Source organism: Phytophthora cinnamomi, assembly GCF_018691715.1.
Source record: "Phytophthora cinnamomi strain GKB4 chromosome Unknown Contig108, whole genome shotgun sequence".
Taxonomy (NCBI): Eukaryota; Oomycota; class Peronosporomycetes; order Peronosporales; family Peronosporaceae; genus Phytophthora; species Phytophthora cinnamomi.
Genome location: NW_027151041.1, coordinates 529,679 through 585,836, shown reverse-complemented (window position 1 = coordinate 585,836; position 56,158 = coordinate 529,679). Strand labels below are relative to the sequence as shown.

Below are 56,158 nucleotides of genomic sequence, written 5' to 3'. Positions count from 1 at the left end.
TGCGGTAAGTTACGGGCTGCCAGGATGATCTCAAGCGAGCTCTTGCCAGCGACCTCTCGTCGATTCAACAATAATTAACGGTTCTGATGCTCGCCATGATCTCGAAGATTTCACAGCTTTCTGCCGTTGATGGAAGTGTAAAGTTGGTATTGCAGATTGGAAGAGAAATCAATAACGCAAAATTCGTATTAGCAATGCTAAAGATGGTTAAAGGTCTTGAAGAGGAGTTGGCGGTGGAGGTGCACCTTAAGCGCAAAAGTTTGTCCGAAGAGAAGTGCAGCTTCAGTTTCAACGCAACAAACGAAGCTCTGAAAAACGTGGGTTGGAACCGCGAGCCACGGAGTTACAACCTGCTTTTGCATCGGCTGGGTGAATGGCTTCCCGTTTGACTTCCTGTTCGGAGCCCGCTTCGGCGCAGGCAGGTGATCTCGAACAAAAAATCATCTTGGCGACCCCACTGGTCAACAAGCTCGGGCCATTGTGCGTGCATTATATTGGGCATCGCATTTTACACTGGATTCGTAGATGCTTCGTAAGTTTGGGACGAAGAACTAAGACGATCGGCGGGTTTTCTGCGTTCGCTAGCGCAGCGTATACTAACAGACGATGCTGCTGCCGTAAGCGTCGTAGCTGATACACAGTGGCTTCGTTTGTGGATGTTCTGACTGCGATGTATTCGTGTTCGACGTCGAAACATTGGCAACAATCGGCCATTATCTCAGCTCATGACCGTACCAGACAACTTTGTCCATCCAGAGGCCAATTCCGCTTTACAAACGGGAGCTGCTGACAACAAGATTAAGGTTTGGGGAGCTCGGAGAGGCGTCGCAATACACTACACGCAGGAAAGCGATTAGTCTGGTGTCTTCGAGGCAGAACGCCGGGCGACGAATACTTCAATGGCCATCTTGTTCTATCACATGTGTTAGGCGTGGCGAACGAGATTGTAAGTGGAGACAGCGCTGGTCGAATCGTGATTTGAACCTGGACGGTGACAACAAGTTACTCGAATTCATACGTACATCGAGATGCCAGCGACGTGCCTTCAGCTCTGATGCCACCGGAATTGTTAGTGGGTCGGGTAGTGGGCAAATTTGCGTGATTGACTTTGCCACCGGAAATCTAATCCAGACTTTGCACGTGACACCAAAGACAGTGTGCTAGATATTCAGTTTGATCGTACACGGCTAATGAGCATGTCAGCTGATGGTAAATTGTTCCCGTGGTACTGGCAAACTCGTGATGGCATCGGTGCCGACCGAAAGAAGTATCATATCCTGGGCGCGGGGCGAGACATTGCGCTCACTGTCCCTCATGTACCGCGCACCAGCATTCAAAAACTTCTCCAATGGAACTGATCCCCGTGATTCGACGAAGACTTATCTCGGTCAGAAGCTAGTAGTCGAAGTAGACGCCAAACGCCAGCGCCTCAGACGAGTTGAAGACGCTGACCTCCTGCGTTCGGTCTAATTGGCAAGCTGTCCTATGAACCTTTGACTTTGTCACCACAAACAAAATAAAGTAAAAGACGTTGAGTCGCAATGGCTGCCCAACGCCTTGCAATGCTCGCAAAGGAATACTTCCCAGCCTTTGGAGTGACGAAGATAAGACAGGGTGAAGTTGCTGTTCTCACGAAGAGGAAGATGCTTCTGATGCCGATGTGGCTATGGATTTCATTGCAGAAGAAGAGGTATGGCGACAACGAAAATGATGGAGAAGAAGATGAAGGATGAAAAGGAGAATGATCGACGCGAAGCAGGAACAACCGAGTGCATTTTCTCTGACAAACACAACAGTTATGCCGATCAAAAAATGCAGAGCTTGCGCACAGAATATGCCAAGAGAAGATAGTGTGCGTTCTTTTGGCTCACCTGCACCGCTTTTCGGCAGTGTTACCACCCATGCAGCCTTGTCCTCAAGGTACATTGCTGTAGCTTCAACGCAGCACGAGCGTTGTCACCCGCGAAGAACTCCAGGCGAGCAGAACCAAAAGGCAACACACTTCCGGTAGTCGTTCGGTTGGCTGGATTTCTTCATCTGAGAATAGTGCGCCACCTCCATCACGAAAGTCGACAGCTCCCTCGAAGTGCGAGATCGTAGAGGTGTTGCGCACAGTGTACAAGGTCGTCCAGTACTTGTTGTAGCCTCCAGCTTCAGGCCGTCCGCGAATTCGTGTTCCTGGAATTCTCAATAGTGTAGTCCAGCATAACGCAAACTTGTCACTGTACTTGGCCTCCTCCTCGCAAAACTTTTCCATCACCATGCACATTGATACACAAAGTCACCATCGCCAAGTAAAACTGCCTTGACACCAACGTACCACCGAGAAAAAACTGCAGCGCCTCGCTCGGGTCGTGCATCTTAGTGCGGTGCGTATGCTGTGCGCATGACGCAGCTTGATCGGTTTCTGCGTTCCCAGTGCCAATTCTCCACGGGCGGGAAGACCGACATGGGTACCATGACGACCTGTTGCCGCAGATGGCGACGTAGAACGAGATGAAGTTCTCCACACCCACAGCCTGTCCGCCTGCTTGTCTCCGTTTTTCCCAGTATTCTCCTCCTCATCCGCCGAGTCGTTCGTCCGGCTTGATCGAAGTCTAATCCTAGTGACGAAGTACAGGTAATTTCCTGTGGGGGAAGGGCTTGCCGAAGAACTCGCACAGCCGGTCGCGCAGCGTCGTCATGTCCTTCGAGTAGAGCGTCTTCACCTCCTCCGTCGTAGAACCCGCCTTGCCAAGCAACAGCACATCAGCACAGTCAGCACAAACAACTAGCACTTCGCCCCCCCAAATATTGTCCAACTGACTCCGACGTACCGTTCTCCGGAACTGGAGCGTGCGGCCCGGGTCTACCATCGCCGGGTAGTTGAACCCATCTGCTCACGGTCAATAGAACTACGTTAGCGTCACGTAGACAACCCACCGTATCACGCATCAACAGGCAGAGATGGACGTACTGATGTTCTCGCGCAGCACGTCCCCAGCGTGACGCGCAGCAGCGTTCTGATACGTTGTAGTTGGTGCGGTTGCTGCAGAACCTGCCGTACCCATCCAGTAATTGCGCGCATGTCCTGTTGAACACCAGGTGGTTGCGCTGGATGGTGCTGGCGCACACGGAGCCGCGACGGGTCTGGCGCAGGCGGTCGATGTTCTTCTTCCAGTCGCGGATCTGGCCCGTCTGGATGCCGTACTCTCTGCGCCGTGGCGGCGATGAGCCCCGTGCGGTCCGCCTCCGATGATTCCGCTTCGCCCACGGTCAGCGCCCGGTCCGTCTCTTGCCGCGCGCGCCATGCCGGACAGATCAGGTCGTAGGTCAGGTCGGGTTTGTCGCGCTGCGCCTCTTGCTGATCAAAAAAGGCGAGGAGAGTGAATTGCTCTTTACTGGCCTCCACGGTACTGCCCCTGCCGTCCATGTGGATGGACTGGGCGCCAAAACGATTTTCCACCCAATCACTGCGTTCATACACGGTTTCGCTAATCATCAAGACTTTCTACGTGGTGCACACGCATTTACTCGTACTTGGGGAGCATGCACGGTACGCCCGTCGTTCGTCCTGTTACACTATCGCCTGTATGCGCACCAGGCGACACCGTGACACCTTACCCGTTCGCCCGACCGCAGCGCCGCCCGCTTTCCTGCCCACGCATGAACTGACCGACTGCCGCCGCGGCGGGAACTGCACCGCTGCACGTGCCGTATTACAGCATCATCGAAAGCAGTTCCCAGCCACGAAGCAGGCCTGTAGCTCGGCTACGACGGACTTCCGTGACCAGCGGCAAGAACTCGCTCATCAAGGTCGTCCAGGAGCCTGAAGGTACGTGGCAGCGTCATTGCACTGTATTAAGCTTAATGCAACGCGGTTGAGCCGTTATATCTACATCCATTGCGCTGCGGAGTGATTTAACCGACAAAGTTGTGGCTGATGTGGACGGGTCTGCGGTGGGTCGTAATGGACGCAGCGAGGTCGTGCGCCAATGACAAGCAGTTACTCAGCTGGACAGCCAGCTGCTGGCCATCACGGACTACCTGACAGCAAGATCTCCCGCAACATGTTCCCGCCCCAATTTGATCACAGTCGCGATGACGCGCAGGGTGCAGCCCTAACGCAACCGGCCGTTTGTGGGGCCGACGGGCGGATATTGCGCAGCCGGAGCGTAAGCGCAGCCGCGGGCAAGTTTAATGGCATTGTCAAAAGTGAATCAGTACCACCAACCCCGGCGATGGTGGAGGACGCACTTTAATTCGCGCGTGTCTGAAATTGGGGCGCAAAGGTGTTTCTGGTGGTGAGGTTGACGATGGTTTGCGTTGATGCAGATACACACCGTGCACGTCGACGGGGCTGTGGAAATATTTGTAAGCGCGTACTCGTTCTTAAGACGATCACACCGGAAGATATGGAGCAGGCGTTGCTGCCAGAAGGTAAACCAGAATCATGAAAGCGCGCATCGCTCGATCGCGAACGCTTTTCTGGCCAGGTGCTGATCGACTCTGGGGAGTCTTTGCTGACGATTTTTTTGCTTGATACATGCGCATGCAGATCCAAATGCATATTCAGAAAGACTAGAACTGCTGAAGAAGGAACAGACAAGATGCTAGCGGGCCCAGACTTCGAACGACTCCAGGATAATTTCAGCCCGAGCGTCCGCCCCACAGGATCTGGACGACCTTTTCAAGGAGGTTAGCATATTTTAGCTTTGTGGTCTGGTCCTCCAACTAACGTGCTTGTCCATCACGCGTTGGTGACACAGAGGTCAGGAAGCCCGCTGTGCTCAGTAGATACCTTCTGTCATCGAAAGAGAACAAGTGGTTCTACGGTAGATGCTGCATTGCCGGACGATGAAGACAAGCATACGAGTGACTGTATTGCGATCATATGAAGTTACACTGCCGACTTCCTTTAATACACTCAGTCGATCTGGAGTCATGGAAGCCTAAAGGGGGCCTCACGCGCGTCCTTCGGTGATATCGGGTTGTTAGAAGGAAGCGAAAAGAAAACGGCTTAGAGCTTGGCGTGTCCAGTCCCAGGGATGATGAGGTTTCGCAGGAGATTCGTACACTGCAGCCTAACTCCGCACTTGTGTGGGGCAGACAAATGAAGCCAAAAAAGGAAGTTGCGCAAGATTATGGATGGGTATGGATTGCGGTGAGCCCAGGTAGCAATACTGATGCACTAACAATGTTTACTGTTGTGGTATGCTGCTACTAGAACGAGACCACGGCTTTCTCTCGCGAAGAAAGAGAACGACGATGCCACCATAAAGAAGCACTTCACGATGTGGCAAACGAAGAAGGTACGTTGATGAAGATACCCGCGAGACCGCAGCGAAACAGCAAACCACCAACACGTTGTGGTCATCTCTGTTGAATAGGAGCTTGCGAGAAAAAAAGAAACTTCGAGACAAAAAGCCCAGCGACGACAAGGTGCATATGATACCGCCATGCAGCAGCACGACGACATGAAAAAATCAACCCCGGTTTTGTGCTCGATCTGGTGTAGCTTACGCCCTCGGTGGCGGTGGCGGTAGCGGCAAAACCTCTTGCCGACGACGTCGACGTCAACGTCAAGCGTAATCGATAGACCTTCGGCGTGTGGTCCACTGACGTAACCAGCCCATAGACTACCGTCACCAGGACATTACGTAAAGTGGCGCCCACAATCTGCCATTTATTGGCACGCAATAACAGGCACGAACTCGATCGATGATAACGCTGAAAGTATATCACTGGTTCTTAATCTTTCATCGATAGTCTACGAGACTCTATTACAGTATAACCATGGAACGAAAGCGCGTTGGCTGATGGATGCAATTGTAAGCTCGTTTATTGTTGTTAGGCGTGTTACTTGGCTCGAGCGGTGGAAGTCGTCCTTCGATGAATCCACCGCTGCCACTGCCCACTGCCCGAGGTTATTTCGCTCTGGCGGCACCCAGTTCCTGCCGCGCCGACGGACGGTCTTGGGGTGAGGCAGTACCGCACCCACCACGTCCCATTATCATGGAGGGCGGCGGTTCAGCTGGTGTTGCTGGAATTGATGCCGCGTGGATGGTACTGCTGGTGCGGGACCCTGGTACGGGTTGGTGTCTACTCTATTGTTGAAATCGGGTCCGCCAACGTGATAGCGTGGGCACGTCCGGCCATGGGCACGGTGGCGGTGAGGAGGCGGCGCACCGCCACTTTGCTGGTGCTGGTAGCCGTAGTGACCGGTCATAAGATCGGTCGTACCGTTGGGATTGGTACTGCCAGGTCCAAATCGCCCACCCCACTCATAGCGGTTGCCGTGGTATGGAGATTTCTCCGCTTCCGTCACCATCAGATGTAACCGCCACTGGAGCGTGGGCGAAGGCGTCGTGGTTGCGCGTAAATCTGGTCATTCATTTCCTGTTCGCGGTTGCGTGCCACAACACCTTGCTTTTTCCAGTTCGCTGCGTTCGGGGCACTCGGTTGGGACGATCGCGAGCACCGTACCGTCAGCGCCATCATTACCTCCCGGTCTTTCCTTAGGCGAACGCGAGTCCTGGATTGAGTCACTGTTGCGGTTTCCACCGGCAGCGACAGCGCTCGACCTCGGTCGAAGCTCTGCTGCCATCGGGTCCAGCTGCTTGCCGACTTCCAAGTCTAGCATTGCCCGGTCCAGAACCGTGTCCATTCCTCGTCATGCAAACGGCGGAGATGGCGATGAGCCTGAATCAGCCGCCGAGTTATCGTTATCTTCTCCAAAAAATTCGTGTTCGTGCTCGGCGTACGCCCGCTCCCTGGTCCTCTGCAAGGTCGGCGTGGCTTTATCCGGCGCCGTTTCCATCGTCCACCATTGGCGCCAGGTCGTGGCGCACCGTGCTTCCGCATCATATCCTGGGGGCAGACGCCGGCGTGACTGGCGTTCCGTCTGTCCGCCGACAGAAGTCGATCAGCAGCACTGGGGCACCGCCGACTGCGGCGTCTTGAACAAAGTCACCACGCGCGCCGAGTTGTTCTCGTACGGATTGTAATCCTGCCGTCTGGTGCTCGAGTCCGCAGCGCTGAGCCAGGCGATGTAATGATCAGCCGGTGGGTACGAGGACAGCGGCGGAAGTTGAGGTGCGGCTCTCGCGGGTTCTTGAGGAAGCGCACGATCTGATCCTCGGGCAGGCAGCGTCATGCGCTCGCGCGCGTTCTCCAGTCCTGCGACCAGCACTGGGGTCCAACGGACCATGGGCGCTGGCCGTTGCAGTGCCAACGGGGCGCTGCCATTGAACTGCTGCTGCTGCGGGTAGTTCCCGCCGTCGTCGGTCGCTGCAGGCGGCTGCAGGATGCGCAGGCCCTGCATGGCACGCGTGGCGCCGTCCAAGTCTCCAGAGGATTGCGGTCGCGCTGCAATGGAGATGGAGCCGGGCGCGTTGCTGCTGCGAGCGGCGATGGACGCCGAGTCGGCCGCGTTCTCCCAGTCGTCGTGGTCGTCTCCGGGCGCGGGCGACGACGCCGGCGGCGCAGACGTGCGGATCATCAGCGTCAGCTCCGCACGGTCGCGAAGAGGCTCAGCTCAGCTCAATTCAGCTCCGGCGGTGGACGAGGGGAGAGGACGTGGCGTCAAGCAGGAGGCTTGGTCGGGTCCCAAGGGGAAATGAGCTCCTGGTTGGTGGCAGCACTCAAGCCCTACCGAATAGCTTGGCGTATGCGCTTGTGCAGGGCGACAGAACAGAAGGCCATGCTTGTCATGGTCGGTTCAACTTGAACGGCACGCGTGTTACTATCGGACAATGACTGCTGGCTGGCTGACTGGGAACGGCTCGAAAAGGGCGTGGCGCTTCCGCGTGGACACCTCGCGCCGGGCGAGAACGACTTAATAGACTAATATTACCTGTGTGCTGGGGACGAGATGGCCGGGCCTCTCGTCGAAGACTCTCCTTCGAACGGAGCTGGTTGATACAGGACAACACCTGCTGCCGACGCTCAGCAGCAATACTAGCAGTAGCGTCGTCCTCGCCGACATCATTCAGATGCGGTGGGTCGGTGCGCCACCACTCGACGACGACGACGAGTTCTTGGACCGGTGGCGGCTCTTCCTGTCCGAGTGCTTCATGGCCGAGTTCAGCGCGTTGAACGACTTCTTCGGCACTCGCCACCCGGATCCGTCCATGTACGTCGTGGTAGACGTCCGGGTCTCGGAGTCGAGGACGGTCAACCGACAAGGTCGGTTTCGCCGCAGCAACGGCTGCAGCTGCAACTGGAGCAACCGAGTGGGTCACCGGCACGCCAGTGCCGTGATGATGCACCGTATGCACCTCGACGGGCTCGTCCCGATCAAGCTCACGGTGGGCTTCCCGGTCATAGTACCGTTGCAGCGTCTGCCGGACCTCCTCGCGCTTGGGGTCCTCCTGCTGGACGACGCGGATGCGCTCCATGGAGGAGGCCTCCTGGCGCCGCATGCGGTCGTACTCCTCGGCCTCCTGTGCCTGCAGCTCCAGCGCAAAGGTGTAGTCCGGGTCGTCGTCGTCCTCGCGTGCGTCCTCCACCGTCACCTCCTGTTGGATGACGCTCATGACGCCGTGGCCCGAGCTAGAGCTCGGCACTTCCACGAAGCACCAGCCGGTCTGGCGGTCGTCGCCACCGAAGCGGCCCTCCATCTCGCGCTCCCACTGCTCCTGCTCCTCGCGCTGCAGCTTGGCCGCCAGCTCCTCGTCCATCACGTCGTGCAGCTTGACGGCCACGGGCGACGCGGCGGCCGCCACGGCGCCAGCGCCCCGACCCGGTCGCCCCCACGCGCGTCCTCCAGAGCTCATCGTTGGGCGAGCGTTATCAGAATAATAATATTGGGATTAAAGGAGGAGGAGCTTGGGCCAAAAGACCTCAGCGTAGTAGGATAAGCAGGCGGAAGGCTCGAGCCCTGGTGGTTGATGTGTGTGGGTGCGTTGCAGCGCGCAGATGCAGGCCTACCCCCCTTACTACAAGGGCCAATAGGCTCTTGTACAGAGGATTGCATGCATTCTGATCAGTGAGTGAAGGTGCAGAAATTGGAGCGCTGTGAGTGGCTGTTTTCATGAGATTGAACATGATGAATTCGGCAAAGTGCGACATCAGTAAGTACGTGCGAACCACTCGGTGCTCTTTCGCGTACCGCACGCCAGTCGCGTCGCTGACGCAGGCGACAACGAACATGGCTGCACCATCGGCAGCGGCTGGATTGTATGCAGTGGCGTGCCGCGAAGCAGCAACGGCGCTCGGCTGTGTAATGGCTCCGTGTTCTTGAGTCGTTCGCGTCGGGGCGTCGCGGAGCCGCTCGCCAGCAACTGTCGCCACCGCCAGCCGCACGCCATGCACGGCGAAGGTGCTCTCGTCTGCCGGGCGGCGGCAATCGAGGCTGCCTGGCTGAGGCCACACCGGAGCGTTCTTGCGCCGCTTGCGCACGAGGAGCAGACGTGCATACGCAGGCGCCTCTGGAGCAGGCGCGGCGTAACCAGAAGCAGCCGCCGGCGGCTGCCTGCCTAGCTGCGCAGGAAGAAACCGAAGTTTATGGCCGCCTGAAAATGCTGCTCGACGTCGAGCAATACATGTACAATTAATGCCCTTGGTCAGCTACAGGCTGCAGGCCGCAGCAAGGGGCAACAGCAATTGATGCGGAGGCAGTTGAGTGGATCTTTGCGTGGCTGGGGCTACGTCCAGATCAGTGTTTGACTGGGCCCCAGTATGCCGAGGGCCCAAGGGGCGCGGGCCAACGTGGCGGCCGTAACGGCCTTCCTCGCGAAAAATGCCAATGCGCTGGGACCAGCTCAGCTCCGCTTAGTCTCCGCTCGACGCGATGCGATCGTCCTGCGCTCCGAGTCGCGTGCCCTGGTCATCCGCAGGGCTAATAACGCTAATAACACCGTGTTGCTCCACTTGCCCGCCCGTCCGCGCGCGGCAGTAACGCTCGGTGCGCCTCCACTCCCCATCGCGGCGCGGCGCTGGTCGCGAGCTCCTTTTCTCTGCCTTTTGTTCCCACCTTCTCGCCGCAGAGCCGGGTCGCCGCTGCAGACGCGGCGGCGGCCAGTGGACTCGGGCGCATTCTCCATCTTCCTGCTGCATCCCCGGCCGCACTTCGGCATTGCGCGCGTCCAGCAGCAAGCAGAGCACAGTCAAAGTCGTCGACAGCCATGCTGGCGTCCCTGTCCGACATGCTGGCCTGGAAGCCCGCGGCCAAGCGGCCCAAGCCGCGCCGCGCGCCCACGGCCACGTCCGAGATGGACGACTCCAGCGACGACGTGTCCGAGACCGAGAGCGCCGAGTCCAGCCAGTGCGGCGCGCCCTTCCTGCGCCGCGAGCAGTCGTGCCCGCCTCGGTGCCGCGCAAGCCGCGCCTGGACACGCAGCCCGAGAGCGAGAGCGACGCCGAGCGGCCGCCCGGCGCTGCAGGCTGTCTACTCCATCGCGCGCGCGGGCTCACGACCTCCTCCAAGCTCTTCCTGGTCAAGCCGCGCCCCAAGACGCCCGGTGCTACGCCCAGGAAGCCGCACTCGCGCAGCGTGGACGCCGCCGCGGAGCCGCTACACCTGCACGTCCACAAGCGCGCTGGTGCGCGCGTGGCCACGCGCTTCGGCCTCGGCAAGATCATCGCGATCAGAGACGAGGACGGCGTCGCTGCGATCGAACTGCAGGCGTCCGGGCTGTTCTTCCTCCGAGCACAGGAACTCGAGAACGTGCAGGTGGTCCCCGCGCTCATCGGTGAGCGGGTCGACACGCCGTCGGGCTCCGGCCGCGTGTTGAAGTTCGACGTCCGTGAGCAGCTGTACACGCTGCGCCTTCGAGCAGGTGGCGGTCTCGGTGAATACGAACTGCAGCTTCGATCTTCAGATGTCCGTAGGGCAGACAATAGCTACAATGAGCGCGCGTCCGAGCCGCATCGTCCGCGCGGGTTGTCGGAAGGCAGCAGCGCCGACTGGGAGTCGAGACGCACGCGCTCCAGGCTGTCCAGCGCCAGCTCGACGACCGGTGTGGCGGGCTTGACGCTGCTCAAGAACATTGCGACCACGTCGTACACGTTCGTGGCGAGCAAATACCACCAGGGGCAGCCTGTGATCACCAAGTTCGGCGCCGGACACATCCTTTCTGTCGACCCGCAGCGTGCCACCGCGCAGGTGCAGCTGGTGTGGGGCGCCATTGCTTTCCTTAACGCTGACATGATTGATTTCTACCCCAAGGCGCTGGAGGGCACGGACGTGCAGACCAAGTTTGGCTCAGGTGTAGTTATCGGACTGCGACCGGCGGATGCGATCTACACGGTGCGCCTGCACGACCCGCAGCCCGCCGGCAAGTCTGACATTGTATTTGTGCACGAGTCGGACCTGCACCGGAGCCGGAGGATCGTGGTCACGGCTGCGAACGTCCGAGACAGGCTCAAAGCGATGGCACAGCGGCGTTTCGGTGAACGCATCGTGGTGGCGCACCAGCACCACGACGAGGAGCCTAATTCCGCAGGCATCTAGCCCTGATCAGCCGGTCCAAGCAGCGACTGCTGACGACGGCGCCTTGGAGTTCATTTTTGATGGTGAGCAACGGAGTGAGTGAGCGAGAGTGCGTTTCGAGGCCCTGTCCTTCCTCCTCCTCCCCTCCCCTTTGTTTGTTATTGTGAGTATCTTCACCAAGTAAGTCCCCGACACCACCACACATACGCAGCCGAGCTATGTAGCTGCTCTGATAGTCAGCTGAACTTCTATTGAGTGCAGCGCCAACCAGACCAAACGAATTCAACACAACCCCTAACTGACCCAGTCAACGAGGTACAGACAAATGGCGATGCCAATACATGCCGCTTTGTTCCAAGGGAGAGGAAGCAAAGGATAAAGACAGCGTTCTCTTCCATTTTGTGTAGCAACTCGATAGAAATCCTTAACTGCAGCCACCATTAGCGCTTAGACCGTGCTAGCTGTCCTATCAGGAAATCACGATTGCGTACTGCCTGTGCCCGATCGCGTTGCTGGAGTTTGCTGCCAGTCCGCGCCTAGGAATGTCGTGTACATGCAACTTTCGCTCTTCTTGACAACATTTCCGTCACGATACACGAGGTCAAAGCCCCCGACGTGCTCACGAACGACACCGTCAGGTTTTCTAGAGCAAAGCTGTCAAAACTCTGCAATTTTCTGCATGATCGAAGTACTCAATCACGTACTTATTCTCAAGATCGATGATGTCGAGCATATCATTCAGCATGCCACACTTTAATTGATAGTCTGATGACGTGTTGGCCGAAAGCTGCACGAACGAACCAAGCAGAAACTCTACATTTGTCAGTTAAACTGGTCAACAAATATAGGTAGTACATTGGTACTTACTGATGGCGAAGCGTTCACCTCCAGTAGCCACGGCTTGAGGTTTTCGTCGATCATGACGTCATACCCGTACAGCTCGAAGCAGTGCTTATCGTTCATGATGATTTTTTCAACGCTTCAAGATGCACGAGGTGGTTAGAGGCAGAAAAGGTCATATTTGATCACTAAACAATTACCTTAGCAGCGACTTAATGATCACGAGTTGAATTTCATAGAAGAGCTTGTTAATGCGCTCAGGGCCGTGCTTCGACATCATGTACAGCTTCAAGTTTCGCAGATCCCATTTTCCACCGTGCTACCGAATAAATACAGAGCGACCCAACGTAAAGCAAGTAAACCAATCTGTAGTTAACTATAAATCATCGTACCTTCTTGTTGTAATTCTCCGAGGTTTTCTGAACAGCAACGTTCGTGAGGTGGATGAAAGAGTTGGCAATGTCACTGTGATTGTTCGAGTAGCGCGAATTGGTGAAGCGCGCGAAGCCACCACGGAAGAGGTAAATCTCGAGCGGGTAGAAGGACGGCACAAGCGCGTAGAGACGCAAGTCAAACTTCTTGCCGCCTACCAGGTAAGGGTTGGATATGTAGCGTTGCACCACGTAGGTCTCAACCTGTTGGTTTTCAGGTCGCCAGCGGAAGTCTGTTCGCCAGTCGCTAATCTGGCTCAGCTTCGTAAACAGAAAGATACCTTTGCCCTGCGCTCTAGGTTACCACAAGCGAACAATGCAATCTCAGTTATGAACACCATAGTGACGTGAATCTATCTCCCGTGACGTTACGTACTTGCCAATGGGTTTCATAATCCAGACTCCCTGGTTGCGCTTGAACTCCTCCACAAAGATAGCGTACTCGCCCGGGAGAATGTACGTAACAGGAAAGAAGTCGTACGATCCTAGAACTGTGTCAAGTTCACTCAGCGCTGCATCTTCTGACCTAAGGTACGTATATCGTTCGTGTCAGGTTGTCACCAGTGTTTTTTTTTTTTGCCGAGATGAGAAACACCTATACCTCGCTTTCTTGTCCATTTGTCTCTTAGCACGCTTGAGGTTCTTGATGAGGAGGTCTTTACGGCATAACTGTAGACACACCACTCAAGTAAGCCTACCTGATCGCGAATAGCATCAGATTTGTTCCTGGGCATGATTACCTCTCGTCCGTTACGGTAGTGGTTCACTCGTTGCGTGTTTTCCAGGTGTACGGTGTCCAGTAAATCATAAATGTACTCGCGATCAGCCCAATAAAAATCCCAGTCGTTCTCAGTTGTCTCTTTCCATCCTCGACGCAGCAACGTGTCGTAGATGGTATTGCGAAACGTAGTCTTGAAGCGCATCACACTATTGCTGCTGCTCGTTGTGCCGCCACTACTGTTGGATGTACCACCTTTTCCCTTCGACCCACTGGCTGCGCTACCCGAAGCGGTACTCGATCCGAAAACCAAGCTAGAATTTTGGCGAGATTGGCTCGAGCTGCTGGGCTCGCTACCGCTGCGGATCGGTCGACCCACTCTCGAAGCACCACTGCCATTCCCGCCAGCACTGGACGGATTTCCATCAGCCTTCTTGTCGCCTACTGGCATCGCCACAGTCAATGACGGATTTTAGTTGTTCTCAAACCAAGCTTTATGATTCTGCAGGTCGAAGCGCCGCCCGAAGGCGGTTTCTACCTCGACTGTTGAAAAACTATGATAACTATTTGTTGAACGTCTCAATCGTGCATTGCCTTGCTCATGCAAAAGCACGAGTGGTTCTACTGTAGCGATGAAGTAAAACTCACGCATACTTCACGCCACCCATGAAAGTGCGCGGATCGGGTGCAGCGCCATTAAACTCGGCGTTGGAGAAGTCAAACCCAGGATTTTCCTCTTGGAACCGCTCCAGCATCATCTGCTGCTTGGTAGCTTCTTGCTGCATCGGATCCATCTGTAGCAGAGCACTGACTGCGTCAGCACAGCTCTAATAGCAACAAATCAAATGCAGACCAGTACGCCACGAACCTCTCCGTGACCGATGAAGACACTAGGCCAGATAAACCCCTTCTTCATTTTCTGCAAATTGATGTTCAGCTCTCCAGAGTCTGGATGCATGCATGAACCATATCAGCACAATAGCCAATATTTCCAATTCTCTCTCCCTAGTCAGCAGAAATGTAAAAGGTAAACTCACCGAGCATCCAGTAGCTCTCCGCGACCACGACGGGGCTAGCGAGGTTGTGCTGGGAAGCGTCACACAGCGTTGCAAGTCAGATTACGACAGTAGGGGAAATTAGCAGTATACAGTAAGGCAGCTGTACATTGAGGAACTTGTCCGTGACGCCACGCAACCCAAGCGTGACGTGGTTGATGGCGATGTCGCACTGAATTTGTTGCGCCGTGACGCCTGGAGGGGGCTTGATGAAGACGTTCACCTCCTCCATCGACTGCTCCCACTCATAGATGACGCGACCTGCACCGGAAAAATAGTGACATTGTGCGTGGATACTACAGCAAGGACAAGGCATCGCACCGTCGTGCTTGAATACGCGACGTTGGCCTGCGGTCGCCATGGTCTTCAATTGGGGATCTCGAAAATGAACGAATCGACATATGTACCTTGATTATGGTACATTAAAACTGTAAAGTTGAAACTCATTATTACAACTGGGGGCCGGTCCGGGACCGTCACCTACTGCCAGAGAGGTCGCACATAAACGGGTGTTATTAATCGGCTCGGTAGTTAGATAGAGACGATATTTGAATTCAGGGCTTTCGGTTAGCTATTGGTAGAATTCCAGCCAGAACTACCTGCCAGAGGGCCAAACAAGTCAGTCGGCGAACTTCCAGCAAGCACCAACCATGGCAGAGGCAATGTCGCAGGAAGAGTCCCGCATGAACGTTCGCCTCGACGAGTCTGTCCTCCAAACGTACCAGCAGGCGTCGGTGATTCGACCTACGAACATAGTAAGGGCTTACAAGAGCAAGCAGAACGAGTTCGTGAAGTGGTGCGACGATCAGGGGGCTGCTTTCAGCGATCTCACCCGATACACAGTTACAGGGCCGAAGCTGCATCTTTTTCTGAAAGAATGTGTAATTGGTAGACCAAAAAGACACAAATCGAACAGGCGGGGGCAACAGCAATCTAGCACAGAAGAAAATGGCACTACAAACGCAGTGGTCGGTAAGGCTACTGTCACAAGTTATGTTGCCGCGATGGTTGATTTATGGCGGCAACAAAACCTCGCTAAGGTCAACAGTCACCCTTCTCCACGCGACGATGCAGTGCGAGCTCTCCTAAAGATGGCGGAGTTTACTGAAGAAGACAGAAAGCGCAAAGCTTTTGCTGACCGGGGTTCCGATACGCTTTTGGATGCCTATACTACTAACGAACAGATTCAGTGTATCTCGACGTACTTTTGGACGATGCGACGAGATTATGGTACGAACTTAAGAAATCTGTTGACGTTTTTGCTTTCTCATTACGCACTCATGCGTGGAGAGTGCGCGAGGAAAATGGAGCTAGTTGACTTGCATTCGATTCGACTTGAAAATGAGGGGTATAGTCCATGTCGAGCGTTGGTTATGATTATGAAGCAGGGGAAGACAAACCAGGTTGGGCGGACTGAAGTCGGTGCGTGCATTCGAAATACGAATGTTCAAATTTGCCCCCACGGGCATCTTGGTTTTTATTTGTTTTTGCGATGGCATTGTGAACAGGATCCTTTTCCTAATTTTTCGGAGTCCAAGGAGTGGTTTCCTGTGAAGATGCTAAAAACAAAACAGAATCCATCTACTGAGATGTCTTACAAAGTTCATTTCGATGCTGTAGCTGTAGCTCTTTCGCATATTGGGCTAAGATGCCGTACGAAAACTCATGTTGGTAGAGGCTCTGGTTCCAGAATGGCAGATCTCGGTGGTGCTAGTGAAGCTCAGATCAGAAGGTTAGGCCGCTGGAACACTCAAGCTATGGAAAAGTGTTATTTGACATCGTTACCACGAGAAACAATGCGATCTTTGGCTGGCTTTGAGCCAGGGAGAGGTAGCTTTTTTATTGCTCGTGCATCGATGGAACCACCAGAGAATCTGGAGCGTCAAATATTCCCGCTTGTGGAGGAATGGAAAGAAAAGCTCGCCAATGGAACGTGTGAACAAACCCTTGCTGCTGGTGGATTCTTGGAACTGCTGGAATACTTGAGAACTGTGATTCTGCAAGATGCCGTATTGGTGATGAATGTGTTTCCTCGCCATCCCGTGTGGAATCACGCGATTTTCAAGTCTGCCGAATTTAAGGGTTTCCGATCAACAGCTATTTGGACTCTTCATCATATTGAGGACCCTAGCGAACAGCAACTAGAACGTGCAATGCCGCTTCTGAAAGCAAAACTAGATGGAGTGCACCAAGACGTGAAGCTTTCCCTAGAAAGTATTCGTCGTTCTGTGTTAGCAGTGGAGAGCAACATGTCTAGCTTATCGAAGGCCATATCACCGCTTACAGCTGGAACAGCTACAGTACAAACCAAGCTAGTCCAGCAGGATGTATCCCAACACGTTTCAACATATCCAATCTTAAGTAGTCTGGGTGTATCTGCTTCAGAAACACCGAATGTTGAACCGTCCATCAACGCTTCCACCGTTTATAAAATGAGCCGCGGGATTAACACTATCTCTGACGTGTGGAAAGAATGGGATCAAGGTCTCGGCGGTGGAGTATCCGTGAGATCCCTCGAGGATCAGTACGGGGCAAAATGGTGCAGTAGTGAAGAGCGACGTTTTTTTAATCGCCGGAGACGCATTATTAATCTTATTCAAGCTAAGGCAAGGAGTTTGCGTTCCGAACAGGAGGTATCACTAGAGGAAGCCGTGAGCTCAGCAATCTCCACTATTGAAGCTGTACGTGTACAACAGCGCAAATCTCTTAATTGGGTTTCTGTGCACGCGGAAGAGCTATCAGTAGAGCTCGGGACAACACTTTCACGACGACCGTAATGCCCAATATGTCGTACCCGGCATTGGGAAGACTTCTTTCACTCGAACAAATTCACCTTAACTCGATCGGATTCACCTTAACTCGAACGGATTCACCTTAACTCGAACGGATTCACCTTAACTCGAACGATGCAAAAACCTCAAACTCATCATACGTCAAATAGCCAGTTGATCTCCTCTCATCCATCACTTCGGATTCCCCCCTCCAGCCGACATATTCCTCCAAGGCCGACGATGGTGCGCTCCTGCAATAACCTCACGCTGGAGGAGAAGATAGCCAAGCTACAGCGGTGGAAACAACACCCTGAATGGAGTCTCAAAGTGGCGTCTGAGGAGTTGAATGTCCCCAAAGGATCACTGCACGGATGAAAAAAAAAGTTTTGGCATCTGCTGGACCAAGAAATTCCTGCTGACGTTGCTCAAAGAAAGCGCAAGAAGAGAGCGGGGCGTCCACACCGATTAGCCCCTTACGAACTACGCGTGCTGGAGTACTATGAGAACTGTATATATCATGACGAAAAGTGCAGCGACATCGACTTGCAGAAGTACTGCCGTGGAATTGAGGAGTTTGTGAGAGCCAAGTCTGACAGCGGCCAAAAGACATGGGTTCAACGATTTGTTGTGAGATACAAGGCTATTGTTGCAGCGCGGATCAAGGAAACAAAAGCAGCTGAAAAGGCTGCTGCAGACGCAACGGCTGCTGAGAATACAGAGGATGTGGAGGCTGCAGAGACCAGAACACGTACACTGACAGGCAGTAGTGACAGTGCTGAGGGTAGCAGTGACGCTGCTAAGGGTGGTGGTGACAGTGTTTGCAGTGGTGATAGTGGTGACAGTGACAGCAGTGGTGACAGTGATGACAGTGATAGCAGTTAATGTGAACCTGACGAAACTAGTGGTAGCAGGAAAATTGATCAAGCTGATGAGCCTGGAAGTCGGCCGCCAGCGGCCGACAGTGAGAGCAATGTGGAGATGCTGGACAGTGATGTGGGTATTCAAAAGAGTGGTATTGCGGCTGCTATCGCAAAACAAAATACGCAAAGTGCTACAATGCAACGTTTTTTTCGTACGCGTTATCCGAGCTACGCCCCACTTGTTGTGTGGACAGATCCACAGACAAAGCATACGCTACATGTATTCATGGACGACTCCGATAGTCTTCTGAATAGTACGTCGACTACTGGAAACGCAATTGACTATTTCATCTACAGGTATATGATGAATAAACCAGGCATTGTTTGCGCGCTTGGAACTGCTGTATTCGCTGAAATGGAACTGGCATTTACTTTTCGGGGACGCGGCAAAAAAAAGCAACTGTGCTCAAGTCGTTGATGGAGGGTTTTGATTGGTCTGCATATCGATATGTTCTCATCCCGCTTTCAGGCAGAAATCACTGGAGTTTTCTAATTGTTGAGAATGCAGCAGAAAATGGGCATTGTAAGTTGTATCATGTTGATTCTCTGAAAGGCAAACACAATTCTGATTACGTTTTTCAGGTATTCAAGTGGTTTCTCAGTCGCCGCTTGGCTTATAATACAAACCTCCCTGTTGCAGGATTTGAAGCTACAACCTACGCGTACAAGACAAAGTCGCAGCAAACTAATTCGCTTGATTGCGGTATCTTTCTCTTGCACTACATGGACACTATTGCAAGTTTGATTTCTGAGTTTGTGCCTGCATCCATTGTGGATGACATCACGTCCTGGACAACCCGCGGTAGGTTTAATGCGACGAAGGCCGAGCAGTATCGCGCTCTTCTCCACCAGCGACTTCACGAGGACATGAAACCACGGTAGTTTGCTTTCTTTTTCGTCTGTTCGAGTTAATATGAATCTGTTCGAGTTACGGTGAATCTGTTTGAGTTAAGGAGAATCTGTTCGGCTTACTATGAATCTCCCCTCGATTGGATAAAATTTCTGAAAAAAGATATTTGCCCCGCGTCTTTTCCGCCTTACAAATCATCTTAGGTCCGGGACCGAGCCCACACTAAGCCAGGGTAGATAACCCCTAATTATCGGAAGTGAAAGAGCGCGCCGTCCCCCTCCTCGTCCCCGTCCCGTCGCCGTGCCGTCTCTCTGATAACTCAGTTATCAGAAGTGTCACCCTCTGAATAACAGCTGCTATCTTAAAATTTAGCACCTTTTTAACCCCAATATTGTCATTCGCGAAAACGACGGGAGGCGACGAAGAGCCCCGCGCGCGGCGGTGCAGGCCGGCACCAGCGGGCCAGGAGGAGAGGCTGCGGCGACGAGGAGGTGATGGCCTCGCGCGCGGCGGTGCAGACCGGCACCAGCGGGCCAGGAGGAGAGGCTGCGGCGACGAGGAGATGATGGCCTCGCGCGCGGCGGTGCAGATGAGCATGTAAGTCTCCATTGAGCGTGAATATAGTTCGGCGACAAGTGTACTAACGCTACAGTGTATGTGTGGCCTAGGTCTCTCTACCTTTTAGACTCTCGCTCAATGCGTTCAACGTTAAGTGCGATTGTGTTCTGTGATTCTCCAGCATGCATACTGCTTGCTCATAAGTGACGTGTTGCTGTTGTGCCATCAGGATAACTCGGTCAATTATACGTTTTCTGCGGAAAAAGAATCGCTTTTCGGCTGCGTTGCTGCGCCAGCTCGATCCAAGTTGCTCTTCAAGTTTACGCACGGCAGGGCCCCCATTTATTCCGACCTCCCATTCCTGCCACACTTGGTGCACAGTCTTGATGGATCTGAGGAGCTTGTACGAAGCTGGAAGTGGTGTGCGACGCGGATGCGTTTCTGTCGAATCCGCTGTACAGCCAGAACGATCTTGTGCACTGCTAGAAGCTCCCCAGTCGACGCTCAGACGGACAGACGCAGAGCCGGAGGTAATTTGTGTGAACATTTCTTTAACATGCACCACTGACGTTTGAAGTTCACTGACCTTGTTATCGATGTGTGATATCACTTGCTGCTGCTGTTGTTTCAGATGATCCATCAAGTCCGGTAACACTTCGTGTAATTGCTTCACTTGCGGCGACTGATCGTCTAGCATTTTGGTTTTCAATTCCTCGGCGAATTCTTTAAAGCCGCTGGAGCTGAACAGAGAGTGCGACCAGACTTTGTGAGCGGGATGAAGCTCGCGCAGTAGCACAGAGTCTTGCAAGAGGACAACCCGAAGGTACAGTAACAAGTTAAGAACCCCCCCTGTGGCAACGTGCGGTGCTGATTGTTGGTTGTAGGCTGTTATGTAATATTCCACAAAAGGAAATACTTCGCGCTGAAGGCTATCGGGCGAAGTGAGTGCTGCCCGCTCCAAGAAAAATGCGCGGCGATCAGGCGAAAACCAGCCAACGAACGCATTGCTTCTCGAGGCAGTGCAGTCAGGTAACATCCCTCCATCGCTGTTGCATTCCATCTGCCTAAACGTCTAATTTGAGATTCTGTCGCCCCTGCCAGCTCAGCCATTCTGGACCCAGACCCTCGCGCCGCATGGGTCTTTGCTTTAGAGTGCAAGCCCAGAGCGGTGAAAGCCTTCACGGTTGCGTCGTAATGAGCCCGGTAAGACAGCGCTTTGTTTGTTTCTTTTCCTGACTTGAGCACCTTAATATCATACCAATTTTGTAGGATCAGAACGTCTGGTATCGCTTCCATTTACACACACCATTGATAGAAAAAATACAAAGCGAGAGCTCCGATAGGACAAACCTCGACATTGTTGTGTCGAATGCAAGAGCCAAACTCGCGGTGGCCAAATTGATTCGTTTTACCTTGTTCCATAATCATCACGTGCGCTCTGCATTCTGTGAAGCTCTCGTGCTCCAACTCCACACTGAAAAGATCAGGTAATTCCATGTTACGCGCAGACTCGCCTCGCAGAAGGCAGGCATGACACAAGAAAGGGCTGAGGCGATTTCGTAAGTCTCTACCAGTATTCAAGTTCATGTGATAGCGAGAGATTGCCACGAGATCGTTAGTCGTGCAGTAACCATCTAATAGAGACCCAATACCGCGATCAACGTACTCACGCTTGTTCTTTTCGTGTTTCTCGCGCTTCAACGAAGTCAGGAGAGCCTTAGTGAGGCTGTTGCGGGTGTGCGGGTGTGCGTTTGCTCCCCTGCTGTGCTGGTTGTTGTACAAATCCGACAGAGCGTTACATACATTTCAACTGTAGCTACGCTGACTCTGCGAGTAGACTTTTTGACACGAACTTGGCGATCTACAACTTCCTCTTGAAGAAAAAGATGCATCTTGGATGCTGTGACCTGGTAACGTGTAGTTTCGTGGAAGACTTTGCGATCGCACCAAGCCTTGAACTCCTTTTGTTTCGGCGCGTACGCGCGAGTAGTATTTGTCGGACGGGCAGCTCGACAGCTATCTAGAGTTGTGTTTGCGCTTTCCTCCCGCTCCACTAGTAGATATGGTGACTCCATGGCTGCTGCACAATGTTGACTGACTTTTGACAAATGCTATCTACGATCCACTCCAACCACGGAGGGACGCCGTCCTCCATACTATATAGCGCTCGAATGTAGTCACACCTACCCCTAAGGAGATAGCCACTCATTATCTTTTAGTTTATTTTTATTTTTATTTGTCAAAAGCTCTTTATTTTTTAGTTTTTTATTTTTACCTGTCAAAGCCGGTTGCACTTGGGGGGAGCACTGCATCCGCCCAAGAACCTGACATCGATCATCTGCATGGTCGATGGTCGGTGGCTATTGCCGCCAAAGATCTTAGGGGCTGGTTGCGTCTTTGGTGTCTCGTGTCAGTGTATGGTAGGCGTGATTTCCCTAAATCCAACCTGTTGATCAACTCAATCGTGTCCGTGTTTTAGAACACCATAGCAGAGCGTGCGTCTGCCATTCTCGAAATCGCCTCCCTTCGAACGTATCGGTGGCGCAGAAAACCTCTCGCAAATAAAACCTGTACCAGTTATATATTCCACCACGACCACACAGCCGAACACTCCGGGGGACGGCACGATAACAGCGTACCGGAGTACGCACCAGACATCGTCTGTAGTCGAAGGCATGACGCCCGCAGCTCCGACACGTTCAGCCTCGAAATCTCCATGCCAGGTCTATCACATTTGTATTTTCTTTGTGAGATAGCCCCCCCCCCCTTCAGCGGTGTTGGCCTCGACATGAATCCCAAGGGAGCGGAGCAATTTGGCACCGCTAGTCCCCCAACGCCCACACGTTGTACATACACCAAGAAACGTGTTGTACGTACAACAGGTTAAATTATGGGCGGATTAGATGGGTAACCCAGGCCCTCCTGAAAATGCACAGGACTTGGGTTCACCGGACCAGTACATCCAACATAAACTGTATAGGTACGGTTAAAGTAGAGCAGTACACTACTATAGCTACATCGATTCGTGTAAGAGTAAGAACAAACGGTAGTTTCCTACTCGTATTTGCAGCCTTTATATGTTTAAGCTGAGTGGCGATATGTGTTCCTTGGAAATAACCATGTATGCTACCAGATATGGCACCATACTGTCAAATCACGTCGCCTATGCGACGTCTGGAATCGAAAAGTAGGGGCAAGTGGAGCGCTTATAAACCCCAACGAGACGGTGTAGATAATGACGAGAAAATGTTGTGCATAATTGAGAATGAGACTTGATCTGCCTTGATACTGCCGACCACTGAATACGCGATGGGGAACAAATGGTGTTTTGAGAGGGAATTATAAATTGGCTAGAGAACTTATTTACATTTTGCAAGTCAAGAAAACCGATTTTTTGGGGGGGGGGGGTACACGATCAGGGCAGTGTATAATGTACGTCTGTATGAAAGCAATGCGCAAAATCGTATTGTGGTGACAGCTCCAGGCTACCATGAGTGCAGTTTATGATTGTATCCATTTGATGCGTTGTCGCATTTGTGCTAGGTGCCGTGCAAATTGCCTGCTTTACACTCTATTAGCTGTCCTTGTCCAGTCTCTTGATAAAAACATATGACCTTTAATCCAAAACTCGCTATCACGGTGTATCTACATCGTTGTGATGCTGTAGATATGCCTTGTACATGCTGGCTGTAAAATAAGATAAACGATTAGGCGAAATGGTTATGTCATTGTTGTACACAGCCGGTTGTTGAACTTATGCGAGACTATAGTAAAAAAAATGGTGTTGCGCGACTTTAAAATGCTGCACGAGTAACATCTTGGGTGAATACAAAACAGGTAAAAAAACAGCTTGGGCTAGAAGGTGCTTGAACACCCAAAAAAGATGTTGCATCACGTATTTATGTGTAAGCCTGTCCACTGCATAAGTAGGAAGTTGAACGGAAGCGGACCATCCACACAAAAGCGTAACCATCACTGAAATATATGAACAACTATCAGGTAAACTACATCTCCGCTAAACTTGTAAGTAGCGTTAGGGATTCGTGGGTTACTAGAGAGAGAGAGAGAGAGAGAGAGAAGAGCGATGGACCATTTGTTAGCCGGAGACTATTCCATTGTAGCATCTGTATACAATATGAGCGTCCACCTAGCTACATGACGGATACGATGTCCATTGATGACGAAAAATCCGAGTCTGAAGAGGTTTCATATCCCACCTGTCCATGCAGCCACAAGTTCAAGATGTGCCTTTCGTCTGGGGCTTGCGAAATTTCGGAGCAGCACACCCATGCTGGAGACAACGACGCGTCTGCTAGCCCACCGCCGAAGAACGTGATAACTGTAATGAAGAATTATATAGTGCAACAACTTAGTTCAGGCATTAAATCAACCGCTGCCCAGCTTTTCGATGTCATACATACCATGGTTTTTGCGGGAATATAGTGCGACCTTCACAAAAGGACCAACAAGTGATTGATTTCGTGAAAAATTGGAGACAAAATTTTCCCAAGAAGTTGACAGATCCAGTGAGAAAGATTTGAAACGGTTAAAATGAACAGAATACTGTAGGTAACTCTCAACAATATATTACTCTTAACCTCATATTCCTATGCCTACTACTCTAGGTCCGTACCCGGTACCTGGAGGCAAAAGAGGAAGTGAGCTCGTCTTCGGACTGCGTCCTCGACAGCTCACTCCTCGGCCTCTTGTCGTCATCGCACTATGGATAGCAGGCAGCTCTCTGCCTGTACTATCCAGATCGCAGCTGGCGATCTGAACATTATCCTCTCGTACTTGCTAATATAAACATTAACAACTTAACGATGTGTTTCTTTCATTATTCAATCACTCGACATTCTACGAGCGGGGTGCGCGCTGTGCGCCTCCTCATTCAACAGAAATGCTAACCTATACGACACTCTGGATCTAACATCGATGCAAGATCTCGACGTGATTATTTGATGTGACTCCCAACCGGATGGATGTCCAGGGAGCACTGGTGCGATCTCACTTCTTGATGATAGTTCCGATAGTTCCGAGGCCTTTTCATTTCACGTCTTGTCTCCGGAAAATCCGTAATACCTGGTGTGCAAAGCCGAAGCACCTGCACGACCATGCTGCACGTAGATAGTACTCATCGTATGATACTTCACGGCTACTCTCCGTGTTTGCATTCAGATATTCGGACCATAGATGCCTCTCTGTGCCACTCGCGTACTTCTGTACGTCACAGAAGTGCACTTTTGATATTGACTGGTGAAGTAGGCGCAGGGCGCCCTACTGGTAATGCAGTCGCGCAATGTCGGCACGTGACACTGAGGACTGCAGCCCCCAGTGAGACCAGATCTCGCTGCAAGAAACAAGATGACAGGCCGAACCTGGTAATCTCGAAGGTAACGTCGAAGAGAGCGAGCGACTCTCTTCGCGCTTTGGTAGATTCGGGCACGTCGAACAACTTTGTTCGACTGCGGAGTTTACCGAGTCTTGACTTCGAGGAGGTAAATGTACCTCGAAGTCTTCTGGAGGTACGACTGGCAACAGGTGTCATCGTGAAGACCGAGAAGCGCGTCGTGAACGTGCGCTTCTCGTACAAACAACGGGTGTTTGTCGAACACTTATTATCGTCCTGGACCTGGACGATAAGTTCGACGTGGTAATGGGCATGCCGTGGCTTGCACGGCATGACCCGGTGATAGACTGGAAGAAGCGCACGCTCGTGCGCTTCGACCGCGACAGCGGAACATAGAGCGATGGCCCCGTTACCGCAGCGCACGCACCAGCAGGTGCGCGCGGCTCACCAGTCGAGACAGCGCTTAATGCTGCTGTCCCGGAGTGCCCAAGAAGTGCGCGCACAAGTGAGACCCACGTCGGCAATGCTGCCGACGTCGGAAGATGAGGATGTGTCGGTTCCGGGAACCAACACTCGCGTTCAAGTGTGTAAGGAACAGTCCCTGACCCGAAGAGGTCAGGTCGACAACGACGCGTCGGCTCCGGGAGCCGACGCACCCTCGGTCATGAGGGGCTCCGCCAGTGAATAGCGTCGAGGTGGCGATGGCGTGTTGACTCCGGGAGTTGACGCTGCAAACAGTGCGGACGATTGCAAACGTACCGCACTGGCGCAATTTGTATGCTGTCGTGCAGCCGGGCTGCACGACGAAGCGGCATGCGATCAAGCCGGGCTTGATACCGCGCGCCCGCGGACAGGGTCCGCCGGCGAACAACCGTCCATGGTCGGGCCTGGACCAGAAGAACCACCGTGTGGAGCCGGGCTCCGCACAACAAGAAGACGGCGCATGCGGAGAACGCTGCGCAAGTCTCGGTCCGGGACCCAGACGCTACAAGAACTGTCTGCCGGGTAGACAGAGGCGGTGACGCCGGGCGTCGAGACGCTGAACGTCTTGACGCGCACCGATACTGAATTCCAGTATCGTGAAATGGAACTCGCTAATCCTCCGACGATGGCGTCGGAGTTGACTTCGCTTCCAGCCATGAGCTGGAAGCGCTTCACGCGCGACTTGCACGATGGACGCATCGAGTAGGTCTGCGTTCTTTCGAACAGCGAAAGAACTGAGAGCGAGAGCGAAGAGCTGAGACAGCTCTTCATGGGAAGTACCACTGAGAGTGAAGACACTCTCAGTGCGAAGACGAAGCGAGAGCGCTTCGAGGAACAAGGTTGGGACTCGTTAAAGTCGAGTCCCTATTACGAACTGTTGAGGGAGTACAAAGACGTACTCCCGGAAGAGATTCCTGCGGAGCTTCCGCAGGATAAGGGCATTCAGCAGGATAAGGGCATTCAGCAGGAGATTGATCTCGTGCCGGGCACGAAGTACTGTGTCACGCGGCAGTGGCCACTGCCGCGAGAACAAGTAAAAGCGATCGACGACTTCTTTGAAAGTCGTGGCAAAGCAGGACAAGTGCGGGAATCGAAGTCCCCGCACAGTGCTCCGACGTTCTGTGTCAAAAAGCCACAGGGTGGATGGCGCATCGTTCATGCGTATAACAAGCTGAACGATGCGACGGTACCGGCGCAGACGCCGATACCACGAAAAGATGTCATCATCTATTCGATGGCCGGGAGCACCGTTTACAGTGCTCTCGACTTACGAGATGGATTCTATCATATCCGAATGCGTGAGAGCGACATCCCTCTCACGGCAGTTAGCACACCAAGCGGCATGCTCTGGAGTGGCTAGTGATACCACAGGGGCTCAAGAACGCCCCTGCGACCTTCAACAGGTGCGTGACGCATTTGTTGCGCTCGGTGCGCGACTTCGCACCGAGCTACTTCGATGATGTGTTCGTCCACAGCCGGGCTGTGGACGGGAAGACCGACGTAGAGATGCGCAGGGTGCATCTCCGGAAGCTACTTGAGCTTATGCGAAAGCATAACCTCTACGCGAACCTGAAGAAGCGCATCTTCGGGACAAGCGAGATACCCGTCCTCAGATGTCTCGTAGGGAAAAATGGCATTCGCCCTGGCCCGGAAAAGGTCAGAGTGATAAATGAATGGCCAACGCCTTCAAGTGTCAAGGAACTGAGGCAGTTCCTTGGCTTGGCCACGTACTTGTGCAAGTACGTGGAGGATTACGCGGGCAAGATCCGCCCGCTGTCACAGCTTCTTAAGAAGGAAGCTGTGTGGAACTGGACAACCGATTGCCAAAAGGCATTCGATGCGGTCAAGCGGGGCTTGACTGAGGCACCGATCTTGGCAGTAGCTGACCAAGATCGTCCATTTCACGTCGTATGTGACGCGTTCGACTTCGCGATCGGATGCGCGTTGATGCAGCATGATCACGAGGACCGTGATCGTGTCGTCTACTACCAATCGCGTCAGCTGAAGCCAGCTGAACGCAACTATCCGGTGCATGACAAGGAACTCCTTGCCATGAAGTACGCACTCGCAAAGTTCCGAGTGTATTTGCTTGGAAGTAGACCGTTTGTGGTCTGCACCGACCATGCATCACTGCGCATTGCTGTGAAGTCACCACACATATCACAAAGAATGGCGAGATGGCTCTCATTCTTTGCGGAGTATAACTTCCGGGTCGAATACAAACCCGGACGATTGAATGTGGTGGCCGACGCGTTATCACGTCGGCTGGATTATGCAGAAGCTGCTGACGTCAATGCCATTGACGCCATGCGAACGAGCACACCCACATCGTCTCTGCTGGACGATGTGAAGGCCACGTACGCGCACGACGCGGACGCGAAACTCTTGCTGGCCTACGGCACAGCACCTTCTGACAAGGCTCGTCAGAAGTAGCACCTTCGTGCGTGTGCGCACCGATATCGGATGCACGACGGACTGCTTCATTATAATGCAGTCGACGACAACGCGGTCCGCGTTGTCGTGCCGAATGACCATGACCTGCGCCTCAGGATCATGTATTAATATCACGATGCCCCGTCTGCGGGACATCTCGGACGTGAGAAGACATACGTCCTTCTCACGCGCGACTTCTACTGGCACCACCAGCATAAGTGGGTGCGCAAGTACGTCCGTGCTTGCGAGGTGTGCCAACGCGTAAAGCCTGCGCCATTCGCGCAGGCTCCGTTACAATCACTACCGACTCCGTCGGAGTGTTGGAAGTCCATGTCTTTGGACTTCATCTTTGGTCTTCCCCCGGACAGCGGAGGGAACACCGGTGTTGTGGTCTTCGTCGTCCGCTTCAGCACGATGGTTCTTCTTGCTGCGGTGCCGGCAGAAGTGACCGCGAAACAGACGGCCCGTCTGTTCGTCGACATGGTGTTCAAACACCATGGCATGCCGACCGACATCGTGTCGGACAGAGACCAGCGCTTCTCAGCGCACCTGTGGCAAGAAGTGTTTACACTTCTTGGGAGCCAACTTTCAATGTCGACTGCGGACCATCCGCAGACGGACGGCCAAACCGAGCGCGTGAATCGCGTGCTCGACGATATTCTGAAGAGCTACGCTCACTCGTTCCAATACTGGAGCGAGTGTTTGTCGATGGCGGAGTTCGCCATCAACAACTCGGTGCATGCCTCGACCGGGCATACACCGTTTTATGTGAATGCCATGCGGCATCCACGTTTACCGAGTTTACTCGGAGTGTTGGCTCCCACTTCAAGAGGGGGAGGACCTACGACTGCAACACAGCAGTCGCAAAAAGGCGCTGACACCTGCACAGTGTCAGCTGCGACAACAAGCAACAAGTCAACCAGGTCTGCGCGGGGCACAGACCTTGGCAGGAAGAACCAAGGGTCAACGCAGGGCGCTGACCCCCAGAACAAGGAAAACGAGTCTGTGCAGAGCACAGACTCCACAAGGAACAACAACCACGGGTCTGCGCAGGGTGCAGACACCGCGAAGAACCACGCAGAGGCCGGGCCTCGAGAGCGAGCTGAACGAGTTCTGCTCGGATGCGATTGACTTCATCAATAAAAGACAAGCCGTAATTCGGTTTGTCCAGGACACGATTCTGCTTCTGTGGATAAACAGAAGCTGAATGTCGATAATATTGGCAGGGGCAACACAAATGAATTCAACGTGGATGCATTGGTTTTGTTATCTACTCAAAACCTGCCTAAACATGCAGTTTCCGATTCGGAGCAAGTAAGCTTGCTCCGCGCTTCATCGGGCCATTCACGGTGTTGGCACGCCACGGCAACGCATACACGCTAGACATACCGTCTAGCATGCGGCTCCACCCGACATTTTATGTCGGGCGGTTAAAGCCATACCTCCAGCACGAGCCAAGTGGCTCGTCTGACCCGAAGAGACAGACTCGGCAGGGGGAAACCCTCCTCTCCAGCGCGACTACGCGCTGGAGCAGTTAATACAGTCGGGCCTACAGCCCGACCGGCACGTTCAAGGCGGTCTGGGAGACCGCCACAGCCGGGACACGATGGTACAGAGCGGCAACCTCCGCGCTCTGAAGGTACTCCACGACCGTCACCTGGACGTGGAGCGACACGAGATGAAGGTCAACACGGCCTTCTCCATCGGGGCGTGTTTCCACCACCTCCACCACCGCTGCGAGACGCACGTGGAGAAATTCGCTGGATCGTCCAGCGAATTGTTGATCATAGGAAAGCAATCCGAGGTCCGGATTGTTTTCGCATTCGCTGGAGAGGTTTCCCTCCCCAACACGACACGTGGGAACCACGGAACGTCCTGATGGAAGACGTTCCGGACATGGTGAAGGAATACGAAACCCAACACGCACTACCAGCAAGAAGGTAGTGCAGAGCTGTAGTAAGCTATAACGCCTGACGCAGATAATTAGCACGGAGACCATTGAAGCTTTCAGGTATACATATAGTATACCTGTTGTGGTCGCGGTTGCTAATTCGCACCGCCACCTGGACGGACAGTGCGCACGGCGCACGGACACCAGCCTCCACCGCAACAGCGTGGAGGTGCTAATACTTTCCTCGCTTCAAGAAGCACTCGAAGTGCTTTGGCGCTTGCTTACCCGATCACGGTAAGCAACAGAAATTCGCTTAGAAATATCGACGCACAGACGCGGTCGAAATCGAAGAATCGTGCACAGACACTTCGTTGTCTGTTCCCGGGGTAGCGGCGCACCTCGCCCTGTCGCGCATGGTACTCAGCAACAGAGAGTTTACCCTCTTTTGCAATGGCAGTCTTCAGCTTGGTCGTGATCATTGCGGATGAGCACGGAAACCCCCAACCCAAACAATTGACAAGCAGTCAATATTAATTGATGTGTCGAGACCGACACGTCTAAGCTTAACGGGGGAATGGTGTAACGGGGTTACACAAACAAGTGACAATAGTCACTTGTGCATGACAACGGTCACAATCACTAGTGGTTCTAACAGACATATATCTGTTAGAAGATAGATACTTCCTCACATTGGTGTAAGTTACACCAATGGCTACACTTTCGGCCACCAGAATGGGTGGCCTGCATATAACCAATAATCCTATTGGTAGAAAGCAGCATCTTTCTATCAATTAGAGACGTGCATATTGACGGGGCTCTGACAGCCAGCCGCTGTCAACCCCTTTCATAGATGATAAACAGTTTTAGCATATTTAGGAGGAAGATCAATTTACAAACAATACAGTTCTCATTTTACCTTAACTTAGCTATTTGGTGTTTTATTTGAATTATAATATACTTGTGGACTCAAGTATAATTAATTCAAATTATTAATAAACTCCTACGCTTCCTCATACACGTGGCGCACGTGTAAGCTAAAGTAGCGAGCCAAAGTAGACCCACTACATGACATATCATGCGATAAGAATGGATTAAGAAACGTAGATTTACAAAGTGACAGGCGTTTCGTATGCCGAGGGAATAACCCGCACGAACAGTACCACCGCAGGCTGAAATTAGAGTGCCCTAATGGACCTCAAGCCCCGGACGAACTGATGAAAATTGGTAGGTAATTAGTCCAAAGATCCCTAATGAGGCGTTTTAACTGGATAATTATTTGACAGCAAAGTCCACAGTAACTGTAAGATCCTACTCCGATCACCGGATTTATGTGTTGCCGGAATTTTTCGTCGTTGCATGTGCATGTTCCGTACCTTTACATCTTCTGTACCTGTACATATAGCGTGTTCCGCGCTAAATCCTCCGAACGCGAGTTCGAGTTAAGGAAAGCCTTTTGTGTGATACCCCAGATGATTAGACATGGTGATTATACAGCAACAATATCCTGTAGTTGTTGTGGGTCTAACTTGACTCACTACTTTAGCTTACACGTCGCGCTACGTGTATGAGGAAGCGTAAGTACTTAGTAAAACATGAGTTAATTATACTTGAGTACACAATTATAATATAAATCAAATAAAGACTCCAAGTGACTTAGATGAGGTAAAATGAGAACTGTATTGTTTGTAAATTGATCTTCCTCCTAAATCTGCTAAAACTGTTTATCATCTATGAAAGGGGTTGACAGCGGCTGACTAGCAGAGCCCCGCTAATATGCACGTCTCTAATTGGTAGAAAGATGCTGCTTTCTACCAATAGGATCTTTGGGTATGTGTGGACCACTCACTGTGGTGGTCCACTTCAATGTATCCATCGGTGTGTCTTACACCAATGTGAGGAAGTATCCAAAACGTTTAACAGATAACCTATCTGTTAAATTCACAAGTGGCTTGCAGCCACTTGTACGTGTAACCCCGGTACACCATCCCCCCCTTAAGGTTAGACGTGCGGGGTCCCCGCACGTCAATCTTTGGAATTGACCATTCGTCAATTCTCCGCGTTTGGAGAAGAAATCCGCGCTCATTCAACGATGAGCGCGCCTCAGAAGAAGTCCGCAAAGTCGATGGGGAGTCATCTCTCCATCGACGACTACTTCGAACGCCAGAAGGCGAAGTATGGTGACGTCGTCGACTTCGACGACGACGATGAAGACATGGAGGGCGAGGAGGACTCGCCCTCAAAGCGTAAAGACTCAGTGTCGAGCGAATCGCTCGACCCTCACGCCAAGAACGTTCGCCCGCGTGAAGGGGACGAATCGGACGCTTCGAGCTCGAAGCGTTCGCGAACTGAGAGCGATACCCCACTCGCTTCCGCTGCGGCTCTCAATACTCCGCGCGCTGCAGCTGCAGCGCGTGATTCCAAAGCTCAAGGCTCTTCGCGCGTTGCAGGCGCAGCGCGCGATCCGTGGATGCCGTCCGCGTCCGAGATCACGGACCGGTATGGGAACTCGGTACCTCCGAATGAGGTGCCGATGTACGTATGCAGCGCCGTCAAAGATGACGCCGTGGCTGCCGAGCCTTTGATGCGTTTCCGCATCGAAGGCGCGATTACTACATCGGACTCTTCCATGAGCTCCGATGGTTTCAAAGCAAGAAGATATCTTCTCGCAGGAAAGTGCCCGAGTGGCAGGCACTTTGTCAAAGTTGGAATGCTTTTGTTGAGAACTTCAACAAGAAGCCGAGTGCTTACCGTGATCGGATTAAGCAAGCGCGTGATCGCTTCGAGACGTACTCGAAGCGTGGAAAGTTGGAGCAACTTCACGTTGCTGCGGAGGAGGCAAATGTGCCGTGCGCTGTGCCCGAGGGCTTTCAGTGCGCGAAGTGCTTCCCAGGCGCGGTCCGCTTGAGCGACCGCGACCTCGACGGTACACGTCGTTCCGTGTGCCCGAGAGTCTCAAAGAGCTCCGTGCTAAGTTCTTAGCACGTGAGGGTTCGGGGGCTAGCGATGATCGCAGCGCTCGCACTACTTCCGCTGCGCCAGCGCGTACTGCTCCTCGTACGCCGTCACCATTTCCGGAACGTCTTGCTGGAGAGGAAATCCTCTCCAACGGATACGAAAACGATCCCCTTGAGGGTTCGTTTTCGGGATACTATGGTCAACAATCCGCTCAATAATCCAGCGGGTTGAACCGCGGGCGTCACGGATCAGCGGTGGCGGGGGTATGATCAGCCCCGGGCTGATCTGTATGCGCCTCTCCACGACCGGGTGACCGCCGTGGAGCGTCTGCAGGGCGCTGAGTTCGCCGCCCTGAAACAGGAGCTGGCGAACCAGAAGGCCCAAGTCGCGGTGGTCTCGCAGACCGCCTCGAATATCCAGGTCGAGCTGGGGACCCAGATGAAGGGGTTGCTCGTTGCCGAGGCCAAGGCCTCCGCTTCTGCCTCGGCTCCTGCCGAGGCTTTGGGTCAGCCGAGCTAGATGGCTCGTGCTGCAGGTATGGCTTCAGCCGTCCGACGTAAAAAGTCGGATGGAGGCGCATGCTAGACGGTATGTCTAGTATGTATGCGTTGCCGTGGCGTGCCAACACCGTGAATGGCCCGATGAAGCGCGGAGCAAGCTTACTTGCTCCGAATCGGAAACTGCATGTTTAGGCAGGTTTTGAGTAGATAACAAAACCAATGCATCCACGTTGAATTCATTTGTGTTGCCTCTGCCCACATTGTCGGCGTTCAGCTTCTGTTGACCAACAGAAGCTGCTATTGCGTCTTGGACAAACCGAATTACGGCTTGTCTTTTGGTGATGAAGCTGGTTGCATCCGAGCTGAAGTCATTCAGCTCGCTCTCCGCTAGAGGCCCGACCTCTGCGTGGTTCTTCGCGGTATCTGCGCCCTGCGCAGACTCCTGTGGTTTGTCCATTGTTGCAGCTGACACTGTGCAAGTGTCAGCGGTTTTCTGCGGCTGCTGTATTGCAGTCGTAGATCCTCCCCCACTGAAACTGGGAGCCATCACTCCGAGTAAACTCGGTAGACGTGGATGCCGCATGGCATTCACGTAAAACGGTGTATGCCCGGTCGAGGCATGCACCGAGTTGTTGATGGCGAACTCCGCCATCGACAAACACTCGCTCCAGTATTGGAACGAGTGAGCGTAGCTCTTCAGAATATCGTCGAGCACGCGGTTCACGCGCTCGGTTTGACCGTCCGTCTGAGATGGTCCGCAGTCGACATCGAAAGTTGGCTTCCAAGAAGTGTAAACACTTCTTGCCACAGGTGCGCTGAGAAGCGCTGGTCTCTGTCCGACACGATGTCGGTCGGCATGCCATGGTGTTTGAACACCATATCGACGAACAGACGGGCCGTCTGCTTCGCGGTCACCTCTGCCAGCACCGCAACAAGATGTACAATCTTGCTGGAGCGGACGACGAAGACCACAACACCGGTGTTCCCTCCGCTGTCCGGGGGAAGACCAAAGATGAAGTCCAAAGACATGGACTTCCAACACTCCGACGGAGTCGGTAGTGATTGTAACGGAGCCTGCGCGAATGGCGCAGGCTTTACGCGTTGGCACACCTCGCAAGCACGGACGTACTTGCGCACCCACTTATGCTGGTGGTGCCAGTAGAAGTCGCGCGTGAGAAGGACGTATGTCTTCTCACGTCCGAGATGTCCCGCAGACGGGGCATCGTGATATTAATACATGATCCTGAGGCGCAGGTCATGGTCATTCGGCACGACAACGCGGACCGCGTTGTCGTCGACTGCATTATAATGAAGCAGTCCGTCGTGCATCCGATATCGGTGCGCACACGCACGAAGGTGCTACTTCTGACGAGCCTTGTCAGAAGGTGCTGTGCCATAGGCCAGCAAGAGTTTCGCGTCCGCGTCGTGCGCGTACGCGGCCTTCACATCGTCCAGCAGAGACGATGTGGGTGTGCTCGTTCGCGTGGCGTCAACGGCATTGACGTCAGCAGCTTCTGCGTAGTCCGGCCGACGTGATAACGCGTCGGCCACTACATTCAATCTTCCGGGTTTGTATTCGACCCGGAAGTTATACTCCGCAAAGAATGAGAGCCATCTCGCCATTCTTTGTGATATGTGTGGTGACTTCACTGCAGTGCGCAGTGATGCATGGTCGGTGTAGACCACAAACAGTCTACTTCCAAGCAAATACACTCGGAACTTTGCGACTGCGTACTTCATGGCAAGGAGTTCCTTGTCATGCACCGGATAGTTGCGCTCAGCTGGCTTCAGCTGACGCGATTGGTAGTAGACGACACGATCACGGCCCTCGTGATCGTGCTGCATCAACGCGCATCCGATCGCGAAGTCGGACGCGTCACATACGACGTGAAATGGGCGATCTTGGTTAGCCACTGCCAAGATCGGCGCCTCAGTCAAGCCCCGCTTGACTGCATCGAATGCCTTTTGGCAATCGGTTGTCCAAATCCACACAGCTTCCTTCTTAAGAAGCTGTGACAGCGGGCGGATCTTGCCCGCGTAATCCTCCACGTACTTGCACAAGTACGTGGCCAAGCCAAGGAACTGCCTCAGTTCCTTGACACTTGAAGGCGTTGGCCATTCATTTATCACTCTGACCTTTTCCGGGCCAGGGCGAATGCCATTTTTCCCTACGAGACATCTGAGGACGGGTATCTCGCTTGTCCCGAAGATGCGCTTCTTCAGGTTCGCGTAGAGGTTATGCTTTCGCATAAGCTCAAGTAGCTTCCGGAGATGCACCCTGCGCATCTCTACGTCGGTCTTCCCGTCCACAGCCCGGCTGTGGACGAACACATCATCGAAGTAGCTCGGTGCGAAGTCGCGCACCGAGCGCAACAAATGCGTCACGCACCTGTTGAAGGTCGCAGGGGCGTTCTTGAGCCCCTGTGGTATCACTAGCCACTCCAGAGCATGCCGCTTGGTGTGCTAACTGCCGTGAGAGGGATGTCGCTCTCACGCATTCGGATATGATAGAATCCATCTCGTAAGTCGAGAGCACTGTAAACGGTGCTCCCGGCCATCGAATAGATGATGACATCTTTTCGTGGTATCGGCGTCTGCGCCGGTACCGTCGCATCGTTCAGCTTGTTATACGCATGAACGATGCGCCATCCACCCTGTGGCTTTTGACACAGAACGTCGGAGCACTGTGCGGGGACTTCGATTCCCGCACTTGTCCTGCTTTGCCACGACTTTCAAAGAAGTCGTCGATCGCTTTACTTGTTCTCGCGGCAGTGGCCACTGCCGCGTGACACAGTACTTCGTGCCCGGCACGAGATCAATCTCCTGCTGAATGCCCTTATCCTGCTGAATGCCCTTATCCTGCGGAAGCTCCGCAGGAATCTCTTCCGGGAGTACGTCTTTGTACTCCCTCAACAGTTCGTAATAGGGACTCGACTTTAACGAGTCCCAACCTTGTTCCTCGAAGCGCTCTCGCTTCGTCTTCGCACTGAGAGTGTCTTCACTCTCAGTGGTACTTCCCATGAAGAGCTGTCTCAGCTCTTCGCTCTCGCTCTCAGTTCTTTCGCTGTTCGAAAGAACGCAGACCTACTCGATGCGTCCATCGTGCAAGTCGCGCGTGAAGCGCTTCCAGCTCATGGCTGGAAGCGAAGTCAACTCCGACGCCATCGTCGGAGGATTAGCGAGTTCCATTTCACGATACTGGAATTCAGTATCGGTGCGCGTCAAGACGTTCAGCGTCTCGACGCCCGGCGTCACCGCCTCTGTCTACCCGGCAGACAGTTCTTGTAGCGTCTGGGTCCCGGACCGAGACTTGCGCAGCGTTCTCCGCATGCGCCGTCTTCTTGTTGTGCGGAGCCCGGCTCCACACGGTGGTTCTTCTGGTCCAGGCCCGACCATGGACGGTTGTTCGCCGGCGGACCCTGTCCGCGGGCGCGCGGTATCAAGCCCGGCTTGATCGCATGCCGCTTCGTCGTGCAGCCCGGCTGCACGACAGCATACAAATTGCGCCAGTGCGGTACGTTTGCAATCGTCCGTACAGTTTGCAGCGTCAACTCCCGGAGTCAACACGCCATCGTCACCTCGACGCTATTCATTGGCGGAGCCCCTCATGACCGAGGGTGCGTCGGCTCCCGGAGCCGACGCGTCGTTGTCGACCTGACCTCTTCGGGTCAGGGACTGTCCCTTGTGTACTTGAAAGCGAGTGTTGGTTCCCGGAACCGACACATCCTCATCTTCCGACGTCGGCAGCATTGCCGACGTGGGTCTCATTTGTGCGCGCCCTCGCGCACTTCTTGGGCACTCCGGGACAGCAGCATTAAGCGCTGTCTCGACTGGTGAGCCGCGCGCACCTGCTGGTGCGTGCGCTGTGGTAACGGGGCCATCGCTCTATGTTCCGCTGTCGCGGTCGAAGCGCACGAGCGTGCGCTTCTTCCAGTATATCACCGGATCATGCCGTGCAAGCCACGGCATGCCCATTACCACGTCGAACTTATCGTCCAGGTCCAGGACGATAATAAGTGTTCGACAAACACCCGTTGTTTGTACGAGAAGCGCACGTTCACGACGCGCTTCTCGGTCTTCACGATGACACCTGTTGCCAGTCGTACCTCCAGAAGACTTCGAGGTACATTTACCTCCTCGAAGTCAAGACTAGGCAGGCTCCGCAGTCGAACAAAGTTGTTCGACGTGCCCGAATCTACCAAAGCGCGAAGAGAGTCGCTCGCTCTCTTCGACGTTACCTTCAAGATTACCAGGTTCGGCCTGTCATCTTGTTTCTTGCAGCGAGATCTGGTCTCACTGGGGGCTGCGGTCCTCAGTGTCACGTGCCCGATATCGGCACGCGCGACTGCATTACCAGTAGGGCGCCCCGCGCCTACTGGATGTTCGCGTTTTTTGTTGGTCCGCGGCGATGCCTAGCATCGCCACGACGGCCACCTCCAGGGGGCATGGGAGCTGTGCACTCCCGTGCAAAGTGGCTGATCCTACCGCAACGGAAGCATCGCACGTTACTTCCCTGCTGCTGGCAGCCAGCAGTTGTTGCGTTCGAGAGGTCCATTGGTTCTGGACCTCCCGTCCTCGCTACCGGGCGCGATTGCGACCTCGGCACATTTACATGGTGTTTAGCCTGTCGCAGGCTAAACTCTTCTTGCATTGCAAGGGTGATTGCAGCTTCGAGAGTACTCGGGTACTCTCAGAAGAGATAGGTCTTCACAGGCCCATCTCTAAGTCCCTTCATGAACGTGCCGACTTTAGCCGCCTCGTCAATCGGGTTAGTTACGATATTTGATACCAAGTATCGTGCGCACTGCGCGTAAGCATGGACGTCATGCTTACCCTGCTGAAGGTCGAGGAACTCCTCCCTCGACCGGAACTCGTTTTGCGGGGGCTCAAACGCTTGTTTGAGCTCCTCTTTGAACACTTCGCACGTGCTGAAGCACGTAGGATCGGAGAGTCGGCGTCCATACGCCCAACTCCTTGCGCGTCCGCCAAGGCAGGACATGGCGAACGCGACCTTCGACAGCGGGTCGACGATGCGTCGAGCCGCTATGGCTGTGTCGAGCTCGACAAGCCATCGGAGGAGAGGCTCGCCCTCTCTTCCCACGTAATTGCTCACGTTCAATTTTCACGCGGTGTCGTCCCTGACGACGCCGTCACTGAGGAAGCAGCATCACGCTGCTCCTTCATGATGAATCCCAGAGCAACATCATGTTGCTCCGTTGGCGATAGCGTACGCAGCATCGTAGCTATCACCGCTTCTCCAATGACTGTTGACAGTCGTTGGAGGGCTTCCCACTCTAGGTCAGACAAGTGGGGGCAGTCAGCGCGTGCAACATGCGTTGCAGGCGAGTTGGAGCTCTCCATAGCACCTCCGTGCTCATGTGGTTCTCGGCTCCGCGTTCGTACACCTCGTACGAACGTCAAGCAGTCGGTCGTTGGACGGACTACAAAGTGCTACCAGGTGTAGTGGGTCTAACTTGACTCACTACTTTAGCTTACACGTCACGCTACGTGTATGAGGAAGCGTAAGTACTTAGTAAAACATGAGTTAATTATACTTGAGTACACAATTATAATATAAATCAAATAAAGACTCCAAGTGACTTAGATGAGGTAAAATGAGAACTGTATTGCTTGTAAATTGATCTTCCTCCTAAATCTGCTAAAAACTGTTTATCATCTATGAAAGGGATTGACAGCGGCTGGCTGTCAGAGCCCCGCTAATATGCACGTCTCTAATTGGTAGAAATATGCTGCTTTCTACCAATAGGATCTTTGGGTAGGTGTGGACCACTCATTGTGGTGGCCCACTTCAATGTATCCATTGGTGTGACTTACACCAAGGTGAGGAAGTATCTAAAACTTTTAACAGATATTCTATCTGTTAAATTCACAAGTGGCTTGCAGCCACTTGTACGTGTAACCCCGTTACAGTAGTCAGACATAGTTATTATATTGCACAATGCAGTCTGCACTTGCAAGGCGATTGCAGGTGTGTGTAGAGCGAATTTGCGCTGCTAAGTTTCTACTGTAAGGGTTTCAGTGCACGCACTCCGTTTTGAGATGTCTCCGCCTGGAGTAGCGGTATCATTATGTTTATTCATGCATGAATGGTCCATTTTCACTTTTGCCGTGTCGACTCTTGTGACACTGGTAGTGTTCCCACAAAATCGAGTAGTGTGACTCGAAATAAATCAAATAATTCGGATTGGTTGGCTGTTTATTGCCCGACAAGTGATTAATTCCCTCCTCCAAGGGAGTGGGGATTGTTTGAGTTTTTATTTCGAGATAAATATCTGTTCAGAGAGGCCGACAATCGTGTGGTTGCAATGGCAGACAAAGGCGACGACACTGTGGCGGTCGCGTTTTTGGTGGTCACTTGCGCGGCGGCTATTGCAGCCAGCGCCCCACGTTTACGAGCTGATAATGAAAACAAAGTGGCTTTTGCCAACTAGGCCTTCCATCTTCTACTCGCTGTGGCGGATGGTTTCGTTCAAAGTTGCGCTGCTCGCAGAAGCATTTCGTGCACTTGAGCGAGATATTTTACCTCTTGTGCATCATTTAGCCTGCTTCACAGACGTGAACACTCATGTGAGAAGAAGGCGGATTTGTTGTTGCTGTACTGGAATCTTCTGGAAGCATGAACAATGCCGGACTTGCGCTAGGCATCTCTAAGCCCTATGCAATTGGCACAATCAATGTGTTGCTGAACATTGTTTGCCGGAAAGCAGGAGAATTCATTAGGATGTCGTTGAGTGACGCTGAATGGAGGGCAGTTCGTGTATTTCCGTACATTTGCGGAGCCGTTGATGACTCTCTCTCACTTCGAGATAGGCCAGCCTGCTGAGATAGATATGCAAGCTATTTGTGATGCTCGTCGTCGCTTTATGGACTACGATATGAGCCTAAGGCTTATAGCGACAATACACGGATGTCATTAAAGAACGGACACTCTGTGCAAAACGTTCTTGTGGCGATGCGGGCTCCAAAATCAGGGAATAGCCTCGCGGCTAGACCTTGATCTCAGACCACTCAACTCAAAATCTGAGATCAGATCTCAGATTACAAACTGGGTGAGGCGTGTGTTCCTCACTCTTGCAATCCCTTGACTTGCTTCTTCCGAAGGGCGGGTCCGGGGTCGCTGCATGTTGACGTCCACAGAGTCCAGTTTCCAGATCGAGCCAGTCCAACTTGAAGTCTGTACAAAGACCAGACTTGGTCAACAAACATCCAGGATCCGAGTGACATGTGGACGGTACGTGATAGGATTTGGGCTTCTGACTGATGGGTCCCGGCCTAGAATTGGCTGGGACCTCGTCACATTTCCCTCCGGGGTGCCATTTATTAGTGATGCTGGATATGCCCTAAGGTGCAAGCTTCTTGCGCCGTACGTACGCATTTGAGATGTCGAAACAACGGTTCCGGCTGATAAGACGGCAGCTCGATCAAAAGGCAAGCACTGCACGAGGCACCTCTTAGTTGGAATGGGCTTGCACATTATTCTGATTGACTTTGATGACGACACCTTAAGCCGCAACGAACTCTATGATCCTAGGGTTATTGTGTTGGAATTTGAGACAACTACCGACAGACGTGATATTCGAAGGGCAAAACGTGATTATATCGCTAGCTATTCCACGCTCGGTCAAATTGACGTTAGTTTCTATCCCGTAGCGTGTCGGTGCTCCAGGATCACTGAGGCTTTCTGCTGCAAGCCGCTTTCGTGGCCGGTCAACGATGCAAGAACATCACGAGAGTTAGAAACCTCAGTTGATGTTGAAACCTTTCCTACATGGCCTCGCCGGCCAGTTTCACTCCTTCGGCGAGAGCGAGCAGCTCTAACATAATCACATATTGCACTTTTGTTAGCCTTTTTTTAATCACAATTCAGGCGACACCATATCCGTTTGTTTCTTGCACATGTTGCATGTTTTCCAAGTCGATTCATCCCCGTCTGACGTGGCGCAGCCCGTGTCAGCGTCGGTTTCATGAACAGTCGACTTATCAGAGAGAGATATGCTTTGCATATCTGGGTTTGGAGCGCAATGTTCAAACATGAGTTCCATGCTCGCGGTGCCTTATGGACTATTGTTGTCTAGAGCTGTGGGGCCATAGTTGTAGTTGTAGTTGACCGTCAAAAGGAGGGCCAATTTGAAAGAGAGGTCGACTCCAGTTTTTCACCCGGTTGGGTAATCTATTCCAACAACACTAGTTGACACTGGAGCTAGGCAAGCTCTTATTATCATAATATATTAAATTATCAAGTTCCTGTACTTCATGCATCTGTTTCTAACTGGGTTAGAAACTCCGATCTGAACGTCGAACTCGAACTAGTGCTATGTAAATCTTTTTACTAGGCGTCATAGGAGGATGTATCTTAAATTATAGCACCTTATCTCGTATACCCACGTTGGGGTACCTCGGAGAAAATTATCCTTTTTACCCTTCTTACCCATTAACGTTCGAAAATTTACCAAAGACAAACACAAAACCACAAACGTCCACTGACACTTGTATTTGTCTGAATCCAATATTTTGCCTCGTAAAACTTAAAACTCTGAACAGGGTACCATTTCTTAATTCCAACCTAACGGTTCACTTGTCTTGGTTATCTTGTGATCGATAACTTAATGCAAATCAAACTTGATTATTAACTCTAATAACTTGTAGTACCACGTTATCATTACTGCGTACGCACATGTAGATTATTAGTATACTGAGCACTCTCACTACTTCTTTTAACTACTAAGTTTTTTACACCCATAAGATCACATAACTTGCAAAATTGTTCTTGTGGTTGAGCTTTTGTAAGGGCGTCCGCCATCACATCCTTTGTGTTGCAATACTTCTCTGTCCAGCGAATGTATGACAAGATTATTGTGTACGACTCATTGAATATCATGGGTCAACTGACAATGATTTGGGCAAAATTTGGATTTTGCCCAGTCGTATGGTAATGAAAAAACATCATGAAGTTTGAGGCGTGATATTTCGCCTACCAGTACCTTTTACGAGTTGTAATTGACTAAGCAGATTGATACTTGTAACAACGTGTTGCCTTGAAATTCTGGTGAATTATCGTTAAGTTACGCCTAAAAAAAAGAAAAAAACTACACTGGGCAGCATATCATGAAGAATAAGTGGTGCACCCGATTCAGCTCTAGCAAGATGCAAACAAGAAAATTCTGAAGTGAACGCCTGTCGATAAGCTTTACAACAAGGCCTCACTCACTCTAGAATTTTAGGAAGAAACCCACATTTTGCATAAGTTATGGACTACCCATACTTTCGTGGGACAGAGTAGTACGTGCTATCGATTCGGTTTTTTTCATAGCGCACAATTACCGAGTCTCTATGTGTTTGATCGAGGAATGATGTCCAGGATTCTCAACAATACTTGTAGTTTCTGGGTTACCGCGTCAACGACACCTAGGCTACTTCTGCTGCCATCCTAACTGTTCAAGCAATAACAAGAGCCATTCACTTTTCTTGACACCCTCACTTACGGTGACTAATTCAGCTTGTGTTGTGTGCAGCCTGACCATCACTTGTCTACAACTCTTCCAGGAAACCCATACATCTGAGAGTATTGACACGTAGCCTGTAACTGATTTACAGTCCTCATTAGCATTTGCGAAGCTCGCATCTGTGTATATCTCCTATGTTACCTCTTCGTTAGTACTAACCCATACATTTTAGATACTTTAGTACTCGTTGGCAATGTGACTTATAATAAAAACAGAGACATTTGCTTAATTCCCTTAGAGTGTTGGTAAAATCTGGCCTAGTCCCTCTTAGCGGATACATAACTGACCCTACCAGTCCACGGTAGTTAATTGACGGTGTTGCAGTGGCTTCAGCACTAAACTTCGTTTCTTTTTCTAATACTCCGGAGTACGATGGTTGGTGCTTGTGGAGTAGCTACTATTGGGTGATCCATTATGTGATACTTTCCTAATAAATTCATGGTATATATTGTGTTGTGATATGCTAAGTTGCCTTCGTGTCCTATCTATTCTTATCTCCAATTTTAACCCTTTCACAACGAGAGAGCGCATTTTTCGCCCTTTTTACCAATCTTCAACTACAAATCCAACGTATTTTATGACAAATCAGGATATAATCTTGGCGTAATCGTCATGGAGTCATGGTCAATACAAATGTCAAGAGGTAAAATCCTACACTATGTAACGGATAAATCACAGTAGATGACATGTCCCATGATAATGCGAACGCAGTGCCGTGATTTCATTAACCCTTCTAAGCTAGTGATAATACCAGTTTTCCCGTTATCCTTAATATCTGAATTAATGTATGCCGGAAAATCTGTACAATATACCCTGTTTCAAACCCTTTGCGTAAGATGTGGTCAAATCAAGTCCGCTGATTGATTACTAAGGGGTGATGGGTAGTACAAGATCAATGCAAAAACTGGGAATTTCGATCTCCCTGAAATACCGTTGCTCCCAACAGCCACGACCAGACAACCGAGGCACGCCAAATCGACCATCATTCGACAAGTGTTCTCTTCTTCATCCTCCCTACTCCCCATCAACCATCCTACTCCTCGTCGGTCTCCCTAACTACACCGAGTCGGCGCTTGCCGACAAACCTGATGTTGTCTTGCAGTGCAATAAGGATGGCCGTACCGTTCTTCCTACTCTGGTGCCACACCTCGTTGCATGTGAACGCACTGCCGTGCTGAAACCACCTCCCCTTGTTGCACAAATTCGCACTCCCCTTCTTGGCCTGCGAGCATGTTGCGCAGAGGTGGCTCGTCTCAAAACGCCTGAAGCCCGCTCCAGCTTAGACCGACCACACCTTGCAGAGCCACTGCCGCCGTTTTGATCCGTTCATCTCCTTCGTCTTTTCAAGCGTGTGCTCTTGCTGCGGCAGCAGTTCCGTCACCAGGTCTGCCAGACGTCGCCTGTTGAAGTCTTACCCGTTTGGTTGGGCAAGACGCCTGAAGAAACTGCTACACACATGGGAACAGCCTGATTCTTCGTTTTCATGGCTATCTTTTGCACAATGAATGCGTTGACCAGGGCAAGGTCCGCCAGCTCCTATAGTACTTGCGCATCCGGATAGAGCATTAAATTGAATAGCGTTGGAGCCTCACTTGATCGTACTCGTCGACTCCCCCATGGCCTCGTGGAAGATGTTCACAACACGGGGAAACGGTAAACGCGAAACGGAGCTGTCACGTTAACGGCGTGAAACCTGAGTGACCTGCGTCGAATCCCTGTGACCAGGAAGGGCACAGGTAGGTCATCCATCCACCGCAGGACCACAAACTCCAGGTGATTTCTCCAGACAACGACTCGATAGGTCCCACAGGGTATCCTCCGCGGGCGGTTATTCTGCGAGAGCTCAATCGCTAGGCACTAGCGTTTCCGGTTCTTCCTCGTGGTGCCGACATAATAATGACTATGCACAGTAGTTTGTGCCAGACCGGCACTGAAGTGTAGAACTTGTCGTACAAATCTGTCGATACGCTGGCTGCGTATGCCAACGCATCTCGTGTTGGACCGGAAGACCCTATGCACAACGGGCAGGAATCCAACAGCACCTGATTCGAGTCGCGCTCCATGAAGATGTCCCATTCTTAAGCTTGCAGTTGGCCAAGGTTTTCTTTCGTCAGGCCTAAGGCCACCAGAACTTCATCTCCCTCTTGGTCATCATCTGCCTCGACGTTAGATCAGAGCATGTCGCATCGTCTTCCACGTCGGCATCTCTCGTGCCCTCATCATCGACAGTCTCATTGAGTAATATCATGTCTTCATCTTCTTCGAAATGTTAATCTAGCATGAGAAGTCAATCATCAACTCTAGCATCGGGTTCGTCATGCTCGGTTGCCTCGAAAAGGTGGTCGGGCCTCAGCGCGTCAAGGAATGTTTCCGAGTCGAACTCATCCAGTACAACGCGACCCAGGATATCAGCAACATGTCCGGCCAGTACATCAGCCACGGTTGTCTGCTCGGCTCTCTCCGTATCACCGACTTCCGTAAACGCCGCCACTGCAGCAGGATGAACCGGTACTGTTTCGCCAGTGTCAACCAAACCACTGGCGAGAATATTCGAAGTTGCCGATACGGTGAAATACATAACAAGCGAAGACGTTACACTCGAGTAAGTAGCAACATCGCGATGAAGTTTTGAATGCCACTTCACCACCACGTAGTCGTAGAACTTGATGCATCTGCTTTCCATTTCCCGTTCGCCCTGGCAGACCGGTCCGTTTTGAACAACCCGCGAGTTGCCTTGCTGGCCACGCGTGGGGAGCTTGGTGTATCAGATTTTGCAAGCAATCTTGAGAACGGTGGAGGCCGCTCCGGAGGTATCACCTCCGCGGCAACCCTCGCTATAATAGACTACTTGGGATCGGCTGCGCTGCCACAGTCGGGCTTACACGTCTGTCGATCGCGTCGGCAGGAATCGGTGCTTCGTCAGCGGGTGCCGGCTTAACATCAGATAAACGCTTGGCTTGGTTAGTCTCAGAACAAGTCTCGTTGACGCACCATGGACTGGTGCTGTCGTGGCTGCTGATAGGGTGGCAACATTCGGGATCGGATCGAACCTTAGCTGTTACCGGCGTTAGCGGTATCGCAGTACGCTCTTCTCACCTAACCAACAAGCCTAGATTAGTCCTGCACATCGCATCACAAAGATGTCATCCTTGCTGACGAAGCCGTCCATCCCTTCCGTCCTCTTGACATTCCCTCCGGGCAGCACATACCGCTGATCATTATCGAGCCCCTTAGACGTTTTGAAGGTCCAGCCCTCCTTCTTCAGGCGCGCCAGATCTGCTGAAAAGACTTCTCATAAGCGGCCATACCAGGAGTGACGGTCTCTTCTCGGCGCGCATCTGGAATGAAAGGCTGCTGGAGGTCCCCGGATTCTTATATCTGTTACCCTATCCGCTCCCCGGAAATATCCTGTCAAATCCACCAGAGCCATAACAGTGGACTTGGATCGTGCTAGATTCGTTGCGGAGATTATGGAACATTTTTACCTTTTTTAAATTGGATTATGGAGTATCCGTACTGCCGTCTTAGAAGGGCTAAAGGGAGAATTTTGCGACCTTTTGCAATTGAATGTCTTAGATTTGGATAGCGCAGTTAATATTGGTGGCTCGCAAAAAGGTTAATAAATAGTGCGTTTCACCGAGATCATGCATTTAAAGCGTACTGCTATTTTTGCTTTAACTTCACACACTGCGGATAATCTAGATCCAGCAATGGTGATGTCATCAACACAGACATATATTAAGACGACTTCCATTACTTCATCTCCCCCCCATGTTTTCTGGTACAAACAGTATTCCTTTTTGCAACGATAAAACGCTAATGACTCTAAAAACGTATGTAGAACCCCATACCATATTCGTGGTGCTTGTTTAAGTCCATAAAGGCGTTTCTGTAGCTTACAAATTTTACAATTATGCATGTTCCTAAATCCTTGTGGTGGAATGCTATATATATTATCTGATAATTCACGATTAAGGAAGACAGTGGATGCATCCGTTTAGTGAATATGGAATTTCCACGCTGTGATGACTCATAGCGAGCAACCAGTGAGAGGATACGCCGTATTATATCCCATACATATGATGGTTCCCTCTTACAATTATTCGGGCTTGAAATCTTTCAACTGTTCCATTTGCATTATATTTTACATCCAGTACCCAATGGTAGCGTAAGGCATTTCGTCCTTTCGGTAGCCCAACCGTTTTCCAGATATAATTTGCAATGACAGCGTTATGCTCCACTTCTAATGACCGGATCCACTGCTCTCTATATGGTCCTGATATAGCCGCTTTTAGTTACTTCGGAATAGGAATACAAGTCCTACTAATTTTACGCCTAATATCAGGCTGGTAGTAACCTCAAATCCACTGAGTCTAGGGCCGCGTCTTCTTTTATGCACTGTGCGGGGCAACATATGTGGTTTGAGATCTTCTGTCAACTTATAGATCATTAAAACATTGTTAGCGAAACACAATCTCTACAATGTTTTGTCATTCCGAGAAATTTACAGTATAACCCTCGCGATCTGAGTTTCTTTTCCTTCTTTATTCATATTCGGAATATGACCATAGCAGACACTACCTCAAATATGAAATATATTGCCATCGTTTTTTTCTTATTATTTAATGCTGCATATGATGATGCTTTATTGTCTTGTCCTTTCACACTCGCCTATAAAAGCAAAGATACACTCTGGTACGATTGCAGGCTCGGCTACCTGTGGTAGCCGATTGGGTCCCCTCGGTTACCGCAGGTCTCCAAAGATCGCTTGACGCGGTCGCGTGCCTCGCGGCTGCCGGTCTCGAACTGGATGCTGGTATTCCTAGCGTAGCCATTGACCCGGTTCATGTAGCCACACCACGCACCATATCTTCGCACTAGGCGGAGTATAACGACTCTCCGCTGACGGGCTGAATTGGGAGCAAACTACTTCATGAAATCTTCTCTCAGGAGGCACCACGTTCGCTTGATTTTCTTGGGCAGTTGCTGGTACCAGTGTAGAGCGCCATCACGCAGCCCCAACTCGAAATTCATCCAAAACGCATTAGGTGAAGCTCGGATTCCTTTCAGCTCGTTAACAAAGCGCGGAGCGACTGCATCAAAGTTTCGCTCTTGTTTCTAGTACCCGAGAGATCACCTTGATGTGTCCCAGTGGTATGTACCGCCACTTCGTTTCTTGGGGTTACGTTCAGCAACTCGGATTGATTCAGTCCCTTCTCGCATTTGGTGCAGGTACTAGTTCATCTGCGCCCCGCCGTCACCAGTGAAGCCCCTTCCGTCTTCTGACAACGACGATCCTTGCCTCGTTCAGTACTAGTGCGTGCCCTCCTGGACGTCTTTGCGTCATCGGCAGTGCGTCCAGCGCGGTCCCAGGGGCCCTTACGTTGAGGTGTCACCATGAGAAAATCCTGGAAGTACAGGGATCGTTCTCCAGACGCGCTGACCAACTCTCCGGTGGCGTTTCGGCTACATTTTCGCGATTGGTCTCGCTGGCAGCGACACACTAGCCGGGTTGACCCTTCGCTAGTCGCATGGGCTGCTGGTGAGTCGCTCAGAGCGAACGGGTTCACGCCAAAGGCTGTGCGCAATCTCTTCTTCCACTTTCAGAGCTCCGCGCGAGTCTGTTCGGCGCCCAGCACAGCGGCGTCGACGGCGAGGGGTGTTGCGACGGCCGAAGGCCCGATGCTTTCAGGGACCGCTCCGTGTCTTTCGCCATGTGCTCGACAGCCACAGAGGCGACAGGGTGAGTCGATGCATGAGTCGGCTCAAGCGGCGTGGCGAGTTAGCGTCGGCTCGACAAGTTGACCACAATTGCCCTTCTCCATTTCATCGAAGATGAGACTCAGCACCTCGTTCGCTGCCGGCGTGCCACCGTTAAGTGGCGGTGGGGTGCCAGAGATTTGATCGGTCACTTGAGACGTACGGATCGGTGACCTTGAGTCGTCGGGAGCGCTTTCAGGTGTTCATTCGCTGGTCTAGGGCCATACACACCATCCTACTTGTCCGCAAGGTTCCCTGTCACGGAGCGCACGTCATCGTCAAGCTGAACCGCGAGGTATCGCGGCAATGAATGCGTACGACTGCTGCGTTCTGTAGCCAATACTGCATCTACCGTAGTCTCGGGTGTCACTACTACAGGGCCAGGCGCCAGGTAGTCGTCGTAGTCATAATCCATGTCATCATCCTTAGCGTCGGATCCTATCATCGGGTCGTCGAAGCTGGGCGTCCACTCAGCAATCGGGTCGAGGCGTGTCGTGATCAGGGCCGCCGTTGCGTCGTCGCCACGCGTTCTGCTGGACTTTATCGGAGTTGCTGGTGCCGCCGAATGAGCTCTTGTCGCCATTCTTGCTGTCTTCGTCCATTTTCTATACATCTTGTCTCGGTTATTGCTCGTAAAATCGATCGACCTGTAGCTCGAAACACAGATGACCACAACAACCCCAGGTCGCGGTACCTGTTGTCGTGTAGGAATACGCGTTGTGTTATATATGACACACTTCCCCACCAACAACACCCACCCGGCCACGAAGACTCAATGGGCTTGATAGAGTTAGAACCTGAAGGTCCAGCAACTTTCCCTTGTGCTGGGTTGACGTTTTCTCTGTGTACCGTAGTTCCGTTAGTCGACCGACGGAAACCCAGTGTCAATAACCACGAGCAAAGGGTAGCACACTCTCACACTCAAATATACCTCGCAGATCCTCAGAAGGAAAGGTTCCGGTCGTTTACATCGTGATACGAGGGAGTCGGAGCTATACTCCGGCGGGAAGAAACAAATGGAGTGCTCTCTCGCTACTCCAACACTTGGCGACGATTAATCGCTACTCATACACTGGTCACTACATTCTCTTGGCTCTTTTCCGGCGTCTCCTGACGACTCATGGCCGTTCTTAGCAGATGTAGTTTGGAAGATTTTTGGTATCATCCGTTATACTAACAGATCCAGGCACATAATAGCGTAGCCAGGCATGGGATATCACGAGGTATCACGAAAGGTATCATATGAATCACATGAACATTTGCCGGATTCACGGTATCGCGGAGGCAAAGCCAGAATTTTGTCGTTAAATTCCCACGATGCAGATTCCAGTACCGCCATCATTTCTGGTAGCCCTGGCCGGGCTACCCGGCCTCCATCACCCTCGATTTTGCTGCGCGTCCAGTAGACTCCCCACCCCCGCTAAACGCTAGTGTTGGGAGAACTCATCATGACCACAGGTTCCCCCACTAGATTGGTGGAGGCTGAAGAATATGGCGATGCAAGTCGTCTTCTTCCTCCGATGACACGCTTTTCAGTGACCTTGGTACTTCTACGATCTACCCTCCATTGGCCCAGACTACAGCGCACAGCTCTTTGCTTCATGGTAATTCTCAAACGAGCGAAGGTGCAAGTGTCATGCTGTCGACGTGCTCAACTGCTCTCGCTCAAGATACTGCGATACCATCGTCACTTGAGTTAATCGGCTGCAATAGCCAATAGTACACGTCGTCCTTGAGCCACGGATGTGGGTGTATATATATCGTCGCGTGAGCATGAACACGAAGAAGTATCCTATCAATCTAACACCACCTCTGATCAAGAGGATCGAGATTTTGACGCAATCGAGATCGCTGGGCGAGACGACTATCACAATAATAATGGAGGCACGTCAGCTAATTGCACGGAGATAAGTTTTATTGGTTTTACTTGAGAAATAAAGAATGTGGAGCTTGGTGGAAAAGAGGTAGACCTACGCACCATTCATTACCTCATTCAAGGGAATTCCACCTACGAAAGCTACAGTACGCTAACTGCGTAACCATTGCACTGCCTTCGGTGCCAAAGGATACAAAACAAACCGTGTCGTTGGTTGCTAATCGGGTGAGGAATGGCAGGCTCTACCAGATACGTTTGCAGACAAGATGCAGCAGCGCAACGAACCCGTGTCGAAGCATATTCAGTGCCCGTTTGGCCTCGTTAATTCCCGGTTCTCCAATCGTTTCGCTGCTCGATTTATTGCTTGTTTCGACCAACGTAATCGTGCCGATCTCGAAACATCCATGTCAGCAGAGGAGCGGCTTTGGGGTGATATCTATGCTGCATTCCTAGATAGCGCTTGAATGAACTCTCACAACTACTGGTTAACGTTCACAGTAATTGTTTTATTCCTTATTCCTGTAGTCCTATGCTTATTCTCAACACGTGCTAAGTCTGAAGCGAAAGAGGAAGTGAGCTCGTCCTCGGACTTCGTCCTCGGGTGGCTCAGCTTCCTTTACTTCATATCCTCATCGCACTAACAGTTGGTTGGTATGATCTCTCTGTCTTATGTTCACAGATAAGAGTTCAATGCTCCAATCCCCTAGAACTTGCTAACAGATAAGACAGTTGCTCGAGGCTTTGCCTCTCACTTGCCTTTTCTGCTCTATAACCGGTACACCGGCTCTTCTGCCGGTCGCCCCACTGCGAGGAGCCGCAGCTCTACTCAAGCGATAGCACACCCGTTGAGGAGTTTGATAACTTTGTTTCGGCGCATCCTGTGTTGAACCCCACCTGCGTCAACCCCGTGAACATAGCGAAGCACTCAGCTAAGTAGCTACGTCAAATTTGGGGTCTTCTCACGGAGCTTACCGCCAGGCCCACATCCGCTTTACTACGTCTGGGGCCAACGGCGAGGACTTCTGCAAGTACTGTGATGAGCGTATGGATTCTCTTTACATCCATGCACACCTGCAGATAAAACGTGAATTGGTTGATCCTGTGAATCGTGATCTGCCTGAAGACGTATCCTACACACCCATAGAACTCAACGTGAAACTGATTCTGACACGAACCGCAAGAAGTAAAATGACATTGCTGACGCAATCTGGGAGTTTAGAAACCAGCCGTGGAGACTTGCTCTTGCAACATGCAAGCAGGATATGAAGTACGTGTTGTGGAGATCAAAGAAGCTAACCGAACGCAATGCATACCGAACGCCTGGAGCGAGAAGAAAGAGCGCTGTGTCAAGGATTACACTTTTCTTGGCGATCGAATCCGGTATCTTTATGAACCAGAAAGCAGAGACGTAGGGCATCAAGACGGGGTCTCGGAATTAAGAAATCGAAAACGAGGTCGATAGAAGGGAAGGTCTAGGGCGGGGACGACTTTGTACTATTGATGAAGGTGAAGACGTTCGCATTGATGAAGGCATGGAAATGCTTGAACAGTACACCATTTTCGGTAGATATTGTAAATTCAGTAGGCACTATGGCGGCAGTCGCATCAACAGATAGTGTAGACTCCGTGGGCACTACGGTAGTGGTGATCGCTTCATAAAATATGGTAGACGCAGTTGACACTACAGCTGTGGCGGCAGCAGCAGCAGGTAATGTAGAATCCGTAGACGCTACGGTGGCAGCAGTCGTCTGTGGTCACAGCATCAGCAAGTTCAATTCGAGGGCCTGGAGTACTGTCGGATTGTAGTGTAGACCCTGGAACCCGTTGTGATAGCGTGACGTGCGAGTGTTGTGCAGAATGCGCTCGTAGTTGTCTTGATACGACTGGAGGTCGACCGCGTCGTCTTCGAACTTAAGCAAAGAAGCTTGGAGAAAAGCGTGAAATATCTCTGTCCCAGATTGGCACCAGGGCTCGAAGATGAGACGGAAAGGTGGCTACGGTGTGACCGGAACGTCGCACGTTGTTGGCGATATTGATCCATAAGATTCTTGACCATCCATCGACGTAGGCATGAGAAACAGGACGAGCTCTTGGTCGGCTTGGGAAGTAAACGGCATTCCCATGGCTCACAAAAACGGAAAGCGATGCAAATTCGCCAAATGGTTCGGCTTCACTATAGCAATTGAAGGGTAAGTAACGGGCATAGGCGATGCATCGGGGATGGTGTAAAGAGAACACAATGGCCACGTACGTGTCGTCACTAAAACTAGTATTTACAGTGAGTTTTGCTGACGCAATCTCAATAACTTTCGCACTTAAATGCATATTTTGCAGTTGTGTTTGCCACATATCGTAATATACCAGAGGGTTGGGGGTAGTGATACCAGTTCTGCTTGGCAGTTATAAATGTGGGTGAGTTAGTGGTTGAACTTCTGTCAAGGGGGGGGGGGGCATTTTGCCCCCTTTGTTGGTATTGGGCGCCGCGATTGTAGACAGCGCTGATGGTATTGTGTACTGCCAGTGTAGACAGGACGGACCCAGCGAAGACTCATCCGGAGATGACTCCACGGTGAACGAGTTGACGGTGGGGTGCCTCGCCATGATGTGATTGGGTAGAGAGAAGACTGGCTGATACAAACTGGCCCTACGGTTAGCGAAGGAAGAGGAGGCGGTACTTGGGGCTGGCGGGGAGATTGCGATGTGGTCTCTCCTCGATAAACTGCCCTCAGCCATACACGTGGCTGGAGAAGCCCCTGTATTGAATTATATCCTTGCTAATCCGATTGTGCTACAAACCTGATACTGCTACGCAATTTGACACACTCACTCCCTCATTCGAGGTAGTCACCTTTTCCGTCTGAAATGATTGCACCATCCCGCGTCTTCAACATCCTCAGGTCTTATCCGAGTGCCTTGAATCTTCTGTCGGCAACTGTCCGTGGTGCATTCGTCCTGCGCGGCATCGATCGCTTTGCATTTCTCTTTTCTCGTCCAGGTTCGCTCAGCTCCTGCTCCTGCTCGTGCCAAGCGCCCCGCTGTCCGTTTGTTGAAGCGTGCAGCTGTCCTGGTCCTGCTCTCGCCCTATGGCTACTGCTCGTTTGCGTCGACCCTCGCTAACCCGAGGGTCTTACGGTGCCGACATTCAGGCAAAAAATCCAGCAAGTCGGCAGGAGGACGCACCCGGTGTGCTAGTGTTGCCCTCCAAGCTAGCAAACAGACCGTGCGCGATGGTGCCACCACCGAGCGTTGACACGTGTGGCTGGTTACCGACAGGGTCGGTACCGCCGCGTCTCTCGTTATTGATGTCACGTAGTACCGCATGGAATACATTGTCGGTCCAGGGCAAATTGAAGGTGGATACACGGCGCGCTGGATCCAACCCCAACATGGGTTCGAGGAGTACGTCGCTCTTGTAGATGACAACAAAGCCAACGGTGGTCCAACGTCGTTTGTTGAATATGTTGCAGCGCGATGTTATCCATTTGCTCTCGCTATCGGCGACTCTGGTGACGGCCGGTGCGCCTCTTCTGCCCACCGTGCATACATTGCACATCCCAGACTGGTTTTCTTGGGCTGCAGTTAATACGTTCTATCAGGAACGTGTTGCTACTGGCCGACCGAACTTGCCGATGGTGTGATGTGGACCACATTACTGACGTTCATCCGCCAGCAAAACCGGGCTGCACGTGCGGCCGGGGACGTTGAGCTTTGCGAGGACACGCTGAGCGTGAACCAGCCTCAGGCCAATGCGACAGGTTCGAACGCGTGCTTTGGATTGGATCACCTGCTGCTGGTCCCTGGCGTGTACCTGTGTGCTGGGTATTACCCGCCTCCTCTGCATCGTTCGCACGCGTTCGCTGTAGGAGGCCGGTCGGTTTGCCTCCGACGAGGAGGTGTACCGTCAGCCGCTCGTTAACTTCTGCTATTCTTGGCTCGCAGGTGTCCAGTTTGTGCGACGCTTGGTGCTTCGCCGCATGTAGTTGGCACAGTACATTTAGTGGTAGTAGGAATAACCGTACCACACCAAATATACGCCAACTTGAACTTCGTTTGTACCCTAGAATTTTCCTCGTACATAGAGTATACCTTGAACTCTATCTTGAACAATGGATATCTTGATTTTTTATCTTGATCTTCGTATACATAATTCCAGTGAGTTCGTCGAGCCTACGCTGTCGTCCTTGGTGTTGTTCGTCTCCGTTTACGTGACCGCTTTGGTCGATGCGCTTCGAACTCCTGAATTAAACCTGTGATTTGATGTAGGTTTTTAAGTGGTTCCCACGTCGCCTTTTCCTCACCCACCCACCGCATGAGGTACTGTACGCCTCCCTTGCGCTGCGGTTTGTCAATGACGGCGTCAACGATCTGGCCGACATTTCCGTCGTGGAGAATCACCTCGCATAGCCGCGAGAGTCATGTGGGCGACTCGTAGGGTTCGAGTGAACCGGTATTAAAGACGGGGTGCAGTTTGAGGCCATCCGGCAGGTTGATCTCATATGCATGCTTGTGGACCGTGTGCACGACGGAATACGGACCAACCCACTTGGGTCCGAGTTTACGGGAGTTGGGAAAGCCGGTGTGAGCCGTGTCCAAGTTCTTAGTACTCAGATATACTTGGTCGCCAACGTTGAGCGCTTGTTCTGTGCGGCCGCGGTCATACACCTCGGACATGCGCGCGTGGGCATCCTCCAAGGCTTCTTGACGTAGTACAGCTTCTTGGTGCTGGGGGAACTCGACGCCTTGTCGTCGACCTCCGCGCAATCTACCTCGGCTTGTTGCAGCGACTGCTGCTAGGGGTTGTGGGGGACATCTTGATGGTGGAGTTGACCGCGGAATTGATAGTAAACTTGGCGTTCGCGAGGTTACGTCCCAGTCGTCCGGGTGCGGTGACACAAAATCAACGCAGATACGCTTTGAGTGTACGGTTGGTACTTACTTGGTTTCCGGTAAGTCCGTGATAAAATCCATCGAAATAGGGAGCCATCGTTCATTTAGAATCTGTAACGCCTCCATCAGTCCAGGCGTCTTCGCTAACCGGGGTTTGTTCCGTCAGCAGTCCTCACAGTCGGCAATGTATTTCTTGATCGTGCGCACCATGCGTGGCCAACACCAGTCAGCACGAAGCTTTAGATATGTGCGGTCTGTACCGGGGTGGCCACCGTAGTTGGGGTCGTGTACTTCAGCGATGATACGGCGCTTGAGGGCTACGCTGTTTGAGACCATGACACGAAGTTGTTCGTCTGTGGAGCCTTGGTACCAGATCAGATTCTTCTCCTTGAAATAAGATTTGTACTGTTTTTCCGATACCCTCGTGTTGTTGATGTTGTCCCGCGCTTTTGGATCGCGCGCTGAATGTCAGCGATAACATTGCCCGTCGCGTATCCAGCAATAATCGCCTTAATCAAGTCACCGGTGGGTCTGGTCTCTGCAATGCGTAACTGATAACTGGTTTCGTTGAAGCAGGGGACCAGCAAGTCGTTAAACTCCTGAGTCTCGGGCTTGACGTCAGGTCGTCGACTCAGAGATCGGCGATTCCGTTCTTAGCACCCGGGAGATCCGTAAATACGGGTTTATACTCCGCGAGGATATCATACCAGTGCGCAAGGCGCTGGCGTTGCTTACTCCCATTGGTAATACTAGATATTCGTACAATCCGCTCGGTGCTTGGAACGCTGTGTACTTGACGTGGTCCATCTTCATCCGCACTTGGTAGTACGCTGACATCAGATACATGCACGAGAAGTAGTAGGTACCTGCCATACTGTCGAAAACATCCTCCTTGCGTGTCATCGGCACACTTTGTCGAATTCTGTTGCTGTTCAGATAGCGG

The 56,158-nt window shown here is 52.1% G+C and overlaps 6 protein-coding genes across 6 annotated transcripts; 1 reads left to right on the top strand and 5 right to left on the bottom strand.

Annotated features, from left to right (window-relative positions):
• Positions 1 to 2,603: 2,603 nt before the first annotated feature.
• On the bottom strand, positions 2,604 to 3,412 carry IUM83_15183 (putative oxidoreductase C2F3.05c; the record flags this gene model as incomplete). Its single annotated transcript, XM_067939983.1, has 4 exons — positions 2,604 to 2,729; positions 2,817 to 2,875; positions 2,957 to 3,002; positions 3,191 to 3,412. 4 exons carry the CDS (start codon positions 3,410 to 3,412, stop codon positions 2,604 to 2,606), a joined length of 453 nt encoding a protein of 150 aa, XP_067782224.1.
• Positions 3,413 to 6,904: 3,492 nt separating this feature from the next.
• Positions 6,905 to 7,480, bottom strand: IUM83_15182 (mRNA-binding protein Encore; the record flags this gene model as incomplete). Its single annotated transcript, XM_067939982.1, has 1 exon — positions 6,905 to 7,480. The coding sequence occupies one exon, from the start codon at positions 7,478 to 7,480 to the stop codon at positions 6,905 to 6,907; it is 576 nt and encodes a 191-aa protein (XP_067782225.1).
• Positions 7,481 to 7,969: 489 nt separating this feature from the next.
• On the bottom strand, positions 7,970 to 8,756 carry IUM83_15181 (Purine nucleoside phosphorylase; the record flags this gene model as incomplete). The annotated part of the gene is made up of 2 exons (XM_067939981.1): positions 7,970 to 8,137; positions 8,250 to 8,756. 2 exons carry the CDS (start codon positions 8,754 to 8,756, stop codon positions 7,970 to 7,972), a joined length of 675 nt encoding a protein of 224 aa, XP_067782222.1.
• A 1,350-nt stretch (positions 8,757 to 10,106) lies between these two features.
• IUM83_15180 (Ubiquitin carboxyl-terminal hydrolase isozyme L3) lies at positions 10,107 to 11,434 on the top strand (the record flags this gene model as incomplete). The annotated part of the gene is made up of 2 exons (XM_067939980.1): positions 10,107 to 10,214; positions 10,304 to 11,434. 2 exons carry the CDS (start codon positions 10,107 to 10,109, stop codon positions 11,432 to 11,434), a joined length of 1,239 nt encoding a protein of 412 aa, XP_067782223.1.
• Positions 11,435 to 11,890: 456 nt separating this feature from the next.
• Positions 11,891 to 13,607, bottom strand: IUM83_15179 (putative tubulin polyglutamylase; the record flags this gene model as incomplete). Its single annotated transcript, XM_067939979.1, has 8 exons — positions 11,891 to 12,056; positions 12,118 to 12,200; positions 12,281 to 12,392; positions 12,454 to 12,572; positions 12,646 to 12,979; positions 13,061 to 13,210; positions 13,286 to 13,353; positions 13,425 to 13,607. 8 exons carry the CDS (start codon positions 13,605 to 13,607, stop codon positions 11,891 to 11,893), a joined length of 1,215 nt encoding a protein of 404 aa, XP_067782265.1.
• A 439-nt stretch (positions 13,608 to 14,046) lies between these two features.
• IUM83_15178 (putative tubulin polyglutamylase) lies at positions 14,047 to 14,818 on the bottom strand (the record flags this gene model as incomplete). Its single annotated transcript, XM_067939978.1, has 5 exons — positions 14,047 to 14,196; positions 14,271 to 14,350; positions 14,440 to 14,488; positions 14,567 to 14,718; positions 14,779 to 14,818. 5 exons carry the CDS (start codon positions 14,816 to 14,818, stop codon positions 14,047 to 14,049), a joined length of 471 nt encoding a protein of 156 aa, XP_067782264.1.
• Positions 14,819 to 56,158: the final 41,340 nt, after the last annotated feature.